Here is a 72089-nt window from a genome sequence, read left to right as displayed (position 1 = left end):
GATGAGTTCAGTACAGAACAACCAGACTCACCAACACATATACTTCCCATGTCAGTTTTGTCTGATTTTGTTACAGAGGAGTCCTGGCTGGTATTTACTTACTTAGGTATTTCTAGAGAAATGATAAAAACATGGAAAGATGATAATTTTAATGTTTAAAATGTTTCATATACAAATTTTCAAAATCAAGTAGCAAACCTTGCAGTGGTCAATGATAGGGCTGAGCGCCACATTCGACTTGTTCAAGATTTTGTGGCTCAAACCCATGATGAAGGATTACTACAAGACACACTGCAAGTTGTAACTAAAAACAGAAAAGAAGTTGGAAAAGATATGAAAAAAACTGATTTTATGTGATTTTTTAAAGATTTTGACCTTTTTATTGTTGCTATTTTGTGATAAATACTCATTTGTGATTTTTTAAAAAGCTAAAAATTAAGGAAATATTTTTTTTAGATCAAAAATGATTGAAAAATGAAGATGTTTGCGAAATTTTTTTTTTATATAACCACGCAACCTCTCATATGAAACCTGCTTCTACCTGAACCCATGTACTTAGAAGTCTAAAAATTTTTTTGGTGGGTCCTGGGGCCTAATGATGATGATTAAGAATGAGTGCTAATGAAAATGTTTTGGTCAGTTTAAAAGTGGGACACCCTAATTTGCATTACCTTATATAAACAAATATTTATAATTTTTATGTTTTTAAATTCAACGTATCAAGCAATTGTAAAAAAAAATACAACAATTGAGGAAATTAATTTACATGAACTATTTAAGCACTTGTTTGTTATATTTTTTATTTTAATACTGTTTTATTTTAGATCTTTTTTGATTATTTTTCTGGGATCTAAATTTAAAAGATTTGTTGACTCTCATTCAGATTACAAAGATAATGGTGGTGCAGATGAAGTGACTTTTGAAAAGTGGAGTGGTGGGTTTAAGAAAGTTATAATAATGCCCTTTACTGAAATCATGCAACAATTTTTACTGCTTTGTAAAGCGAATTTAAAGTGCTCATTTTCAATTTACACACAATCAGGCATCTAAGTGAGGTTCAAAAAATGAAAAAGTTGCTGGTATAAAAACAATTAAAAAACTGTTGATAGATCAAGAATTATAATTATCGAATGCTAGCTTTATATATTGGTTAGACTGTTCTTTTTAAAGCAAGGCATAACATCAGCCATTTCAACAATGACGGTGGCGAATCATCAAAAATACAATTATTAGTATCCCTAATAACAAAATAAGTCTCTAAGACTATTTTCAAAATACATAAAATAAGACTTGAGCATAAACATTACTTCGTTTTTTTCTTCTTCAAAGGCCATCTTATTTTTGAAATGTCTTTCGCTGAGATTAGAAATATTTTAAAACATTCACCCCACCAAAGATTGTTTATACATCAATATATAAAACCTATGATTTATTAAATTGATTCATCAAACCTATGATTTTGGTGATTTTTGGCTAGATGTATACTATATGAGGAAGAACTTTTCATCAACAATGATTTCTAAGAATCTTATAATGGATTGCGTTTTACTTAGTTTATCATTTAGAAATAGATTAAGCAACTTGAGAGTATAATTTTTCTCATGTGTTGTTTTATGAAATAGTATATACTTTGTTTTCTCAGCATTAAGCGAGAGTTTGTTAGTCTTAAACCAGTTGTTTACTTTATCTAGTTCTATATTCATGTCCGCATATCATTTTTTTAATATCATTGATGGTGAGAAATAGATTTGTGTCATCTGCAAACATGACTGAATTCAGTTAGAAGGATGCATTGACATAGGTCTGTAGTTTGTAATGTCAGAATGATCATTACCTTTGTATATTGGAGTTACTTTTGCTGATTTAAGTACATCCGGAAAAATCCAAGTATTTTACGAGAGCTTTTCTAAATGTATCAGAGGTCTAATAGAACTGTGTTTGTTTGCGATAACTATATCAATAGGTATCTCATCATATTCTGGTGCATTTTATTTTTTTAAAAGAGCAAACTCATCATAGCCTAATTCGAAATCATGCATGATAACGTTCGTGGGTTTAAAATTTAGATGTTGGGATTAATTTTTTTTTAACAAGATTCAGATATAAGTATTAACTTATTTTAACAAGATTCAGATGTTGGTATTATTTTTTTAACAAGATTCGAACCAATACTTATAAATTTTTATAAATTTCTTCTTTTTAAAACAACTTTGCTTATAACAAGGCTGCAAGCAACCACTAATTAAAGTTGAAAGTTATTGGAAGAGAAAAGATGAAGATTGTAGAGCAAGGTAACGATTGACGGACAACTTAAAGAATTGCAAATTATATGAATCAGGAAAGGAAGATGAAGAAAGCGAATTCCAAAGAACTAATGTTCGAGGAAAAAGAACTAGACGAATAAGCGTTTTTAAAGCACTTAGAAACAGTCACAGAAACAGGATGAGACTTAATTAAATGACAAGTAACACGAGAATGAATTTTATTAGATGACACAAGAGACGCTAGCTCTTTAGAGCAATGCCCATTATATTATTTGTAGAAAAGAGAAAGAGAAGCAACATTACGACGACGTGACAATGGTTGGAGGTTGGCTGCAAAAGCAGGTTCAATTATGTTTACATTGCGCTTTTGCATCTTGTCTAAAAGAGAAAGGACATCATTAGAAGATCCGCCCCAGATAGTTGTTTCAAAAAAAAAAAAAATTTATAAGTATTGGTCCGAATCTTGTTAAAAAAAAATACCAACATCTGAATCTTGTTTAAAAAAATGTGGCTGGATAGCTCAGTTGGTTAAAACACCAAAAGAAAAGTTAAAACCCGGACTGTTGAACGATACAAGTTCGAATCCTGCCACCGCCAACTCAGCGCTTGAGTAGTACTTAGGTACGCAGATATGTTGGCCAATAACGGACGCTACTTTCGATTAGTGTTAATGACTATTTGTGGCTGTTCCTATGCTAAGCCAACAAAATATTCGGATATAAAAACGTTGTATAGAAAAATTTAGCATGAGTATTCAAATAATAAAAAATGAAATAAAAAAAATATAGCAACAGTGTTCCATACAAGGCCGGATTTCAGATTTATAGAGATTAAAAATAGAATCCAAAGTTAGAAAGTGTCGAGCTCGATAAAATTGAATTGAATTCATCCGAGATGAGTTTGTGATAAAATATACCGTTGTTTTCAATAACAATTCGTTTAGGTAGAGAATGTTAAATTTGTTTTTCTTTTCCTATTATTACATTAATGATGGAACATGTTTTTTTGCCATCAAATTTACATTTTTAATTTGATTACTGTAATATTTTTTTTTAGAGACATTAAATTTAAAAACCATATCAAAAAACGATTTTGTTTCTGGAATGTTTGTGTAAGATAGAACGTCAAGATTTATGTCACCAGTAATATATATATTTTATTTTTTATTTAAAAATTATATTTGCATATTTTGTTTTTTATTTTAAAAACATTTTCTTAGACAAATTCATAATCCTACTCCTTTGTAAAATGGTAAAATATAATTAGAATTTAATTCAAGAGAACTTTCTGTATTATGCCAGGTCTCTGAAAGAGGTATGACATTGAATTTGTATTTTAAAGAATTTAAAAATTCTTTACGTTTATCACAACTTTGCTTCTAACATTTATATGAAATACAGAAAATGAACAATTATCTTTTTTTTTCGGGGAGGAAGGGGGGAACAGTCATCTTTTAATACTTTAAAATCAAAAGGATCAAAATACACTGTGTTATTTGAATTAATTTGAGTTTCTTGAAAAATATTATTCTTGAGAAAAAGAACTAACATTAAATTGTTAAAATCTAGTTTCTGTGAGAAAGGCGCCATTTTTTTATTTTTAATATGTAATTTAAAAACATTTAATATATTACAAAAAAAAAATACTCAAAATGCTTACTCGTTTACACTTGTCGAATTAAAATCTGTGTTGCGGGTGCTTTCTCAAAATTTATAAACAATAAGTTAGATGTAAAAAAACTTTTGCGTAATAGCCATTTCGACGATGAATCTTCGCTTTTTAAAAAAGTTCTTTTCGAATTATTTGCGTTGTGAAACTTAAATCTTCGTTTGGAAAAGTGTTGTTTCCTTGTAATTTTATTGCTCTTTCTATGATTGTTTTTTTTTCCTCTTAATCACGGAGCTTTAAGTCAATTGTTCGCTCTCGTTTTTCCTTAGCTATTCCCACTCGATTTAGCATTGGGAGTGGGGGAGGGGGCGAGCTACCTCCATGCGCTCTCTTAGTCAGTCAACTTGCGCCCCCTAAAATATAAATTTTTCATTACAAAATTCTGCATTTATTTAAATGGAAAAAGAAAACTAGGTAACAACAAGCCAATGTTTACATACCTGTTTTCCGAATTTGCCCGCAATAATGTCAGAAAACAAAACAGAAAATAATAATGTACACATTCAATGGATTTTAACATAGTTTCATGAATCAAAACAATTGTGACTTAAAGGAGAAAAATAAAAATTTTTAAATTAACCGATGTCGCTATTGTGGAGCAATTTAGATTTGTTTATATATATTAAAAATGTTTTGGCAAAAACCTGTATGGCGCCATCTCCCCACTAGAAACCTACGTGCGCCAGCCCTCCTTCTAAGATCTGTAATCATCAATATCTCTAGTAACAAAAACTGAACTATAAATGAACAGTGTACATCAATTCTTAATAGAGAAATAGATGAAATCATGTTTTCCTAACTTTTCTATACTCTACCAAATCAACTTGGCTCTTCCTTTTACATTTGTTTATGATGAGAGAAATTTCAGTAGACCAAAGATCAAAAATTATCTGTGATCAACAATAACAAAACACGCCTTTTTGCATTGAAATTTATTTTATTTGAGTGTGAACTTGCTGAGAGCATTGACAATTATATAGCTTCAACCCAGCAGGCTTAAACGTCCGCATGACGTCTATAAAACGCCTTTTAAACGTCACAAGTCCATATTATGCTCTTAAGACTTCCAATGAACGTTCTGTATCTGCTGGAAATAAAATTTTGCAGAAAAAAAGTTGTATAAACTAGCAAGAGAGTAAATTTATTTCTTAATGCTTCTTTTCAGTAATATGTAGTGTTTAAATATATCTTTAAACTTTTTTTTAACAACAATTTTTAAGAAAAGAAAACTTAGCAAACTCAAACTTTAGATTGTTTAGTGTCTTAGACTATACTTTCAAAATCTTGGGTTTTTTTCGTCTCGGTTCTCGGTCCATACGAGACAATATTTTTCCGAGACGAGATCTTGTACGAAACCGAGATAAAACCAAGTTTCAGAATTCAAATCATAAAAGCATAACTTTTCTGATTTGAATTCTGTCGTAACATAGCTATTAAATTCATCAGCAGTAAAATCACTAGGATTATTGACTTAGATTTGTTGGGCATTGAATTCTCTTTTCTTTCTAGGTGGATCTTTGAGCCTTGGAACAAAGTTTGAAGTTGTTCGACGTTTTAAGGAAGCGAGAAGACGTAACTTAGGATTATTGGAAGTCCGTTCAACTGTCTGATGAGCTTCAGATGCAATTTCTACAACATCATCACTGTCATCATTACTGAACGGAGGGAAAAAATGTTTAAGCCAGAGTCTTTTTGCTTCTTCAATAATTACTTTATTTGATGAGAGCAAGAATGGGAAAACTTTCGGCTCTTCAAGAACTCTGGGATAGCTGAGAAATTTGAGCAGACTAACAGTTAAGATTGGACGTTTTTTAAGAATCGCTATTTCAATTTCTTCAACTAAACGAGCACAAATAAAACTTTTCTTCGTTCGCAATTTCTCTAACATAAATTCTAATACGCCTTCTGCAATGTTCATGTCAGTATCGTTGCCACCCATGGCATCCATAGCCATTTTACATGGTTGAAGAGTTGCTACTAATTCAGGAATGCTTGTCTCTAAATAATCAGGCCAATTATGTTCAAATAATTTAAGAGTTTTTTTATAGATGGAATCTTGCCTTTGAAAGTTTTCAACATTTTAATGCACTGTTTCATCGAGTTCTGACATCAAGAACAAGCATTTCGAATTTGATTTCAAAAGATTGAGCATTTTTTTAAAGCTCTTTCCCTAATTTATGTTTGTATTTGAATTTTTTTACAATAGCTCGAACATCTTCGAGAGTTTTAGTACTAGGCTATTCATGGTCGTACTTAAATGCTTCCTTATCTACCATGTTTTCTTCATCAGAATTTGCTTCAGCTATATTTTCGTCTTCATTTGCTTATTAGTTTGTTTCTAAATTAAGCACGCTTGGTGCGTTGCAAAAACTCTGAGATGTACATGCTAACATGTCACTCTGTATCTGATTCTTATTCGATTTGGTCTGATAATAAATTGTTATTTGTTCAATTGATATCTGTAATTATCTTATTACTTTTTAGTACTCGTGTCACACAAAAATGAATTAAATAATCATAGCAAATGTGATGAAGTCACAAAAATGAGCATGAGTTTGTTTTGTAGTCTGTTCGTTGGATGAATTTTTTCTTCGCACCGTCAGGACACAATGTAAATTCAACTTAAAACTTGTCGTTTTTTGAAACTGGACAGTAGTTTTGCCATATCAAATAAGTTCCTCTCCCAATTTTTGCCATTTCAACATTTTTTTCAATTTTAAAAATCATTAAAGTTACAGTTGCTATACCAAACGTTATAAATTAAAGTAATCTTTTTGTGAATAAGTTTAATAAACAATTACTTTTTAGTTATAAATATTTACTATTTAATATATTTTGTTCTTCGTCATGTTTTGAATTATGGTTAATTACAAGATAAAAAATAATAATTTTAGTTTATGAAAAATGATTACACACCAACCGCGAGGCAGTGGATAGAGCGCTTGCTTTATAAGCAAGAGATCTAGGATTCGAAGCAAGCTCTAGACATATTTTGCACCATCGGTAAGGAAGAAGGTTTGAACTTCCAAGTTTAATACTTTTCTGATGTACTCCGTGGCAAAACCGTTAGGTCTTCTGGGAACATCTAAAACAAAACAAAAAAAGCAAAAATAATTTTTTATAAAGCTTTTCTTTTTTGTTTGGTTTATTTTTCGCTGTTCAATAACTTTTAAAATTTAAAAGTTTATTAATGAAAACACTGGCGGGGCAAGTAGAAGACATTATTTTGTTTTATCATCGAGCCCCAGTTGTACGTATTTATAATAACCGTTTAATATATTTATACTTTACAATTTATTTATTGAAAATTATAAATGTAAAAATAAATAACAATTAGTTTAAGAAATACTTCAAGAACCATATTCATGTTAAGAGTTATCATGTATGTATCATGTAAGAGTTATCATGTATGAGTTAATCATGTAAACAAAAAAACTGAAGGAAAAGTAAAAAAGAAAATTTTTTATTTATTTTTTGTTTTTCTTTTTAATTAATTTAAATTAATTAAAGAGCACGTATTTATAAGAGCCATAATATATACGTATGTAATACAAAACATTTATTCAAAAATATGATAATAAAAATATAACAATTTGTAATAAAGTAATATTTAAATAAGAAACGAAAAGTAAAAGAGTACTTAAAATTACAATATATATTTTAAAACCAGTTTGTATAAAAGTAAATTAATAGCAACTCATTGATAGTTAAAAAAAAAAAACGAAAAATATTTAAGAACTCAGACTAGATTCCCACAATAACTTTTGAGATTAGAGGAAACACCACAACTGAATTAATGAAAGAAAGAAAAGGTTGATAAATTCTGAGACATATTTTATATAATTGAATTTTAGTTTAAAAGAAGTATTTAAAATTATGTTAAAAGTCATAAGCATGTTATTATTTACCTGTTTTGATTCATTTGATTCTAACTCATAAAATGAATTTGTATAAATTGTTGTGTACTAACTTTTTTTGTTTTTGCAAAATTAGGAAACTTTCTCCACAAATAAGGTCCACGATATTAAACTAAATAAGTAATTTGTTTTGAATTATATTTAGAAATAATGTAGTATTATCTAAAAATTTTGTCGGGTATTTATGCACTACTTTTAAAAAATAGGACTGAAATATTTGAGGAGTTCTATCTTTATTTTTTACATAAACATTAAAACTTGGTGTAAGTTGATTTTATAAATGTTTAATGCATTTAGTATACGCAGAAGAGGCTCGCATGGTACAATTTTATCAGCTCCAAATAAAATTCTGCACGCATGTTTTGTTTACTGTACAACTTTTTTAATTTTGAATAATTTGTACTTGCCCATGCAATATTACAATAAATCAAATAACAATGAATGAAAAAAAAAATAAACTTTTTAAAGATTTATTATTTAGAAATGGTTTCACTCTATATATCATGGAAATATTCTATTAATCAATAAGGCTAACATTAAAAGAAAAACTTAAGTTTTTCTTTTAATGTTAGCCTTATTGATTAATAGAATTGGCAGTTTAATGGGAATATTTTCTAATTTATTTACTTTATGAAATAAAGTAAATTTGTTTTTATCCACATTTAGAGACAGTTTATTACTTACAACCCATTTATTAACCTTACCCAACTCTTAGCTGTTTTAAAAAGTGTTTTAATATCTCTATGGGAATAAAAAAGATTGGAATCATCTGCAAAAAGAATACAATTTAAGAAGTTATTGCTAAATTTAAATCATTTATATATACTAGGAGTAATAAGGGTTCTAAAATAGAGACTTAAGGACACCACAAGTTACAACATAAGAGTTGTTTATTTTTGCTTATATTGGATGAATTGCTTTCTAGTGGTCAAAAAGATTTTGAACCAAAATAAATTATCGTTTTTAACTCCATAATAGTCAAGTTTTTTTATTAATATGTTATGGTTTACAGTATCAAAAGCCTTCGACAGATCAATGAAACTCTAATGTAAAGTAGTTGATACATATGGGAAAGGGGGCACAGCTGAACAAAAATTGTTAAACTTTGATTTGCTAAAATTTTTCCGCTTGTAACTTTACTCCGAAGTTTAATACAAATAAAACTATCTTTGGTGGGATTAATTTATGTCCAAGAAAGATAAAAACAGTTGTATTTTGTAGGTGACATCCATTATAACAACGCTCGCAAAATTGTTAAGCTATGCCCCGTGGTGGGGTACAGTTGAAACAGGGATGGGGCACACTTGAACTTAGCATTTTTTACAATTGATTCCCATGACAAATTAGGCCCAGTAAAACAATTAAAAGCAGCAATACAAGCAGTTGGCAAAAACTTTAAGCAATAATACTGAATAAACCAAACGTCTTACATGCACAATACTTATCTAGCAGGCGAAAGAACATACAGCAATAAAATTACTATAAAATACAGCTATAAAGCTTTTAATTGTTTTTGTTGTCATGACATTTGTTTTATCTTCTTGTTATTACTGTCCATGCTCAGCTTCCGTTTGCTGGATGAAGATCTTCCATAAATAGTCTTCTCCGACGCTTTTTTCTCTGGTGTGTCTGTAAGAATTCTAGTGGAACCTTTGTTCCGTTTTCAATTGGTCTTTCGTGTTGCTACTTTTGGAAAAGGACTGACCTCAGCCGGACTGACAACCCCAGTAGGTGCCGACTGACCTGGAGGTGACGACTGAACTGATGTTGTTTCAGTATCTAATTGTTTGGAATAATTTTGTTGTTTGCTTGTGCGAATTTAAAAGCCAGAGAACGAGCTTCTTTCATCGACAAATTGTGGTGAAGTCTAAACGCCGTAAGTAAATAATCAACCAGCAACTGCTCATCGTCATCACTGAAAACCTGTCGACATAAATAAATTGGTTCTCTCAGTGTTCTTAAACTTCGTTACGTAACCGGATAGTGTAAACTTTGCAATTCCATAGTGACTGGCATCCTGACACAATGATATGTCTTGGTTGACGACAGCTTTGGATGCAGCCAATATATCTGCACTGCTGGTTTTTCCGACATTTGTCTTGCGACCCCTGGATTGAACCATATTGAGTGTTTCCTGTCAAGCAAACAAGTAAAGTTCAACTTGTTTCTCCGCACAGCGGCCTTGTTCGTCAAGGTTCGTGTTTCGGAGTTATAGAGTTGAGAGAGGGTTATAACCACAAGTAGCCTCCTCATCTGTAGTGGCCTTCTCTGCCTTGGAGAGGTGAAATATAAAAAATAAAAAAAATAAAAAGTGTAAGAGCTTGGCGTAAAACTTGTATTTTTAAAAATGTCAATTTTTGTCATGTTTTTTAAATTTTGTTATTTCAATTGTACATGTGATATAAAAAAGAGGAAATTTATTCAAAAGTAGGATTTTTTAAAGATAATCCTTTAAAGTAGTCATCTTTTACTTTTATTCAATTGTATATTTAACTTTTTTAATTGATTATTGGTATTTTATTGATCATTGCTATTTTTAACTTATAAAATTTTGATTACTTTAATATACATGTGGTTTGAAACTGTTTCAAAGTTTTTAGTTTCATAATTAAATATACTGTTAAAAATGGGTCGTACAGTAAAAAAATTCAGCAAAAAAAGGACCAGGGAAAAAAGAAAAGTATACTGTTAAAAGCAGTTTAAGACGATTTCTACAACTGTTAAAATATCCCATAAATGAGCTTCCAATTAGCCAGCTGCCCAGTGTCAGAAATATCCTGCAATACTTTCACTTTTTAAAATCTTCTAGGTAATTTTAACATCTAGTTATTTCTAATTTATTTACTTAATCAACAGTTCATGAATATAATTATATATTTCAGTTAATTGTCTTTTATATAGGAGCACCAGATTTTAGTCCAGCAAAGAAATTATTGCTTGTTCAAAAAAAAGTATTATTGGTTTATCTTGTTTTTAAGTAACTTCAGCTATGTAATAATTTTTAGTGAAAGGATCCTAAAACTATCAGAGAAATGTAACAAAATAAAAGGATGGAGTAAACTAAACTGGAGTTCGAGTTATGGGATTTGGACTCAAAAGCAAGTAGATTTCCAGGTGGAGGTTAATACCTTGTTTGATATATTTGTTTCTACGATAATTGATATGATGATGAAAGATCAGAGAAGAACCGAATATGCAAAGAAAGAAGATGTGGCCTTCTACGAAGACCAGAGATCTAAAAGGAATATGACATTGACTGCACAGCATGATGAAGAAATTGAAGTTAAGGCTCTGCGAAGAAAGCAGAGATACGAAAGAGTTAGGCAATTGAATGATCAGAAAAACACAAAGCCTCAAAAAGAAAAAATGACTTTGCAAGCATTTGACAAATTGCAGAAATCAACAGACAAGAAAAGTACTGACAAAGCTTTGGATGGACAAATTGAATTCAAAGATGATGTTTGCCCATTTGAAAGTTCCATTTTATGTGAAGAAAGTGATGATTCTGAATATGATGCATCCAAATCAAAAAAATCGAAAATAATTTTAGCTAACTCTAGATGAACTAATTGAAGCTACTTCTGCTATTAGCGTTCGGTATAGAATCGGTGTTAGGCACCAGACTGCTATAATTTCTGCTATCTGCAATAAAGCAGGTGTTAACTTGCATGAGATTAATTTATCAAGATCTACTATACACAGAAAAAGATACAGAATTATTTAAAATATTGGTAAAAATTATTCACCTGTTTAAGTTTTTTTTTTTATTCTCTCTATTATTTTAAATGTATAATTTAATTGATTTAGGAGAAACACTACGACAGGATCTTGTTGATGATTTAAAAGGAAAAAAAAAACATAGTCCATTTTGATGGGAACCTTGTTAGACAGCTGGAAGAAGAGAATGATCTGACAGTTAACTGTGAGAGAACTGCAGTTAGTGTAACTAGCCCAGATTTGGAATGTAGAGATGATTTTTTGCTTGGCATAGTGCAGGCAAAAAATTCAACTGGGTCTGAGCAGGCAAATTAATCCTCAATCTTTTGGAATACTATGCTATTGTCGACAATATCATTGGTGTTTGCTGCGACACAACTACATCCAACACTGGAAAATTTGCGGGAGCAGTTACAATCTTATTAACTATCCTTAATACAAGTCTTGTCTGGTGCATGTGTCGTCACCATTTTATTGAAGTACATATTAAACATATTATGACTGCTCTGACTGGCGCCGAGACCAAGTCTCCTTAAAGAGAAATTTATGTGCGCTTACAGAAGGCTTGGTCAACAATTGTTGACAAGATAGACACATCATCAGACAATCTGGCTAAGTTTAACTGGACTTCTTTAAAGATTAGATCATCTGTCTATAATATAGCCAAGGCAGCATTACAGTTTTGGGAAACTGCACTTTATGAAAATATTTTCAAAAGAGGAGACTACAATAATCTTTGTCAGTAATATGTTTACTACCTTGGTGGTCATGTTCCTGCTATAAAATTTCATCAGCCAGGAGCTTGCCGTGCAGCAAGGTTTATGGCAGATGCAATTTATTTGCTTACATTAGAAATAACAAAGAATATCTCAAACATCATGAATGAAAAGGAGAAAAAGATGGTTAAAACAGCTTCTTTATTTATATCTTGAACATACTGTCCTTGGTTTTTTAAAAGCTCTCTTAGTATTAAAGCACCAGTTAATAATTTAGCAGCATTCAAAGATGTGTTTGGTTAAAATAAAGAATATCCCGAGTTTTCTTAATCAATACTGAAAATCATGCAAAATCATACCTGGTATTTAAGTCAGCAGCTTGCTGCAATGGCTTTAGTTGATAATGATGTTGAAAAAGATGAAAAGAAGAATATACTCCGAAAACTGTTACAGTTTCTTGTTCCTGAAGAATTCATAAAGGGTAAACCTAAAATGCATCGTCTACAACACTATCAAATTTAGTTAATGATCAGAACTGGATTTTGTTTGCCTTGCCAAGGTTACCCATGACCAGGTTAAATTAGCTGCACAAAGGGACTTGACTGTTTTAAATAACTTTAAGTTTTTTATTAAAAACATGGTAGTCACCAATGATTGTGCAGAAAAAAATATAAAACTGATCCAAGACTTTATTATGTCATACCGAAATGAAGATATGAAGCAGAATGTTTTGTTGGTTGCAAAAAACCACAGAAAAACGTTGAATAAAAATCTGACTAAAACCCAGCTAAGTCAAATTTGAAGCGCTTGTGATATTTGATTAACATTTCTTTACACAATTCTTCAACACATGCAACATATATTTCACATAATTTTTAATATGATAAATGGTTAACGTAATTTTTTTTCTAATATTTACAATTTTTATCGTAAAAATAGCAAAAAATAAAAAAAAATAAAAAATTTGAAGTTTTACACCAAGCACTTACAACCGTTTATATTTAAAAATTCTGATATATTTGGTCATAATATACCTAGTAACCAAGTTCTACATAGCGCACATCACTTTTTTCCAAAAACGAAAATTTTTTGTGACACTATAATATATATATATATATGTATATATATATATATTTATATATATATATATATATATATATATATATATATATATATATATATATATATATATATATATGTATATATATATATGCATATATGTGTCAAGCAAACAAGTAAAGATATATATATATAATAAGTAAAGATATATATATATATATATATATGTTTTTTCCAAAAACAAAAATTTTTTGGGATATAATATATATATATATATAAATATATATATAAATATATATATATATATATATATATATATATATATATATATATATATATATGCATATATATGTCAAACAAACAAGTAAAGATATATATATAATAAGTAAAGATATATATATATATATGTTTTTTCCAAAAACAAAAATTTTTTGGGATATAACATATATATATATATATATATATATATATATATATATATATATATATATATATATATATATATATATATATATATATATATATATATAGGACTAATGAACTAAGAATCTAAGAATTAATTACAGCATCGTGACCCTAATTGGGCGAAGACCTATTTTAAAGTCAAACATGATCTATGGGGGCATGTCAAACAAACCTGGGGGGGGGCACATCTCAACACGTTCAGTTCTGCCCCATTATTTTTGTTTAGTAGTGCCCCACACTGTAGCGGTCAACTTACATTACCATACGTAAATAATGTTCCAAATATCATTGAATACAGTTGCATTTTCTAAACATATGAGTTACAAATCCATTGATAAAATCAAAAGTAATCATGATATATCGACAAACTTACCAGAAATCACAATAGTTATTGTATATGAATTGAAAAGTAATAATCTCAATTTGTTTACGCCAAGCTTTAAAACAGAGAATATTTATCCAAATTTAATTGAATACAAACATTATTAGCGTAACACTGAGTAAGGTTCGCAGTTGAGCATAGATGAACGAATTGTGTTAATTGTTTTATGTCTTTGATGGCTTTGTTCAAATGTGCTCCGTGTTCAGCTGTGCCCCACTTTTCCCTAATACGTTTATTATTTGATTGACTATTCTAACCACTGCATGTTCAGTAAAACATTTTTTTGAAACCAAACTGTTTTAAACACAACATATTGTTTTCTGATAAATTATTAAATAGCTGAAGTACATTAGATGTGAAACAAAATCCAGCACTTATGTTAGTTTTAAAATAATAAAAAGCGGTTCGCAATTCAATTAACTAAAGATTAGGTTCATCTATAACTTTATCGTAATTTTTTACGACTCAAATGAAGTTGAACTCAGAGGAATTTTTGATGCCAAATTTGGACCATAATTAATTATAAAACAGTTCATTTTTTCAGCAATAATTGATTTACTATAAGTATTTTTTTCATCAATTGTTACATTTTTTGGCAGAGTATTTCTTGCATAATTATTTTTACCAATTACTTTTTTAATTACATTTTAAGTTTTTTGGTGTTTCCGTTTGCTTTGTCTTATAGCCTTGCGTAATAAAGCATTTTAGAGTTTCTTTTTGTTTTTTCGAATATATTTTTGTGGTTTTTGTATGCCATTTTAGGATTTTTTTAAGATTTAAGATTTTAAGAGTTTTTTTTTTAAGTAACTGTCGTATAATTTTTTTTTCTTTTTGAGGATTTTAGTAACCCATTAGACATCGATGGAGTCATTACTGTTTTTGTGTTCACAATCATTTTTTATAGAAAACGCTGTTTCATAATGCTTGCAGAAATATATAATAAGAGTTGCTAGCATTGTGTAATTGCAATACCAGATTCAAGCAACGTTGTTATATAAAAGGTTTTGACTGTTTTACAGAGTTTTAATTGATTTGTCGCCTAAATAAGATAATTTTAGAAGGAATGTTGTTATTTATTATGTTATTTGTAACTAAGAATGTTGGGAAATGATCTGATAAGTCAGTTTTGATTATACCTGTGTTAAGACGGTTATTATGAAAGTTATATGTTATTATATTATCAAGAAGTGTAGAAGAATTGTTAGTCACTTTAGTTGGCTTGAAGAAGAATGTTTATAAAATTGTTACATTATTATTTGAAGCATGTTTTAGGTTAATGTTTAGATCACCAGCCAAAAAGACATGATCTCGCGTTTTATTGATATTTGTTATGAATGATAATATAAGTTTTAAATTTTTTAAAATTATCTGATGGTGGTCTATATGTCGCGTTCACAATTATGTTTTTTGTGTTTTTATTTTTCATTTCAATGCATAATGACTCACAACCTATTTCATTCACACAGAGATCGTTATATAAACTATAATTAATTGATTTGTGGATAAAAATACTTACATCCCCACCATTGCCAAAATTACGTGGTCGGTAAACTGATTTGTAATTAATTAGTTCAAATTGCACATTTGTTTCACCACACTTACATTAAGTTTCCGTAAGACAAATTTCCGTAAGACAAATTACTTTAAAGTCATGTTTTAAATCATCCAATAGAAGCTTTAAGTTTTCAAAAATTTTTTTAAACTTCGACTAATAATGTTAAAATTGAAAAAAGGTTTCCTTTCTAGATATTGGAAAGATTCTGAAGCTTTATACTATTAACTTTCAAATATTTACAGATTAAAATTATCAACGTCATTCTCGTCCCTGAGAACAATATTTTCATCAAATAATTTAATTATTAATTTCTCCTCCATTTTTTTTGTTTATTTGTTTGTGTTTAAAAAAAAGATAAAATAATAATAATAATAATAAAATAAATAAAATAAAAAAAAAAGTTCTTTGCAATAAAACACCTGTTCGTCGCAACTTTTAACGATTCATTGATCTTCCGGTTAGGATTAAACTTCTAAAATATAGGGTTAAACTTAAAAAAGTTTTTAAAAATTTCTCTTTTAATTAAATATGTTTTTAAAATCCAAATTCAGATTTCAGCTAAATTCGGTTTAGAAGTCCAAATTCGCCTTTCAGTTAAATTCGGGCTACACATACGGCTTAAATTCGTCTTTCAGTTAAATTTTAGTTAAAAAATTTTTTTTTTGATTTAGCCTATTTTAACTTCATCTAAACAAATGACCTACTAATTCTAAATTGTTTTAACGGAGCTGGAGCTTTACAAAGTAAATACAATTACTTTTATACAGACAAAATTAAAAGAACTTCTTGAACCTGATTATTTAAGCGTGTTGCACTTGTTAGGAGCTTAAAAAGGAATTTTGAAAATCTTTGTAACACAACCAAAGAACCATTTAATAATTTTAACATAATTTGCTTGACTGAAACTTGGTGTAACTCTGATGATGTTTGTTCTAATTTCAATTCACAAGGTTTTAATTTGATACCTTTTGCGCTGAAAACGAATAAATGTGGAGGAGGATTGCTAATTTATATGACATGAGTATTTCAGATAGCACTACAGAGGTTTTAAAAACTAAAAATCCAACAAAAAAACAGTGATAAATTTTAGCTACTTTTTACTAAGCGATATAATAAAGTTAGGTAACCAAGAAAATAAACATATTTACGTATTTGGAGACCTAAATCTCGATTGTTTCAAATATTCCGTTAAATGTAACATAAAAGTGTTTTATAACGCCTTATTTTAAATAGGGATCATTCCCTTAATTAATAAGTCAACTAGAATCACTTTATTAACAGCTTCTCTTATTGATAATATAATAACTAATGATTTGTTTAATGAAACTCTTCAAAAGAGCATAATTGAAAACGACGTCTCTGATAATTTTCCTATATTCTTTTCTATTAATGTTTACAAATAAACATAGCCAAAATTAAATCATTTCTTTGACAAACGTATTTTTAATAAAGCAAATTTAACATACTAAGGAGCTATTATCCCTTTTTCATTGGAGTCATATTGATACTTCAAACAATGTTAATTTAGTTTACAACACTTTTTTTAAAACCTTCTTTGAAATAAATAACACAAATTTCCAAAAAATTGAAATTAATATCAATAAAAAATGCAATAAATCACCATGAATTACTGGGGATCTTCAAAAAATTTTGAAAATCAAGCAGAATTTATATATCAAATATTTAAAATCTAAATTAGCAAAAAGTAAAAATGTTTAACGGGTGATGCAGAAGTTATCGGACAAATCCTAATTTCGTTATTTGATCATAATAATTAGTTTTGTGGTTTTATGCGTAGGCATAAACGTTCTATAAAATATAACCTTTATTATTTGAAACACAATTATTTAAAATGAGGTTAAATGCAGCTTAACGAGAATCTTTTCGAAAGCGACTAAAAATATTTTTTGTAAATAAATCTAATATAAAAAAAAAAAATCGTAAATCATTTTGAAAAGAAAGGATTTGCTCAAAGTACAATATAGGATAACCTAAAAAGACTTGAAACTGTTCAATCGTTTTCTGATAGAAAGCACCCTGGTCGTCCGACATCCTGGACTAGAGAAAAGAAAGTCGAATTAACGACACTTGTCAACAATCGAAAAGGGGTCAGTCAGAGAAAAATAGGTATTAAATTCGGTGTAAGTCAATCGACAATTGGTCGTCAGTTAAAAAAAATGATTATTAAGTATAGAAAACGTGAAAAGACTCCAAAATACACTATAGAACAACAAATAAAGGCAAAGAAAAGAAGTAGGAAACTAGTTAACAAATTCTATAACACAAAATTGCTTCTAGTCATCGATTTCGAAAAATGCTTTTGCTTTGCAGAGGACAACATGCCTGGAAATTCTGGATACTACCCAAACAACAAAAAGACATGCTCAGAAAGTGTTCGTTTTATAGGAAAAGAGAAATTTCCAAAAAAATTATTAATGTGGATAGCCATATCTGACCGTGGTATGTCCGAGCCATTGTTTTGCACTTCCAAGGCTGTAGCGATTAATTCATCAATCTATATTAATGAATGTTTAGAAAAACGACTTCTTCCATTTATTCACAAGTATCATGAAGACTTTAACTATTTATTTTGGCCAGATTTAGCAAGTTCTCATTATTCTAAAGATTCTCTAAATTGCATAGACCAATATGTCTATTACGTTGATAAAGAATCCAATCCCCCAAATGTGCCTCAAGCACGACCAATTGAAAATTTTTGGGGACATATAGCACAGAAGGTTTACGAGGGAGATTGGCCAGCTTCGACAGAGCAAGTTTTGATTGATCGCATTAAACTAAAACTACAAGAAATTGATTTAAACTTTTTACAGTCGCTTATGAAAGGCGTCAGAGCAAAATTGAGATCAATTGCAGATGGTGGTGTTTTTTCATATAAAAAATAATATATTTTTATTAAAAGATAAATGCTTTATTTAAAAAAAATTTAATAGTAGTTTGTTTTTTATTTATAAATAAGTTATTGACGTTTTTATTTTGTCCGATAACTTCCGCATCACCCGTTATAAAAATTAAATCCTTTGAACGAATAAATCTAAAAAAAAATTATAATAACAACTTACTTGAAAAATATTTTTATAAAATAATTTTATAATAATTCTAAACGCACTTGGGAAATCCATTAGAGAATTAAAAATAAAATGTCTTTACACAAAACCATTAAAATAAATCATGAGCTTTATTTAATCAAGAAGAGATAGCTGCTGAGTTAAGTAATTATTTTGTGTCAGCTGGCCCAAATCTAGCCAAAAAAAATTCCTTAAGTCAACAATTTAAAAAAAGATCACTTCTTTCCACTTACTTCTCATCTTAAATTTTTTGAACTAACATTTGAAGAACACGAATGTGCCTTTAAAATGCTAAAACTAAACTAAGCGATTGGTCCGGACGATATCAATGGAAAAACTGTTATTAACTCATAAAATGTCCTAAAACACATACTTTGTAAGGTACATTCTTGTTCGATCAAACAAGGCGTTTTTTCCAATCGACTAAAAATAGCAAAGATTATACCAATATATAAAGGAAGAAATTTAACTAATGTAAGCAATTATCGTCCCATATCCATTCTCCCCGTATTTTCAAAAGTTTTAGAAAAAGTTGTTTATAACAGAATCTATATATATATATCATCTGACTAAAAATAATTTAATATATAACAACAAAAACGGGTTCAAAAAAAAGAACTCTACTGAACATGCAGTTATTCAGTTTACAAGAAGTATAACTAAATCCTTTGAGAGTTCTCAATTCATTTGGGAAGTTTTCATTGATTTAGCAAAAGCTTTTGATACAATTGATAATGAAATTCTTCTTAACTACGGAATAACTGGCAGTGTTTTAAAGTGGGTTAAAAATTACCTAAGTAAAGCAATTTGTCTACGTTGATTCTGAACAAAAGAGTGAATTTCTTGATAATAAATGTGGAGTTCCTCAAAGGTCAATACTGGTACCACTGCTTTTCCTTATTTACATAAACGATCTTTGTAAAGCCTCAAACTTAATAACAATTATGTTTGCAGTTGACACTAACCTATTTTTATCCCATAACAACATTATATCTCTATTTGCAAGCACGAACAACAAACTAGTTAAAATCTCGGATTGGTTTAAAATAAATTATCTTTGAATATTGATTAAAAAAATATGGATTCTTTTCCATCACAACAAAAAAACACCTACTGCCTAAAGACATGCCTTGTCTTTTTATAGACAATATACTAATAAAAAAAAGTTTCACAAGTTTCTTAGTTATTTATATCGATGAAAATCTTTTTGGAAAAAACACATTAAAAGAAAATAACAAAACTTGAAAAATCGTGCGTTTCTTTTCGTGGAGTTTTTCTTATGGAACAAAATAATTTCTAAAAATTTTTAAATATGCTCGAAAATTAAAGTTATCTCTCCTTTAAACAAAAACTGAAAAAATATTGTATTTATTATGAAATATTTCGAACTTTTAAACTACTTAATTTTAAGATAATGTTTAAGTTTTATTATGCTTTGTTCCAAAAAGTGTTCAAAATAATATAATTTTTTATTCCACCTTTGTGAGTTGATAGTGTAATTTTAACTTGCGCTTATTTTTCATTTTCTATACGTATCAGTATTTATTTAATCGTGTTAAAAGCAGTTTTTATGCTTTTTTTCAGCGGTTCTCTACGACAAGATCATCTAATTTTCTTCAAGTCCCCGCGTTCTTGATATTTTATATTTATTACTAGTTATTGTATTTTATAACCACATTGTTACTTTCTCTTTGAAAAATGTATGTATGTCGTGATAAAATTGTAAAAAAGAACGAAAAAAAATAAATAAATAAAAATCCTTATATGCATACTCGGTGAAGCTAAGACAATTTACAAATTATTTGAACTCTTCGATTGGAAAGCGTATGTAAGCGTATTTCAGCGTATTATGTCCAATCAAGAGCTTTAGATGTTATGATTTTTTTTGCTTTAGGACTTTTTAATATTTAAAGAAACTTGTCTTTACCTTATATATAATTTTCAAAACCTTTTTAATACCCCTAATAATTTATCAAAAGAACACCATTTTAGAGTCTTTAGATCAATTTCGCTCATCGACGTTAACATAAACTTAGTTAAAATCTTTTGAAAAAGTGCCTTATTCCACTATAGATCTTAGTCCCAATAGGTTCTGATATATATTAACCATAAATAGTTTTTTTTAAAACTTTTTTATTTAGCCAATAAACAATCAGATATTATTGAACTATGTTCATTTCACCTAAACAAAAAAACAAAAAAAAAACTTCGGTCTCGGATTTTGCTGCAAAATTTTTCATTTTACTTTTTTTGTCTTTTTATAATTCACAGACCTGATCAATAAAAAGGAAATACGTCGTAGTCAACAAAATATCATACAGACGCTATAATATTTTAAAGTTGTCTTAACTACACCGAGTGTGATATAATTTCGTCTTTCATTTAGATTCGAGTCTTTGCCGATCCTCAATGCGGCTTTTTTTTTTAATATTTAGTCGAATCTCCTAAGGGATCGTGCGTAAATTACCTAAACGCAAACTTTCCCAACGAACAAAACAAAAGAGATCAAAAGTTTTCCCTCGCAGAGTCTTAATTTAAATAAAAAATCAAATTAGCGCATTTAGTAAGTTCAATGAAAATCTCCGCGTAAAAAAGCCTAGTACTTTTGTTTTTTAAATAAGTTTTGCGTTGCGTTATTTATGGACAATCCCTAAAAGTTTTAAACCAATAAAAATCGAGATATTCTCAGGAAAATGTCGCACCACGCGTTAAAGAAACTAATGAAATGCAACAGTAAAATATAACCATCGCCTCAAACGTACTATGAAAATTTTTAAACATTCTTTAAAGGCAAATAAAAAAAAGTGGTGTTTACTATATTATAAGAATATTTTATGAATGATACGGATGTAAGTTTATTGTTAATAATGTTTAGTTTGTTATTTGCTTATTATTGGTTAGTGAAGCATATTAAAATTGTCTTGAGGAAAAGATTGTATTTATTCATTTAATATATAAATATATAAAATGAAATTAATATATAAATTTTTAAAATAAAAGAAGGATATAAATTTAATATTATTGTATTTGACTATTAACTAATAATAGTCAAATACAAACATTTAAATCTATTATTAGATTTGACTATTAATTATTTATTGTCAAATACAAACATTTATATTTGACTCGCCTAAAATTTAAAATAGAAAATTTTTTATCTTTTTTTAGGCGCTTTTCCAACTTGATATCCTTCAAATTTCTATTCTAAAAATTATATTAATTGTATTTCACTTTGAAAAGTTTAACTTTAAACTATGAGTTTCCATTTTCATTACCTAATTTTATTCTAACCACCTAACACATCTGCTAACACAACTACATCTGCTAACACAGATTTTGGAAACTTTTACTACCTACTTGCGTAAGAACCATTATCTATTCTTGCATCAAGATAACAGTATAAATTCCATAGTTATCAAAAAGTTCCATTAGAAAGGCTTTAAAGTCTAGTTTACCTAATGGTTTGTTCAATGGTTTTGAATTTTGTATTATTATTTTTATTAGCAAAATAGTTAAAAATTTTGCTTATATTTATAGGATTATGGTGTTCGATTATGATTATTATAAATGTATATATATTATATATATACATATATATATATATATATATATATATATATATATATATATATATATATATATATATATATATACATATATATATATATATATATATATATATATATATATATATATATATACATATATATATATATATATATATATATATTTATATATATATATATATATATATATATATATATATATATATATATATATATATATATATATATATATATATATATATATATATATTAATCAATCAATCAATCAATCAAAATTTATTGACAGACTCAAGGCCCAATATAATAAATATATAATGGGTAAAATAAAGTGGATTAGAATAAAACAAAGACTAACACACTTGAATATAAACAAAACCCAAGATAAAAAATAAATAAATAAAATAAAATGAAGATAAGAAATTAAAGTGTAATAAATATAACTCAGCTCTCCATTTAAAAATCAGTGGAGACTGCAAGAACCTGTCTGAGTTAACAAAAGCTTTTATGACGAGGTTCTCACTATTCTGCAGCAGTAACAGTGAGGAGTATTGTTGCTTGCGAATAACAACATTAATTGAATGGGCACCATACTTTACAAATAATTCACTTGCACTGTTCCATGGTGGCTTGTTTAATATCAAGCAAAGTGCATTATTATATGCAACACATAGGCAATGGATTGAGTCTTTTCTCCAAAGATACCACAGCTGTCATCCATAGATTTGGCTGCAAAAGGCATTAAATAACATGATCTTTGTTTGTATTTGTGTAGAGCTGAACATTCTATGGATGAAGTTAGTTTTAGGATACATAGAGCGCACATGTTTTAAAATATCTTTGTCATCCTGCATATTGTTTGAGATCAAGTGACCCAGATATTTATATTGACTAGTGTATGTGAGAACCATGCCAGATAATGTGAAACAAGAATTTTAAAATTTAGAAGGGGTTTATAAATTTCAAAAAACATTATTTGAGACTTAATATTGTTATAAACTATATCATGTTTCACAGCATAACTGGAGCATAAATCAAGTAAGATTTGGAGACCTTTGGCTGAGGACACTTTTGCACACAGGACAATATCATCAGCATTAAAAAGATGGTTAACAAGAGAAGGACCCAAGCAACAGCCTATGGTAGTTTTATTGAGTAAAACACTAAGATCGTTAATATATATTTTAAATAGAAGAGGAGACAGTATACCTCCTTGTCGTACTCCATTACTGATATTAAATGTTTTGGATATTATTCCACCCCAAAGGATCTGAGCTGTTTGACCAACACACCAGACAATGAGTAAGTGTGAAGTTACACCAGAGATAATTTTAGATATATATATATATATATATATATATATATATATATATATATATATATATATATATATATATATATATAAGTAAAGCTATAGTTAAGCGGCCTAACAAATTTTTATTTTTGCGCTCTCGTGTGAAGACTTGCTCAAAGTAGTAACTCTTTAATATAAACATAAGAAGGTACCTTCATAAAAAATGTAAACTTATTATTTTAAACCAAATTAATTTTATTATAAAGAGATTATTAACTGACAAGCTTTAATACTAAAATAATTATCCTAGGTCAACTAAAAAAAAAGATATGCCATTTTGAAGGTGGATACTCAGGAAAACAACTTCAAAAAGTGGACTTTAAAATATAGCACACAAGATATTCACAATATACTATGACATTTATAATAAAAAATCTTTATTTTATCCCACTTTATAATAGATAGATTTATTAGAAAAATATATATATAAAGGGGGTTGCTTAGGCCCATTTTAAAAGCAAGTAAAATTCTATTCAAGTCATTTTATTTAAAAATTGTCATAAATTTAAGTTTGCTCATGCATGTATCAAATGAGAATGTAAAAAAAAGATTTATGAAGAGAAAAAAAAACGATTGGAGCCTGGGAATAAAAATGGCTAGCGGTAATTGCCGGCAATGCCGGCAAATTATTCTGACGTTATTTGCTGGCAGCGCAAGTAAAGAAACAATGTAAATGTAATAAATACAGTGATTCGATTAGTTTGTTAGTTTTGGTGTTAAAAAAACAATTTAAATTATGCAAAGTAATATTTATTTATTTTATTTACTTTTATAACTTTTTTTAAGCTAATGTTAAAAAATAATGAAGACTTTTTTTTATTAATTACAGACTGCTTGCCCAAACCAAAACCCTCAGTAAATCTATGAACACTCTATACAGGTCTAACCCTATCAAAGTCAGTCGTTGGTATGTACTCTTCACTTTGCCCATCCCTACATCCCTATTCAAGTCAGTCTTTGTATTTAGACTTTGCTGCGCTTATTCCTAACTCATACTCTGCGTCGCCTACGGCTATATCAGATGATGTATGTACACTTTGAGGCACCTTTTAAACTTAAATCTAATAAATGATAAATAATAATAAATAAAAATTAATAAACACTAACAATGGATAATACTAAAAAAAGTTAGTACTGTTTGAAATAAAACATACATTTTGACGAAATAAAACAGATATACAGGCAGATTCGAACTCAGATACCCGCATGTACTAGTAACTATGTCATCCATCGAGCTACGCAAACATTTAAATAAATGAAGTTTTTAAATTTATATTTTTAATTATCCTGCCGGCAATTAATCTCAGAATTATTTGCCGGCACTGCCGGCAATTACCTTTTGCGAATAAAAATATCCCAAAAGGTTAGCACTTCAAAAAGTAGACTTTAAAATATAGGTCATAAGATATTCACTATGTACCATGAAAAAAACCTTATTTAAATATGTGACGGGATTAAGTAAATGTGATACTTAATTTAAATTCATTAACAGGCTTCAAATTTTTCCAAAATTATGACCAAATGAAGTTTCCATCCATCCCTAAACGAGGGGGTTGTAAATAATGGTCATAACTTTTTAGATTAAATTTAGAAGCTGTTCATGAATTTAAATTTAGATAAAAAATTTAATTTCTTGTTGGATTAACAGTTAGTTAAGCCAACATAGACAGGAGTGCTAACTTCTTTAGGTATTTTTGTTCCCAAGTTTTAATTATCACAAGTTTTTGCAAATTTTCTTATTTGACATATAAATGAACATCATCATATTTAGAGTTTTCAGAAAGCCTTATCTAAAATGTAAAATAATCATGTGTCAGCTAATGTAGTAACTAATACTACAGAAAGTTTAAAAAAAAATTAAAATTAAATAAAAATTTGTATACAAAATTTTCAAAAAAGACATGTCTTAGACAATAAAGCTTAACAAAATAATGAAAGTTTTAAATGAATTCCAGATCTTTAAGTATTAATCTGCTACAACTCCTTCCTGGCTTATGTCAATATCTTCAGCTTCATCTTCATTGACTTTCCAATATCCTATTGTGTATGTAAATGGGTAGGGTTTCTTTTAAAGATTTTTATTGTTTTATGTAAGTGTCTTATATTGTTAGCGAAAATCTTTAAATTATATGCATTTTTAGGTTTGATGTTTAGTTTTTTTAGTTTCAGGTTTTTGATAATCTGAATTTAGTTTTTAGAAAAAATGTTGTACAGGTTACCATTTAAGGCTTGGATTGCTAATCTAAAGTTATTTTTTAAATTTACTAAACGAAATAATACAACCAAATTTAACAGTTAAATTTTTTGCTAGCTTTTTAAAACTCTATCCCTCATGTATTTTGAAATTTTTGATGTATTTTGATGTATTTTGAAAATTTTTGTATTTTGATGTATTTTGAAAATTTTGATGTATTTTGAAATTTTTTGCTAGCTTTTTAAAACTCTATCCCTCATGTAATTTGAAAAACATAAAAAAACAGAAAACTTTTTGAAAGCGATGTTAAAATAGTATAGATATTAAACGGACACGAATGAAGGTACCTAAACATGAGGAATATTTATTTACTTCAGTACATACATCAATTATTTTATAGTTTCTTGCCTCAAGGGAGTGATGCTACATTGATTATCTTATAGCCTGCTGCTACAAGGAAGTGCTGCTACATCGGCTAAGGGTTTGGCAAGGTGCAGCAATCCTTTTTCTTTTATTATTTCACTTAATATTTCTAATGTTTGAAAAGTCTTCTCTGGCGAGAGCGCAACAAGCGAAAAAGTAAAATTATTTTAGGCCCCTTAACTGTAGCTTTACCATATATATATATATATATATATATATATATATATATATATATATATATATATATATATATATATATATATATATATATATATATATATATATATATATATATATATATATATATGTATGTATGTATGTATATATAGATATATACATATATATATCAGGGTTTATTCTAGGAAAGAAATTTTGTGCAACGGTACCTTCTTGTAGCGGCGAACTTTAGCAGAATATCAGTGTTTTATTCTCGAAAAAAAACAATATTTGCAATAATTAAAACATAAAAAATGTTAAATAATAAAACCGTTTAGATTAGCCCTTATATATATATATATATATATATATACACACACACACACACACACACACACACACACACACACACACATAATACTTTACTGATTTTATTGAATTATATATACTATGTACTATATGTTTATATAATGAAACAGTTATTAATAATTATATTATATAATTATTAATAATATTATATAATTATGAAGTGTGAAAGTATTTAAAATATTATACAAAATTTTATACAAAAATATGGATAATGAGGAATATAAAGATATTTTGCTGAAGATTGCAAATAATCTGCTGGAAAAAGATGTTGAAGCACTTAAATTTTATTATTCATCAAAAATTGGCTTTGCTCATCTTGAAAAGATCAAAACTTCTATTGAATTAATTCAAATTTTAGAACATTGTATGGTTCTTGGGGTTGATCACTACAATGCTTTTGTTGAGGTACTTCACAAAATCGGAAGGAATGACCTGGCAAAACATTTTTCCAGTGAGTTTTATAGTATTATTATGTTTATCCTATGCATCAAATCACATGTAATTTACATATAATAGATTTAGCCACTTTTAATATGTAATTGATGGTGTCATACCATAACTGCTAGTATGTGTGTGTTTAAATACATATACTGCATATACTCCCCTTGGAGTTAATAAAGTTTAAGGTCGACAATAAATTTCCTACTTAAAAATGTTAGAGTTCAGCATCAGGTCCGCAAAAAATTTGATACAAAGGGGTAACCATATAACCTAGAAACAAGGCCAATTATTTATTGCAGAACAATAACAGGGTGGCCAACGGTCCTTGAAAACCTGGAAATGTCCTGGAATTTGGTAGGTCCTGGAAAAGTCCTGGAAAAACACCGCTTTTAGCAATCCTGGAAATCCTTGAATTTTTTTCTGAAATACTTCAATATTTCATTATCATGTTATTACCTTTTACAGAAATATTAATATTGCGTAGATTTCTACTGAATTTATAAGTTATGTATTTTCTGACTTTTTCAAACAGAATGGCTATACAACAAAAGTATTCTTCTTGGGTAAAATTTTGTATTTCAAATTCTCAAAATGCAAACTATAGTTGGTGCAGAACGGATATTGATATTTCTAACATGGGAGTATCTGCCTTGGATTCTCATCCGACTGGTAAAAAGCATAAATTTAATGCAAAGACACATAAGGCAGCAGATACATTCTTTACTGGTAGTTTTATTTTAAATTAAGTTTTTTTTACTTTTATTTAAATATGTTTTCCTGAATTTTAGAATGCTTGTTGCAAATTAATTAGCTGTGTTCCATCAGTAACTTACATAAAAGTTCTCCTAATTTAAAAAAAATACAAACTATAAATCTAGTTACCTAGGCAGAATTAATATGGAGCTTGAATGTAGTAATCTCACATTTTTCTTTAAGATTGTGCTTAAATTTAAATGAAATATTCAAATTCTCTGATTACACAATAGCATCAAAGTTTGCATTTAGTTTATCAAAGATTGAAGTAGAGAAATCAAATAAGTAACTAGAAGTAGACCAAAATGACATAAGAACAGCACTGAAATGCTAAGTTCTCTTCATTGTTAACCAGAAGAGAAATTAGAATTTAAGAAATAATGTAGTCAAATTATTGTAATGTTATTGCAAAATTTACAAGAAAGATCCCCATTGAAGTATTCTTTAAAGAGTAATGCTTCATCTTTGTCTCGAATGCAATGGTTCAAAACATGGAAGTATCCACTCTGAAATTCAAGGGTCTTGTTGGGAGATTAAGTGCATTAAAACGGCTTTCAACTGACAATGCAGATGATGCTAAACAACAATTTGATGAATTTTTTGGTGCAGAATATGTTCGATTTAGAGTCTTTGAAATGATAATAATTAAATTTGAGTCTTTTAATGAATTAACTGATTCTGTTGATAAATTTCTTGGTATTGCATGAAACTCAAAAGTATTTAGCATTGTAGAATGTCTGTGCTTTTATTTTTGTATTTTCTCATGGCCAATAGTCAATAGAACAAGGATTTAGTGTTAACAAGCAGTTGTTTGTAGAAAATCTACAAGAAAGATCTCTTGTAGATTTTCTACAAAGGTTCTCCCTAAGTACAATTTATAACCGCATCAATTCCCATGACATTGTTATTCATCAGTATGAGCTTCCCAGTGATCTTTCAAAAAGCTGAAGGTTAGCATGAAATAGGTACAGTTCAGTGTTGAAGGAAAATAAGGATCAGTTAAAGGTAGACAAAGTAAGCAAGCAAAAAGAAGACAAAGTAAGCAAGAAACTTAAATTGATTGATAAAGAATTTGTAATTATATAAAAAAAAAATTTTTTTTTTGCAAAGTGCATCAAAGTTCTTAAAACTGATGCTGACAAGGTAAGCATTGAAGCAGAAGAAAAGCAAAACTTACGCTTACGAAAGCAAATTCCTTTAGAAACACAATTTTATAAAAAGAATTGGCAATTAAAGAGCTTGATATTTCACTAAAAATACTTGAGCTATCTAAGAAAGAGATAATATGGAAGTGACTGATAACCTAGTGTATCTATATATATACAATATGAAATATTTTTTAACTTGTACCATACTATATTACAACATATATCTATATATAAAACATATTTTGAAAACAATATATTTTGTTTTTTTCTAGTCGTGAAAAGTTATATCCTTAAAAAACCACAAATTATCCTTGAAAAGTCCTGGAAATACCCTAGAATTTTAAATTAGCTTTTGGCTGGCCACCCTGAATAAACGGTCAATGGTTTATGATGATAAAAGCAATTGTTATTTTTCATTAAAACAGTTAAAAACAAAATCTACAAATACGGTAATTTTAAAGTCATAAAAAGGTTTATTAAAGATAAAAAGATAAAATATTTAATCAAATATTAAAATGAAAATATTCTTTATAATATGCTTCAATTTGCTGATTATGAACAAATTGTAACTACTGTTAAAAGTCTACAGCAACTATAAGTTTAGGTAACAGGTAAAAATCAGATGAGTACCTCATTGTTTTAATGTAACCTGTGTCTCATAGCCATATTTCAAAGCCATAAAAGTATTAAATTATTTCTAGTAGTAGCTATTGACAACTGCTCTACAATGTTACTTTCCCAAAATTAATTTGTGAAAAAAATTTTTTTAGAGGTTCATTTTAACAAAATTTCTAAAAACTGCTCATTAAGTACTAAATAAAATGTTTTGTAAAATAAATGTTGCCGAATGAGCAAGTTATTTTTGGATTATTTTACTTTGCAAAGTTAAAATAAAGTTATATTAGAAATGCAAGTTTTGGTATACAAGCTTTGATAAACTAATAAAAAAATTTCACTCCAACTTTTAGCGTCTCAAACAATAAAAGATTTCAATACTCAGTCCCTATGTCTTTTATTGACTTTTTTTTTTTTTTGAACCATTGGTTTTAAAAACACATTGTGTCACACACGTAGCTTTAACATAGGTAATATTTGTTTAAAGGTGATAATTAATTGTACCTAACTTTTGTATAGAATGAAGAGCTCAATAACATAATACTTTATAAAAGCTTTAATTTTGTGGCTAAAATATCATAAAATTAAAGCTTTTATAAAGTAATCGATTTGAAATAATGGAACCCATTTCTTGAGTTTTCTAAAGCCTTATACAAAAAGAAATATATCTTGATTTGCATAAAAGTTATGGTTTTATGTGTAGCAAACTCCATAATAAAAAAATACTCCAGTAAATCTCCTTCATTAAAAAAAAAACAATAAAAAAAAAACTGCAGGAGTTAAAAATATAAAAACTGTTGTTTAATAAAAAAAAATGTTTTTTTTTATTTTTGAATTTTTATTTCAAGAGATTTGTTAAGTTTCAGTATCTCAGTTACAGTTCTAGTAACTTGAATTTCACGTTAAAGAAGTTCTATCTTAATTTTACACAAAGTTTATGTTATAAGCTGGAGATAATCAGTTTAAAAATTTTCAAATTCTTAAGTCTTTTTTTTTTCATATCTTTCATCATTCAATATAAGAACAAATAAAAATTTTAATGAAAATTATAATTAGTTAAAAAAAGCCAGTTGTTCAATTGGTTTAATATACAAAGAAATTTGTTACAAACAAACACATGTGAAATCTTAAGATGTCAAGAAAGTTTTGAGTTTCTATGATGTGGAAAAAGACTTGATATTAAGTAAAAAGACTGATTGAAGTAGATAAAAATACAGCTATTTATTTACACCATGAATTTATTTACTTTAAATTGTGGAGTAACTGACAAGTCCACAATTCACATAACTTGTTGTGATCCAAACTTATGTTATGTGATCATACAGAATGATAACATAACATAAGTTTAGTAATTAAAAGTAGAGAAAAGTAAGTATTGTGCAAAATATTTGCCAAAACAAATATGCTTAAAATTTAAAATATCTTTTTTATTTTTAGAAAGATATAAGGAAATTAACCTTCTTCTAAGCCATCCATAGATCTGTCTAAGAAGTTATTACAAGTTCAATTTCAAATAATAAATTGCAAGGATTTTAGATATTGAACCTGTTCAGTGATTCATTTCATAGAAAATCATTTCATAATCAATTAAGAAGAATCCTTATCCTTATACTGCCAAATGTTTCCATATTCAAACACTGCAAATAAATATTTAAATTAATTTATATTTGGTGTTTTCATAATTACATCTTTAATTTAAATGTTGATAGCTTATTTATATCAAATTTGGTAACATTTGTATGAAAAATAGTATATTTTTATAATTTATCAATAATGCAAAATCTTTGAGCTTTAGCACCACTTAAGTTGAGTCTTCACAACTTTACTACTCCAAAAATTGAAATATTTTTTTTGGATCGAAAAATATTTGTTACTAGTTGTAAAAACAACATATCATTCACTCATTGATATGCATGCTATAAATAGGACAATTATTAGATTAAAATAAAATGTTGCGATATGGGAACATTACGATGTTAGCTATGCAGTTTTGTTTGATGTAATGAGGTTTGTACCTGAAAATATAATATTGTTGCATTAATATATAGAAAATATGGTATTGAAATAAAATGATAATAAAAAAGATATTATCATTTTACTTATATTTACCTTTATTATTTAGCTGACAAAGATTGAGGAATGGACTTGCAAAACCTGATAATTCACTTTTTCAAAAAATCTGACTTGCGCACACCACTGGAGAGCTCTTGTATTTTTCCATCAGGAAAATAATTCAGGACATGCAGAATCCAATATTTCTATCACAAATTAATATGCATACAATAGTGTTTCAATTACAACTGCATAACAAACAGATTTTCTGAAAACAGTTTTTGCCAATTATCTCGAAATGACAAAAAAGTGAATTATCAGGTTTTGCAAGTCCACTCCTCGATTATTCTTATGATAAAAATATTTTGCCTGTTTTACATTGGAGATAAAGAACTAGCTTTAAAGACCTATTTTGTTAGAAAAACAATTAATGTGTAAGACAAGTACCCTCAACTGACCACTAAGTCCTGAAATATGAACTATTTTTTACTAATTATAACCACTAATGTATTTTTTAATGAAACAATGACATATGTTAATGTTTTAAAGACCTGATAATTTTCAATTGACATAAAAATTTTCTGTTTTATAAACCATAGCAGCTATAACTACACAAATTTATTTCATCTGTTTCCAGCTAAACAATATATTTTACAGCCAAAAATGTTTTGACTTTTTAATTAAAAAAAATTGTAAAAAGAACCAAAATAATAATTATTTGTTTTTATATCAATGTGCATTAAAATCAATTTTACAGAAAAACTACAGTTCTAATATTTTGTTCTTTTTTAAAAATATATATTTATATTTTTAACATCTTCGCTTCAAACAAGGCTGCTAGCAAATACTATTAGAGTTAAAAGTTACTGGAAGAGAAAAGATAAAGTTTATAGAGCAAGATAACAATTGACAGAATACGTAAAAGGTTGCAAATTATATGAATCAGTAAAGCAAGATGAAGGGAGCAAACTCCAAAGAACTGATGTTCAAGGAAAAAAAACTCGACAAATAATAGGTTTTGGAATACTATTATTTGTCTAAGTTATCGGACAAATCCTAATTTCATTATTTGAGCATAATAATTAGTTTTTCTGGTTTTATGCGTAGGCATAAACGTTCTATAAAATATAAACTTTATTATTTGAAACACAATTATTTAAAATGAGGTTAAATGCAGCTGAACGAAAATCTTTTCGAAAGCGACTAAAAATGTTTTTTGTCAATAAACCTAATATAAAAAGAGAAAAAAATCGTAAATCATTTTGAAAAAGAAGGATTTGCTCGAAGTACAATATATGATAACCTAAAAAGACTTGAAACTGTTCAATCGTTTTCTGATAGAAAGCACCCTGGTCGTCCGACATCCTGGACTAGAGAAAAGAAAGTCGAATTAACGACACTTGTCAACAATCGAAAAGGGTTCAGTCAGAGAAAAATAGGTATTAAATTTGGTGTAAATCAATCGACAATTGGTCATCAGTTAAAAAAAATGAATATTAAATATAGAAAACGTGAAAAGACTCCAAAATACACTATAGAACAACAAATAAAGGCAAAGAAAAGAAGTAGGAAACTAGTTAACCAATTTTATAATACAAAATCACTTCTAGTCATCGATGACGGAAAATTCTTTTGTTTTGCAGGGGACAACATGCCTGGAAATTCTGGATACTACCCAAACAACAAAAAAGACATGCCCAGAATGTGTTCGTTTTATAGGAAAAGAGAAATTTCCAAAAAAATTATTAATGTGGATAGCCATATCTGACCGTGGTATGTCTGAGCTATTGTTTCGCACTTCCAAGGCTGTAGGGATCAATTCATCAATCTATATTAATGAATGTTTAGAAAAATGACTTCTTCCATTTATTCACAAGTATCAAAGAGACTTTAACTATTTATTTTGGCCAGATTTTGCAAGCTCTTATTATTTTAAAGATTCTCTAAATTGGATGGACCAATATGTCTATTACGACGATAAAGAATCCAATCCCCCAAATGTGCCTCAAGCACAACCAATTGAAAATTTTTTTACGAGGAAGATTGGCAACCTTTAACACAGCAAGTTTTTATTGATCGCATTAAACTAAAACTGCAAGAAGTTGATTTAAACTTTTTACAGTCGCATATTAAAGGCGTCAGAGCAAAATTGAGATCAATTGCAGATGGTGGTGTTTTTTCATATAAATAATAATATATTTTTATTAAAAGATAAATGCTTTATTAAAAGAAAAATATAATATTAGTTTGTTTTTTTATTTATAAATAAGTTATTGATGTTTTTATTTTGTCCGATAACTTCCGCATCACCCGTTATGGTTATTTCTATTGCCTTCTGTTACTGTTTAATTCTATTTCTTCTGTATATATCTTTTGAAGAATTTCAATGACTTTTCAAGTGGCTTTTTATGGTTGCTATAAAGTTTACTTGAAAGTAGAGCTCTAAAACTCAGTTTTATGGTTCTGAAACTGGCTGGTAGTCAGGTTTCCTGAACTTTAAAAGAAGAAGAGGTTTGAGGCTGGTCAATAAAATTGTTTTACTTATTCCTGAAGTCTTTGCCTTGGGTTGCCTATTTTACAAGACAGTAGCTGTTAACATCTGCACTAACAAAATGCAGTTAACATCTACCCAATATATATAACTTTAACAAGACACTTTCTTTAGTCTTTACTTAACCAAGAGCCCATAGACAGGGATATTTAGCTGGATTCAGTTAACATCTGCCCGCAATAAGTTATTTTATCGAGACAATCTCTAGCCTCTACTTAATCAAGAAAAATCTAAAGCCTTTAGACAACAAACTCCGACATAAAAATCCCCTATTTTTATGTTGTATTTTGTTTCTCCTGAATTGAGTTTCAGTTTTGTTTGTTTTAAAGGTACAATAAAAATGGTGAATGATTTTATTTATTTCAGTTGAATTTTATAATTTCCTTTGAATTTGACTATAATTTAATTAAAATGTTTATTATTGTGACTCATTTAATTATTTTATTTTTATTTAAATACTTAATTAGATTGCGGTAAAAAATCCACATTATTATTTTTTTCATGTTCATTTAAATAAATATACACCAATTTTTTTATATATCGTTTAGAAACTTCAAATTCACCAGTAAGCTCGACAAAATTTTCTGCTAAGAAAGGTAATTCATATGTTTTATTTAACTTTAACAATCAGGATTAAGTATGGCTTGTTTTCCTTAAATTATGTTATAAATGGTGATAGATATTTAAGATGATTTAGTGACAGATGATTTAGAGGCAAATATTGTGATTATTGTTAATATGACTTTTATTACATTGTAAAAGAATACTGTACATTAAATTTAGCATCATGTTGATTCAGATTGCTTTAATAATGTTACAATCATTAGTTTTGTTTACTTTGTCAGTTGCTCATGTAAACTATCATTGGTTATCAATGGTTATTATCCTTGGTTGCTTTAAAACATTTAAAAAATATAAGAATTACTTAATTAAATAAAACAAATTTGTTATATTCATTTATCAAGGGATATCTTATTTTAATTTTACTTATAAACATGATATTTTAAAAAAAAATAGTTGTTTTAATCTTGTTTAAAAGTAAATAATTATGACCAAGACCTCACTGTGTCCATTGGTAGTATATTAAATTTAATTTTTTTTTTTTTTTTAACGTTTTTGCTTCCAACAAGGCTGCAGGCAGCCACTAATTAAAGTTGGAAGTTACTGAAAGAAAAAAGATGAAGATTGTAGAGCAAGATAACGATTGACGGACGACTTAAAGGATTGCAAATTATATGCATCAGGAAAGCAAGATGAAGGAAGCAAATTCCAAAGAGCTGATGTTCGAGGAAGATGGCACAAGAGATGCTAGCTCCTTAGAGCAGTGCCCATTATAGTATTTGTACAAAAGTGAAAGAGAAGCAACACTGCCACAATGTGATAATGGTTGGAGGTTGGCTGCAAGAGCAGGTCTAACTATGTTTACAATGCGTTTTTGCACCTTGTCTAAAAGAGGAAGGGCATCATTAGAAAAACCGCACCAGATATGGCAACAGTATTCCATACAAGGCCGGATTTGAGATTTAAAGAGATGGAGAATAGAATTTGAAGTAAGAAAGTGACAAGCTCGATAAAGAGGTGCAACCTTAGCAGATGCTAATTTTAGAACTAATTTGATATATGGTTTCCAAGAAAAATTGGAAGTAAGAGTTATTCCTAGAAGATGAAGAGTAGGTGACATCGAGTACATCACCGTTCATAAATATAGGAAGATCTAAATTATTGCGATAATGATTGGCTGAAAAAAATTGAGTTTTATCTGTATTGAAGTTCACCAGCCACTGTGAACCCCATGCTGTAGCAGAAGTGAGATCCTTTTCAAGCTCAAATGCCCTCCAAGCAATCAGAGAGTGTTGGCTTCTTATCACAACAAGAATAAATGGTAGTATCATCAGCAAACAATGCCACCTTAGATGTGAGAATATCTGGAAGATCGTTAATGTAAACTAAAAAGAGTATATGGCCAAGAATAGAACCTTGAGGAACCCCTAAAGTTACAGAATAAGAAGAAGAGTGCTGTCCATCGAGGACAAATTTTATACTACGATTGGAAAGAGAGGATTCAATAATCTTAAAGATGTTGCCAGATACACCATAAGAAGAAAGCTTATGGAGAAGACTAGCATGCCAAACTTTATCAAAAGCTTTTGAAATGTCAAGAGCTCTGGCCTTAACCTCTCCACCTTTATCGAATGCACAATAAAACCTATCAGTTATTATTGTTAGCAAATCAGCTGTAGAATGAGAAGATTGAAATCCATATTGATGATCAGAAAGTAAGTTATTAGATTCAAGGTAAGAAATTAAGTGTTTGTTAATAAAAGATTCAAAAACCTTGCTTATGATAGGAAGAAGACTTATGGGACGGTAGTTAGACAAATCAGATTGCTCTCCAGATTTTTTGAAGAAAGGGATAACAGATGCCGCTTTCCAGCAGGCTGGAAAACAAGACTCTGATAAGCACTTGTTGAATAGTTTTGAGATTATCGACGGCAGCTCCAGAAAACACTTCTGCAAGACAATTATAGGTATGTTGTCCGGGCCATAAGTTGTAGAAGAGTCTAGGCAGGAAATCACTTTAGATACAGAAGCTGGAGTGATATGAATGTCAAGCAATGAATCAACATGTTTGTTGGCAATATCAGGTAGAATGCAACTAGTAGTTAAAACCATAAAGACAAAATAAACTCACCTAAAGACAAAGCTGAATAGTTTTAGCAAACAATTCAGCTTTAGGTGAGGTGACAAAGTCTGAACCATACAAGAGAGGTGGAATTCAACGTTTGCCCTTATTATTGATATTATTAAAGATTCTCCAGAAGTCACAAGAGCCTAATTTTTTAGATAAGATACGCGATTTCATGACCTGAGAATAGCGGGTTTTGGCGTTAGACAAAACCTTTTTACACTTAGATAATTTTGTTCTACAGAAAAAAAATACAGTTTATATATATATATATATATATATATATATATATATATATATATATATATATATATATATATATATATATATATATATATATATGTATATATATATACAAAAAGAATCTTTTTGTTGTGAGTACAAAAAGGTTCTTTCTGTTGTGTACTCACTACAAAAAGAATCTTTTTTGTGCCTCTCTGAAATCGCTTGATTGTATAGGTAGTATTTTGGAATTATTTGGCAAAGCTTACTATTTGCAACTACTACGGGAGGGTTGTTATATGCATCTTTTTTTTTTAAGAGGACTTTTTGATGATCCCTTCAAATATTATATACTTCTATATGAATCCCCATTTTTATACATTAGGTGAATTTACAAGAACAAAATATAAGCATTGTATGCTTCAACATTCAAAAACATTGAAAATGTTGATTGTTTACTCTTTTGACAACATGTGTAGCATCGGAAAATGATGCGGTAGTGGTGTAGTGGTAAGAGCGCTCGTTTTGTAAGCAGGAGGTTCGGAGTTCGACTCCCACCACGTCCCTGGAAGTACTGCGCTCAACTTAGTTTCTCCGCGCAGCGGCCTTGCTCGGCAAGGTTCGTGTTTCGGAGTTTAAAAGTTGAGAGAGGGTTGCACCACAAATAACAATTAAAAAAAAATAAAAAAAAACACAAAAAAATAAGTAGCCTCCTCGACTGTAGTGGCCCCCCTCGCGCCTTGGGGAGGTGAATAATCTTAAAAAAAAAATCCTGGTATCATGTGTCAACTCCACCTTTAATCACAGACACAGAAAAGTCCAGTCATTTTTTAATTGAGATTTCTCTAAAACCATAAATGCTTTTCATTTCTTGCGAAGTCTTCGCAATTGGCAGATGCATTTTTATAACGGTAAAAGAAAAAATTAAGATAAATATAAAGAATATAGAAAAAACAAAACTATTTACAAAAATAATAATAATTTATTTTATAAGCACAAATAATTCATCGATTTCATTTAAATTAACTTGAAGCAAATAGGCACACAAAAATTCATTCTAAAAGGAAAAATATAAATATAAAAAGACGTGAAGAAAAGACAAAAAAATTAAAAAAAAAACAACAAAAGATCACTTCATAAACTTAAATTAAAAAAAGAAAACAAAAGAACGAAAGTAAAGTGAAATGGTAGCAGTTAACAGTAGTTATATTATTATTAGTATATATTATTATTATAGTATGTTATTATATTATTATTAGTTTTTTTATATTTGATATTTTTTGTTGTCATAGTTACTTTTAATGTTAGTTAGTTTTTATCAAAGTTTAATTTATTTTGATTGTTAAATTTTTTAACTGTTAGCTTTTAGTTACTTTTAGTGTTAATCAATTTTTTCTATCATTGTTCTTCTTTCTTTATATTGTTATAAAAATCTCTATTTCACACTTTAGTCATTTTAACTAGTATACTGTATATATATGTATATACTGCATGTATATACATATTTTTATTCTAAAGAATTGTATTTAAATCTCTCTGCAACACATGTCATTAAAATATAACTGATTATCAAAGAGCAATCTAATGTTGTTTTTGTAACTCATGGGTCCATTTAAAGTGTAACCAAATTGATGCACACTCTTATAATCTTCTTTTAAATGGCTTTTTACATTCGTATTATCATAGCTGTTTATCTAAGATGGTCTTTAGCTCGATTTCCAACTTGGAGCTTAAGTCAACATTATTGTGCAAGAATATATCTACTAGTTCATTAAACTCTTTTGAGACTCCAAGCAATCATAAAAATATCTTTGAAGATTTAAATAAATTTCCCAGTTCTGTCAATTACAAATGCTATGACGTTACTGATCTCAATAAAACTATGCTTCCCAATTCAGAACTATATATTCATCTAAACATCGCTTCTCTACCATTTCACATTGAGGAACTCTGTAGTCTTATCAGCTCTCCTAATAATTTTTCCTTAGCAATAGGTATTGCATAAACTATGTTATATAATATATAAACAATACAAATATAACTGATATATACATAAACGGGTTTAGTATTGAGCATTGTCCTACTGAGGCTAAAAAAGGTGGAGTACTTTTATACTTAAGCTCAAAATTAAACTAGGTAGTTCGCAACGATCTTATGATTTACTTATCTAAATATCCAAGAGTCTATATTTGTTGAAATTGCAAAACCTTATGAATCAAACATAATAATTGTCTTCAAATATAGCCATCCTTCAATGAATCAACATGAGTTCACTTCTTCCCACTTGACATGAGTTTATTTCTTCCCATTCATGAATTTACTTCACACAACATAAGTTTACTTCTTCCCACTCCTCTACTTGAAAAGTTAAGTAACAGGGAAAAAAAATCTTTCTGATGGGTGATTTTGATATGAATCTATTAAGTCACAATGAATCTAACCCTGTTTCTACATATCTTGATTCTTTAACATCTTACTCACTAAGCCCTTCTATAATTTTACCTTCACGCATAACGGCTACATCAAAAATCCTTATTGGTAACATATTTACCAACTTTCATTCAACTGATCAGTTCCCAGGTAACCTTTTGGTGTCGATTTCAGAACACATGATCCATTTTCTTTGCATTCCTGGCAAACCCAACCGCCCCAAAAAAGTAAAAACTTACTGATAATACTTCAAAAAATTAAATAAAAGTATTTTTCGGAATCTCTGATATCAGCTGGGAACTCCCCATTAAAAAAGATGATGATGTTAATAAATGCATGAATTTCATTTTAAAAACATTTGATAAAATTTTAAACCAACATGCTCATTACATAATACTAACCAACCAACAAATTAAACTTAAATCTATTTCATTAAAAACAAAGTTTACAAAAAGTTGATAAAATCAAAAATATTTATAAGAAAAACTAATTATTTGCAAAGTTTAAATTTTATAGAAACACCATTGTTAATTTATTAATATTTAGCATAAATTTTAGTATTTTAATAATAATCTGAACAATATTGAAAACACCTGGAAGGGAATAAAAGAAATCAATTATATTAGACACACAATACATTTTTTAAACTTAAATTGAACAAAAATCTTATCGCTGATCACACAGCCTAAAAATCACATACTCTTTAATAGTTTTTTTTCTTTTCTTGAATTTTGTTTTCAAAAGTGGTAACACTTGTTATTGCCTTCGTTCCAATAGTTATTTAAACCTATCTGTCTCTAAATACGGCTCTCATAATTATGGGCATAAATCTATAAAATATCAAAGCATTAAAACTTGGAACAACCTTTTTTATGAACTAAAAGCTCTCAATTCATTCTCAACCTTTAATAGCCATTCCAGACAATTTTTTTATTATTCAAATTTACTAACTAATTCAAATAAACATATTTAATTTATATCATTGTATAGAGCTTGACTTGAATTAAAAAATGAGGGGTCGTTTGGCCTTTGAAGTTAAGCAGATCTAAAGTTATTGAATTTTTTGTAGTGCAAAAATATTTTGACGAAAGGTATAGGGCTTAAGTATGGAAAATTTGCAGTGTTATGGCACCGAAAAAGAGAGTATTTTTGGATCATATTGACTTTTGAATAACTTTTGAACTATTATTACATTTGACTTTTTCATTATTACATTTTTCATTATTACTACCATTTTTCATTATTACAACCATTTTTATAATTTCAACCATTTTTCATTATTACAACCATTTTTATAATTACAACCATTTTTCATTATTACAACCATTATTACATTTGACATTATTACATTTGATATTTTCCTTATTGATTCAACAACTATAACACAACAAAAAACCAACAAAAAAAATTTTTTAATTGTGTAGGGATTGCCCAGAATCCTCTATTTCTCAGACTGAGGGTTTTTACTTGTTTATTTTGTTTTGGTGTCATATTGGCTCTTAAATAGCTCTTGAACCGTTATTACATTTGACTTTAAATTTTCCATATTGATTTACCAACTATAAAAAAATAAATTGCTAAAATATTTTTATTTAAATCTGTCTGGATTGACCAGAATCGTCTATTTCTCAGACTGTGGGTTTTAACTTATTTACTTAGTTTTGGTGTCATATTGACTCTTGAATAACTTTTAAACCATTATTATATTTGACTTAATATTTTTCATAGTGATCCAACAACCATAAGTAAATAAAATACCACAATTTTTTTTAAATCTGTGCCAAGTACCCAGCTTTATTTATTTTAAAGACTGAGGATTTTTACTTTTTTACTTATTTAGTTTTGGAAAATAAAATTTAGGGTATATCATAATTACACCATGCAAATATGCATAATCAAATCATCATAATCAAGTCTTAGTTTAAAAAAATAAAATTTGGGGTTAAAATAATTACACCGTGCAAAAATGCATAAATAAATCATGGAATTTAAATAATGCATTTTAAAAATATTGCTTGATTTACTAACTGATCAGTAACTTCTTGTGTAAGGACATTGAAATCTGCCCAAATTATTCAGAATGACCTATTTAATAGACAGAAGATTCTTTAATAAAGTTAAAGTTTATTTTTTAATGAAAATAACTTACAGCAAATGAACTTTTTGAAGAATGGAGTTCTTACAACAGCTATGTTTATCTGTGTTTCTAATAATAATAAAATTATTACTATTAGAAACACAGTTTTTTCACAGATAAAGTGTTTATCTGTGAAAAAACATTTGAAACCAAAATAATTATAAAATAAGAAACTTACTCTCTAAGATTGTTTATGTGAACTTATGAAAACGCCCAAGATAAAAAAATGAAAATAACATAAAAAAATGTTTTTATTCTAAAAGTTATTTCTTGGCTTTTAGTGAATGATTACCGGTAGCAAGTTTCAGTTACGAAACAACCTAATAATCATTTTTAACAATAGACACCACGAGAAGGTAAACCAAGCCGTCTATCAACACAAAACATCACAATCACAAAACACAAAGACACTGTAACACTAAACGCTCTTAATTCACACTAGTGTAACTAAGTAATGAGTTAACTTTAAACCAAAACTAATGATCATCCTGAAAAGTTTTAAGGTGTCTCTGTTTGCAAATAAAATAAAAAACACATGAATTTCAACCATCTTGTTTTAGAGCTGACTTGCTAACTGTTGTTACAGACCAATACTACATAGCATTAGATAGAAGTGGTTAAGCAAATTCTACTACTCTGAATATCAAAGGCTTTTGATAAAGTCTGGCATGATGGACTTACCCATCTTTTTGCAATCTTTTAAGTCATCTGTTAATTGTTATCTAGCTATATTAACTTTGCCTTGGCTCTTCCAGTCAGGGTTAGGGTTAGGGTTAACTTCCAACTGTAAAAGTGGTTGCTTGCAGTGGTTGCCTTGTTAAAATAAAGATGTTTAAAAAAACATATCGCGTGAATTAGAAAATGATTTTTAAGCTTTGCTTTTTCTTTTATTGATGCTTTTTCTGATGTTGTTGGTTTGTTACCTTCTTATGCTTGTTCTACCCCTAATTCTATCCACAATATTGAAATTGTTCCAAATCAAATTACTGCTTTTGTATATTCTAATTTTAACTCTTGCGAGTTAAAATTGTTACTAATGATTTTTCATATTCTGTTACCCCAACTTCTGTTGTATAAATCCCTTTAGGAAACAGTTCTAAACACTTTCTTATTAAAAGGCAATTTAATAAACAGAATCTCCCAGTTTCCAATTCGGATAAAGAACTACCTATATTATCTGGTGATTTGACCTATCAAAAGAAATTTTAATTTGAAACATGTAATTGAGGTTTTTGAAGAAGGTATATATATCTAATTGTCTAATTATAACCCTTTTTCTTTTAGACAAGGTTCAAAAACGCATTGTAAACATAGTTAAACCTGATCTTGCAGCCAACCTCCAACCATTATCACATCACTGCAATGTTGCTTCTCTTTCTCTTTTCTATAAATATTATAATGGACACTGCTCTAAAGAGCTGACATCTCTTGTACCATATACTAAAATTAATTCATGTTACTCGTCATTCTATTAAGTCTCATCCTTTTTATGTGACTGAAATTGTAATAAAAGTTGCAAAGATAAATTAAATTTCGAGAAAAAGATAAAAAAAAATTAAAAATCAAAAAATGTTGTTAACAAAACCTCAGATTAGAGGGTGACACAAGTTTATTAATAAAACTTAAAAAAAAAATAATAAATAATTATAGTATAGTAAGACCTCTGTAGCCAACCATTGTCACATTGTCGTAGTGTTGCTTTTCTTTCTCTTTTCAACAAATACTAGAAAGGGTGCTGTTTTAAGGAGCTAACATCTCTTATGTCATCTGCTAAAATTCATTCTTGTATTATTTATCATTCAATCAAGTCTTGTCCTTTACTATGACTGTCCCTAAGTGCTCCAAAAATTCTTAATTGTGTGACTAATCATTCAGCATCTTTTTACTGTATATGTTCTTTCATGGTATAAAAACTTTTTTTTCTTTAACAAAACATAAATATGCGTATAATGGTACATAAACACAAGCATACATTTAGAGACTTACAGGTGCGTCAACACCACTCCAGAGGTCCAACAGAACACAAACATACATATAGTGACTTACGGTCATAGAAATAATTACTTACCGGTAAATCAACACCGCTGCAGAGGTGAACAGAAGACAGGTATTCATATCATGAGTTGTGGGTACACCTACAAAAACATACATATAATGACTTACAAATACCTAAACACAAGGATACATTTATTGACAGCTAAATCAGTGCAAAATTAGAGAGCATGACTCACTAGTATGTTGCCATGGCTGCAGAGATACAACAGAAATCAAATAAACAGATAAAGAATTGTGGGTGTGGAAACACAGCTCCAGGTGATCAAACAGATTACAAACATAAAGACATTAAATTGAATAATAATAATAACAAACATAAATACAGTAAATTAAAGTTGAATTGACATTGTGTCAAAAACAATATTAACAACATTTATGCTTTTTTCGAACTTTGCCCTCCTCATAACAATCAGCCTTTCCCTCTATCACAACACATTTCATTCTTCACTCTTTGACTAACTCAATATTGTATTTATCCTCAAATCCGTCATATAGTATCTCAAACTCGTATTCCTCGTCAAATTCATTGTCATCTAAAACACTTACTACGAGCCCTGAATACCATACATCCTTGTTACCTTTATCTACCATTTTATGTTTAGTTTTTTTTCCTAAAAACTTTGGCACCCTTCCCTTTAATGTGCCTGTTCTTATTTCTTTTCCAGTTTCCATTAATAATCAAGTGTCACCCTCTAACCTGACCTTTTGTTTTAATGTTAACAACATTTCTTGTCTTTCATTATTCTGTCTGATTACTAAATATTTTATTGTTTTAGCTCATTGTTCTGGAAAATTAAAAAATGAAAAATTTAAAAATTGATAGCACATTTTTTGTAAAAATTGATAGCACATTTCTCTTTTCTCCTAACTGTAACCACTTTTCTGGGAATTTTTGCTGTAGTACTTTTTTTCAAAATTTAATTTTAATTTAACAAAATTAAACCACAATCCTTTCCAATTTCTGTTGTCAAAAAAACTCTTTCTCTTAGCTTGCCTTGTGTTCCTTTATTTTTTTTTCTAAGTTTTGTTTGTCCATCTCATTGATTTTGTACTGCATTAAATTTGCTTTTTTTCTCTGTACTTTCTGATATATCCATTTCTATTTCGCCTTGCTAGTAAAACTAGCCTTGCAATTTCTTCCTGGGATTTCCCATCTAGCCAATCAGCTGTTTTGTTAACATTAAATGTACTTACATCAAATAGGGCTTAATTTTAAGTGGCTTGATGGGCTGTTTGGCAAGAGATCGAATTCTATAGGCTATTATTGCAGATTTTTTTTTACACCTTATTGGTGGAATTATTCCACTTTTTCCAGGAGTCCTTTTTATATTTTGTTACTCCATCTGTCTTACGAAGAACTGCTTTAACTATTGCTCATAAATCTTTAATCTTGTGCAATCTTGCACTCTTCTCAATGATTATAAAGATTTGCATCTTTAGGAACATTTTTCACATTATTACCTTTGCAACGCTGTAGAACTTTTTTAGAATAGTGAGAAGCAGCAAGATCCACGCAAAGAGATAGTGGTATTTGTGCCTTTTCATAAATCTTTTTTAGAGGCATTCTTTGATGTTGAGCTTGGCAGTCAAGGTCTTCTTGGTAACAAAACAAGAAGACTGCATACCACAGCTACAAATTGTTTTCCATACAAAGATGCAAATTTTTTTTTGGATACAAATTTTTCTTGTCAAATATTTATTTCAATTGATCATTCACAGATTTATTTTTGTTCTCATAGTAAAATTGTTAACCAAGAAGTTGTGAAAAATCCACCTTCTACAACTTTTTAAGCACTTCAAAACAACTTTTTTAAAAGTCTTAATTTGTTTCCAAACATTTTTCAAATCATGGATATGTAAACAAAAGTTTATCGACACAATTATAGATAAGAAAGTAAAAGTTTAAAGTCGATTAGATTTTTCCTTTTCCACCCAATATATTTGTTGTAACCCAGAATAATATGTGAATTTTCATTTTGGTCTATAAGAATTTTACTATTAAATGCTGATAACAATATGACTTTTCTTAGGTACGTAAGAAATTATTGTAGAGTCATTTTGAAAACCAAAAATGGGGGTGCTGAACACAGGCTAGGGTTAGAGATAAGATACAAATCAATGAGTGAAGGTAAGTAATTAGAGTTTTCTGGAAGAAGAGTCACAAAGTAATCTGAGTAAGAGATTGAGAAATGCAAAAGTTATGGGCTGTTTTGCAAGTTTATCAGTGGTGTTTGAGTCATACCATTTAGTGTGATGAGCATTAGAGTAACCAATAACAACAATATTGGCAGAGCAATAAAGAGAAAAGAACTATCATTTAAAAAAAGTTATATCTATAATCGTAAAAGTATCTTGAAAAGTTTGATAACAATAAAGTACCAAAAGAACAGTGATAGAATGAAGAGATGTTAAGTGGAAGCCAATAAAAGAATGATTAGAGGTTTTGAATCTAATATTTATTGAATTGATAGGTAAGTATATTCCCAACTCAAGCATGCAACTATTGTAGTCTTTGCAAACCAAAGAATTGTACCCATCAATACTGAGATCTGAAGAAAAAGTTTAAATTATTCTCACAAAAAGCAAGAAAGTCTATCGAATTTTGTAAGAGGTATGATTTGACTGGTTACTTTGAAGACCACGATTATTTGTGAATGTTCTATTGAAACAGTATAGTGGTGAAGATGGTTTTTTATAAATAATATTTTGGGTTACTTAAGGCATAGTTTAAGTTTAAAGAGACTTTGACTTCATAGACAGACAAAGGCAACTTGACTAATTCATAGATAGAGCAAGAGCATTGAGCAGTTGTGTCAGTTCTGCTAATTAACCCAAAGTTATGACTTAGCTCTCCTTATGTTGCCTCTTTAATGCACACCAAAAGAATTAACAGAGACACTATCTATGAACAACATAGCACTGTTAATGCACTTATATTTTTCAGCTGTAAATAAAATCAGCTTCTTTGAGAGCTATCTGAGTTCGGAAAACCTTACTACCAGCCAGCATTAGAACCATTAAACTGAGCTGTATCTTCATTAAGAGTTAACAGGAAGAGTCGCTATACAAAGAGGGGAAACAATGTAACACATGTTTACACCCATGCCAACCTAATAAATAGAGTAGGGGTTTAAGGCTAAATAGTCTTTGCCTTGGAGGCATTCTACAAGACAGTAATTGGATGCAGTTAAGTACCTGGATCTTCACTTAATAAGTATATTTATTAAAACCATCTCTAGCCTTTACTCAACCAAGAGCCCCAAGGCAGGGAAATTTTAGCTGGATGCAGTTAACACCTGCCCAAAATAAGTGTTTTTATCAAGACACTATCTCTAGTTTTTAATCCAAGGCAGGGAAATTTTTAATTTAGAGTATATTTCTCATAACCTTTGTTTTAATAAATAAACCCTAAAAATCAGCACGGTATGGGGCAGGTAGTACTTGGTTACATGGTACCAGTAGCAGGGGGATCATGATGATCCTGAACCTGACCTGTTCCTGTAGTTGTTATTCTTATTTAAGATATAATTCAGTTTAATATAATATAAATATCATTTTAATTTAAAATTTTTGAGTTAACAATAAGTTATAAGAAATTGTAACATATTTCAATTCCACTAAAAATGAATTTATAAAAAAAAAAACATTTGGTATTTTAAACCTCAAAATATTTTTCAGATTATACCAATTCGGTTTTTTTGTCAGTTCAATTTTAAATTATGTCAATGACATAAAACCTGTTCAGACCACTCTCTCCTTATAATGTATAGTTGTTAAGGGATTGTCTATAAATTACATTAAACTTTGCGGGGAAGGATAGGGATTAGTGGATTTTTATTAACTCAATTGGGATTTGTTACTTAGGAGTTACGATGTTGTGGCAAGGAAGTGGTGGTAAAAGTTAAAAATTGTGTTGTGCAATTTATGGTTGACCCCTAATATAAATTACCAATTTATATTAATAGTGATTAAGTTATATTTACCACTAATATGCAGTGGTTAATATAAATTTGTTGTAAAAATTGCTTCAATTTAGGCTAGTATAATGAATTATTAAAAAATTAGATTTGGCGTAAGAGATCAGTTTCTTGACACAGGCCATTTTGAGAATGGGTATAAGCTACTTGTATTTAAATAGTTATAAAAACATGCATTAGTTTTTATGTGGAAATGTTCTAACTGATTTACCTTATTATGAACATTTAACGCCTTTAAATTACAAACTCCAAATAATCTTGTTCTTGAACATGTAACATAGGGTTCGCCCTATGATGCATATGTTGATCTAGCAAAATGAATTTACCCTTACTGGAAAAGTGTTTAAAATTTGAAAAATTCTGTCACTTTTAGGAGAACAATTGAACTAACAAAATGGTATAATGGAGTTTACTTTTCCTTTACAGAATCTATTAAAATCACAATGTTCTTGATGCTTATCCTTAAGCTTGAAAATGCCCACACACATATTTTTTTACAGAGAATTTAGAAGGTAACTTATTACAACAGGATTTTTTACATTTAACACACTGTTTTTTAACTAGAAAGTTAAATGATTTAATGTCAAAATCAAACAACAAGTCCAATAGTTTGATTTAATTTAAGATCTGTAAAAGTAGTCCATACACTACTTTATTCATTGACGGAGTCTGAAACAGCTCTTAGTTCTTCATAGTATAGAAGAAAAATTTACTGTAAATAATTAGCAAACTAACTGAATTAAGTGGGACTTTGAAGCTTCTAGAGTCTAAAGAAATATAAGGGCATTAGTAAGCATACTAACATTCCTTTTCTAAAAGAAGTATCCTGGGTCAGCTTAACAGAGACTATTCACGAGTTATTTTAGTTCTGTAAATTAATAAAAAAATTAGACCACATTTCTTGTGCATAAATCCTGAAAATAAGTAAAACAGTAGTTACAAAACTGGGTAATTGCTAAACCCCAACCCAGAGTTGTTAGTCTTTGGCTTTGGTCTCGGCCTTGTCCTGGCTTTAAGGCCGAAAATTGAGGCCTTGGTCTTAGCTTTGAAGCTGTTGGCCTTGGTCTTGGCCTTAATTGTTTTGGCCTTGGCCTTGAAAAAAAATACATATTTTCTTATTGATCTTGTTGAATTCTGCGCATAACCTTAGTCTATTTTTACAAAATGTAGTATTATTGTCACAGCACTTGCTACTTACACTTTTCCTAATAATTGGCCTTAATGTAAGGCAAAAATTGAATTCTTTGGTCTCATAAATGTTTGCATAGGCCTTGGCCTTGAAACTCTTAATTTTGGCCTTGTAACTTTTAGCCTTGACTATGGCCTTGTAACTTGTGGCCGTAATCTTGGCCTTGGGCTTGCCTCTTTTGACCTTGTTAACAACTCTGCTCTAACCAAATTGAATGTTATAAAATACACTCAAAATGATATATGGTTTGGTATTACCAAATCTTTAGTTTTTCAGACATAATGAAATATTTAAATTTAAGTCTGTTTTTTTTATAGAAAATAAATTTCTAAACTTTTTTTTTTTAATTTTTGTTTAGACTTGACTGTCTAGGTTATGATAAATAATAAAGAACAAGTTTTTCACAGATTAATCTGGTGCATATATTTTCAATAAAAATATATGTACAAAAATATTTAAAACTTGTTCTTTAATTAGCTATTTTAAATATTGAAAGATCTTCATATTAAACCATGACAATGACTTGTAATCTTTTACATTTGATGATGATGATGATGATGATGATGATGATTATGATGATGGTAGTGTTAATGTTAATGATGATGATGATGATGATGATGATGATGATGATTAGTTATTCTATTTAGATACATCAGAGATATGCACAGCGCTTAAAAGATTCTATCTTACAAACTATGGAAAAATATGTGAAGTTCAACCACCATTAAAACTACCTGCAAATGTTGATTTAATGCATAAATTTGTTGATCTATGTATCATTGATACAGTTAGTACTCAAACAGATGCTGCATTTAGTGTTGAACGAAAAGAATTTCTTGAAAAGCAATTGCGTTATACACCAATTCCATATAGTGAAATATTCATGAAAGAAAAATCTGTAACATTAATATCTGGAATAGCTGGTATCGGGAAAACATGGTTGCTTAGAAAATGTTTGCTTGATTGGTCAAATGGCCTAATTTGGAAAAGTGTTAGACTTGTGTTTTATTTGGAATGCAGGAGGCTTAATCTTTGTCCAAATATTGGTAACATTAACGAATTAGTAAACTTTTTCTACAGTGAAATTATAAATAATTTTGATATTAGTATTCATCCTGCACTGTTTGTTATTGATGGATTAGATGAGTTTAAATATTTAAATGAATTAATAAATCCAAGTTCAAGTTGTAGCTATCCAATTGTTGATGCTTTAACAGAAATTCAAAAATATAAATATGTAGTTGCTGGTAGAGTTTATGCAATTGATAAGTACCAAAGTATATCTACAGAATATTGCGATCAAATAAACATTCAAATTATGGGATTTAATGAAAGCGGAATAAATAGTTATATAGAAAATAATGTTTTAGAGGGAAAAAAAGATGTTGTGAAAGCAACTTTAATGGAATCTGCAATTGCAAAGTCCATGTCATCTGTTCCATTTTATTTATCTTCCATGTGTAAGATTATTAGTAATTCAAAAATTTTTTACAAAAATTCTTTTTTTACAATGACAGATTTGTATGCAAATATTTTTTTATACTTTTTGCAAAAACACATCATCAAAAACAATGAGTTGATCTATCAATTGATGGAAAACAATTCCAATAAAAAATATATTTTAAACATTTGTAAAATTGCATATCAAATGTTTATTGAAAATAGAGTAATTTTTTCCAAAGAAGATATTCAAACTTTTATCATTGACTTTGATAAAAATGAAGAAAATTTTTTTGGATTTATTGAAAGGATTGAAACAAATCTAGGTTATCTTTATCAATTTGCACATTTGACAATAATGGAGTTTTGTGCATCTGTATATGCATATAATTGTTTGAGTAGTGAAGAGATTATAGCCAATGAAAAGCTGAATAGTTGTTTATCAATGATTTGTGGTTTAACCAATAAAAATCAAAGTAGTTTATTAAAGTTTCTTGTTAACCTGAATCCATTAAAAAAAACTTGCCAAGAATCTTCATTTTTGTGTATAATTTTTGGTAAGTCCTTCTTACTTTGTTACATTATTATAAGTCATTTTAGATAAAGTTTATCTATTTATTAAAAGTAGAAGTTTATTAAAATCAAAAGTTTATAAACATTAAGTTTTTTTAAAGCTGTTTTTTCTTTACTTCTATAAATGATAGACTCGATTCTTTTGTATTTAGTATGTTTAACAATATTTGCAAGACTTTAAGACAAATTTGAAATAAATGATATTTTATTAGAAAATAAAAAATTAAATTATTATTAATGCTATGTAGTAAACCAAAATATTACAAATATTTGTATCAGTTTTGATTACAAGTAAATTCATGTGTCACTCATCTAATACAGTAGCAGAGATAATTACATAAATAAAAAATTTTAAAAAAAAAAAAAAGTAAACTTTGACAAGTAATTTCGGATTTATGTTTTGAAACTATAGGATTGAGTTAGTGTTGTAACAATTTATAATAAAGAGTATTCTCATTAACTCTAGTTGTCACCTTGCCCTTATAGCCTAGAGGATTATATTCTAAAATTGTATTTACAAATAATTGTGATTGTCATATATACATTTAATTTTTCAGGTTATCGTTTTCTATGATCTTCTTGATCAATAAAGTTACTAGCTCTGTAGCTTAGCCTCATCTTCTGAAAAAGATTTTGATGAAACCTGAATTGCAGTGGTGGTAGTTTTTACTTGGGTTTTTTCAGCTGCTCCCACTAAACCTTGCTCTTGCCCTCAAAGAACTCAGTCACATAACCAGCTTATTCTGTGTTGTCTTTACTGTCCTAGAGAAAAAGGAAATTGGAAAATTTTACTATAAGCTTGAAGGACCAGTAAAATGATGCCAAATTTAAACCTTTGATGATTTCTGAAGTTGTTATACATCAAGGCACTCAATAACTTTTTGACATTAGTTTCGTCCTCCTTGTGATACACAGAATTAAGCATCAGAATTGAAGGGCAGTTGTTTGAATTGTAAAGCAACATGGCTTTGAGTTTCTTGGATAAACTGTTTTCCACAGAGTTTTCAGCCTTTTAATTTTCTTGATTCTATGATTTTTTTATATCTGTGGTTTGGCTCAGATTTTAGCTCTAACCTTAACCTCAGACAGGTTCTGAATAAAAATTTTAGGTATATGTAGATTGATTTTCAGTATTGGCAGTTTTTTCTTGAGTTTTATCAGCAGCTTCCACATTGCTTTTTCCCACAGAGAACTCACTTCATTGTAGCCAGTTCTTATTTTGGTAGTGCGCCTAAGTGTCACTCTTTTCCCTGAAAAGAAAGAAATTAAGATTTAGTTTGAATGCCTTGAAGGTCTAGTAGAATAATGCCATTTTCAATTTTTTGATGACCTCTATACATCAAGGTACTCATCAACATCTTGGCACTAATCTTGTCCTCCCTGAGATGCACAGAAGCCAATAGAATGAGCGGCAAGTTGTTTTCATTGTCAAGCAACATTGTTTTTAGTCTCCAGAATGAACTGTCTATAAAAAGATGCTATTGACTTGGCATGTGATACCCTTAGTTTTGAAAAAGTCAACCACAACATTTCAGAAGCAATGGGGTTTCTGACTGAACATGTTGTAATATTTTTGATGTGTTTTCTCTGAATTGTGATTTGTTTTTGTTCAACAAATTCCACTGTTTAAGCCTTAATATCAAAAGTTTAGCTGTGACTTGGTGAACCCTTGGTCTCTCATTAAATCATTGTCTTTTTGATAAGGCACTTATGGCCTCTACTACTCAACTTCACCTGTTAAAATATAACTTGTACCTCCAGTCTTGCTGCTTTCTCTTGAAGATGGCTGATCCTTCTTAGGGGGCAAAGAAAATGGCAACTCAAAGCTGTGAAGTTCTGAGGTATCAGATGAAGGAATATCTGATTATGATTATGAATAAATGATTGAGGGATATTTTTCGTCAGAGTGATGTTTTTATTTGATGAATAATGCTAAAGTAGCAGTTGGTTGAATGCTTCATTGATTGTCATCAAATTTTTAGAGTTGCAAACATTATAACGTTGCATTGCATTTATAACTATTTATTTAAATTTGAAGGCAATAAATTTTGCATATCACTTCAGGGTACAATATTTTCTTATAGTGCATCAATATATGTAAAAACTTTGTCACTTATGTATCTAAATCATAGAAATTTTAGAAATTAAAGCATATCTAAGCAAGAAGCAGTTGTACATCTTGTTTTCAAGTGTACTCTTCCAATATTATGTAAAAGGTATTTTAATTGATCAGAATTGATCCTATTGCACGACAGCATGATGAAGCGCGCCTTGTAAACTATACACATTTTGAATTGCTTCTACAGAATACTTTTACGATCATGATTTTATAATGCAAACAACCTTGATGATTTTATTTTATTCAACTTTGATGAAGTTATATCTATTCAAATACGATTTGTTATATCTTTATTAACTGATAACAGGAGCTAGAATGTTGGTAAGAGTCATGTAATTATTGTTCAAAAATGTTATGTTATTAAACCAACACTGTTGTTGTTTATTTTACAAAGTTACCACAAATGCATAAATTTGCAACTTTTTTATATATAGTATATATAAATCAACACTGTTTTTATAAAATTTATTAATAAATCACTAAAGCAATAGGGACTAGCATTGTTTTTTATAATTTTAAAGTTAATAAGAATATTGTAGCAAGTTGTATTTCCTACTTTTTTTTGATAGAATTATTTGTGCCAATAGTTGAAGGTTATGTTTTTTATGATTTTTGACTAAATTTTTCCTCAATTTTGTTTTGTTTTTCTAACATCTTCGCTTCCAACTAGGCTGCAAGCAACCACTATTAGAGTTGGAATTTACTGGGAGAGAAAAGATGAAGATTGTAAAGCAAGATAACGATTAGCAGACGACTTTAAAGATTGAAAATTATATGAATCAGGAAAGCAAGATAAAGAAGTAAATTCCAAAGAACTGATGTTCAAGGAAAAAAACTAGACAAATAAGAGTTTTTAGAACCTTTAGGAACAATCAGAAAAAAACGATGAGACTTAATTGAATAATGAAAAACACGAGAATCAATTTTAGTAGATGGCACAAGAGACGCTAGCTCTTTAGAGCAGTGCCCATTATTGTATTTGTAAAAAAGAGAAAGAGAAGCAACATTACGGCAATGTTATAGTGGTTGGAGTTTGGCAAAATCAGGTAAAATGCAACTAGGGGAATCAAGAGATGATATTGATGAAAAGTTCTTAGCAATCAGTTGAGCTTTATCTTTAGGTGAGGTGACAAAGTCTGCACCATACATAAGAGGTGAATTAGCAGGTTTGCCCTTATTAATAATACTATTAAAGATTCTCCAGAAGTCACGAGAGCCTTATTTTTGTGATGAAATTCAAAATTTCATGACCTGAGAATAGCAGGCTTTGGTGTTAGATAAAACCTTTTTACAATGGTTTCTATCAGTAATAAACAGACATCTTTTTTCTCTAGAATTGTTTTGCTGATAGATATGGAAGTAATGGTTTCGATTGGAAATTGCAGTAGCACAATTTGATGAAAACCATTGAGAAGATTGAGGCTTGACCTGGAATCTTCCAGAGGAAATAAAGGATTTCATGCCATCTTGAATCCACAAATTTATGTAAGAAGCGCATATGTCAGCAGAAAGATGACAGATATCTACCCAAGTGCCATCGCAAAGAAAATTAGGGAAAAGATACCAGTCAGCTTCAAGTTAATTATAATTGGTACGATGATAGGGAGATTCTGATGATAAAGAAGAATGAGATAATAGTTTTAGAAAGATCATACCATGATTAGGTGCACTAAGGGTGAATGTGGAGAATCTAAGCACTGACTAGGATCAGAATCAAGACATAAGTAGACTAGGAAAGGTAAATGATTCGGCTTGTCTGGAAAGCAATTTGAAAAGTTGACTCTTTGAGTGTGGGATTGAGAATGGCAAAAGTTGAGGACTTTAACATCAGTAGAATCACTGACTCTACAGCCAAGCGATTTAGTGTGATGAGCATTGAAGTCACTAACAACAATGATATTGGCTGATGGATAAAAAGAGAGGGCTTGGTTTATTAGATCAGAAATAACATCAAAAAGAGTGCAGTCTTGAGGTAAAGAAGAGCGATATAGAACAAAGAGAATGGCGATAGAGTGATGTTGTCCTAAATGAAAGCACATAAAACATTAGTCTATGGATTCAAACCTTTTTTCCCAACAAATTGGTGAATTCTTACTAATTTAAATGACCATGCCAAGCATGTAGTTATTGGAGTCTTTACGAATTAAAAGAAGATAATCATCAACGCTAAGATTACAAGATGAGACAGCTGAACTCAAATTTGTCTCACTAAGAGCAAGTATATCTGGTGAACTTTGCTAGAGATAAGACTTAACAGAAGAAAATTATCTTCGAAGACCACGTATATTAGTGAATGATAGGTTAAAATAACTTGGTGATGACAATAGTTTTTTGTGTTTTATAGTTTTTGGTACTTTATTCATTTTTAAATTTGTTAAAGAACTTGACTCAAAGCGTAGGCAGTACTCAGTACACTGAATAATAACTCAAGCAATCGCCTCATTACTATTTATAAACCCTAAGCCCTAACAAAGTGTTCCAAATATTTCCTTGACAATGCACACCAAAAGTATGCACAGGGACACTATTCATGCGCAACATGGCACTGTTAATACTTTGATACTTTTCAGCTGTTGATGGAATTACCCTCTCTGAGGGCCACCACAGAGTTTATTAAACCTGACAACCTGTCGGTCTCAGAACCATAAAACTGAGTTTTAGAGCTTTACCCTTATTAGGAAATAATAGAATGAGTTGCTTTATCATAAAACAGAGACACAAGCAAAACTCATGCATTGAGTCAAAAAGATCCAGCATTCAACATCCTAAACTGGAAATAATGTATTTAAATTACATCTGCACCAGCCTAATAGATGAAAAAGGGATGCAAGGCTGGTCAACAATTAGAATCTGTTTACCCCTTTTGTCTTTGCCTAGGAGGCCTTCTACAAGACAGTAGCCGGATGCATTTAACATCTGCCTAAGATGAGTATTTTTATCAAGACACCATCTCTAGCCTTTACTAAATTAAGAGCTCCAATGCAATAGGTGTTTTATGTTGGAGTTGGCTTCTCCTAGCCTTTGCCTAAATAAGTGTATCCTACAAAGCAGCAGGACATGAAGCAGGTTGTACTGGGTTACACGTTACTAGTAGCATTTTTTGTAGAATTTGTTCAAAGATATTTTCTTAATGTGTTCTGTACCAAAAAAAAACGCTGTGCTAATTAATTTAAGAAATATTTTTTACCACTCTTTCACTGATTATATAGGTAAAGTAACACTTTGGCTATTGTAAAGTTTTTTTTTTTTGTTGATCCTTGAGACTTTAGTCAGTCATAAAACAAACTTTTTATTTCATTTTGGTATCAAATGTTTTTGTTTTTTTTAAACACTGCTACTGGAGCCTTGGAACTACAAATCCAAAATGGTTTTCTTAAAAGATTGGGTAAAGGACTTTCGATCTTTTGTTGTAAACTAGACTAGATCAAAACGTATCAATGTAATTCAAAAATAATTTTACACATTTTTTCTGTGGTTTTTTTAGGTGCTCCAAGAAGGCCTAATGGGCACATACCGCAGAAGAGTGTTGAAGTTAAAAGTTTGCGCTTGCTTTATGTCAAAAAAAAGCCTAGAGTAGGCATCGAACCACAGATCAGTGAAGACCCAGCATTTTTTGGTGTTTGAGATAGCTAATCGCGCAAACTCCAAACATTTGAATGTTTATACTTGTGTCAAATAATAATTACTTGCAAAATGTTGCGATGATCAGAGGCTAGGAACAAAAAAGCTCTATAATTTCATCCCCTCCCTAAATGTGAAAGCAACAAATTATTCAGATAATTTTTTTGCTATTTTTAACTAGGTTTATTTTTATCTATAAATTTAAGCTTATTAGTATTATCTTTCAGCGTTCATTAATTATGACCACATAAAGTTTCAACCCTCCTCAATTTGAGGGGGTTACAAGTTTTTTATGCTCATAAATTTTGAACGCTTAGAGATTATAAAATAATACTTAAATTTTATCGATGAATATAAATTCAGTTATGAATAGCAAAAAAAATTATTTCATCAACTTCTTGCTCTTACTTGTGGCGCAGGGGGATCATTTCAAGTTTTTAAAAAGCATCATTATTTGACGTAAGTGTAAACATGCAAATACTTCGATTTTACTCCATGTTAGCTATCTCAAACACTAAAAAATACTAGGTTCGTCACTGCCACAGATCCCTTTTTTCTGAAGCAAGTTTGCTTCAGAATTCAGCGTTTTAGTGCTGCAAATGCACAATAAATATTTATATATAAATTTTCAGCTTAAGACAAATATCTCAAAAAAATATGTAAAAAAATAATTTTTATATGTACTTTTAAGGTTCAGAGTCTGCATTTAGGTATCGCATCAAAATTCAAATTATTTAATCCATTCAATAACGAGAAAGCAAGAAGAGAAGCCTTAGAAAAAAATAGTCGCCATAGCTAGCTCCTTAAATCCACTTTTTTTTTTTAATGGTTTCAAAAGAACTCCTTGTTTAAAGTAGCTTCAGAAGCTTCTCCAAGTTCATCGCACGCTCTACATTGTCTTGAATAAATTTTACTGTAAGCACAACAAAATTGAGTTTTTTTTTACGAAATATTTTTCTTGTTTTAAGAAACAAATATCCTACTCTGCAATTTATTTTTTAAAATAAGGAATATATTTCTTGTTTTGAGAAACAAATTTCTTAAACTATGCTCAATAGATTTACGATTTTGCTCTGAGTTCTAATGAGTTGTTAGCAACTTTAAAGTTTTGGAATTCTTGTGTCCAAAAAGTCTGAGGGAGTCTCATCCGCAGGCATTTTTCAAACTATGACCTAGAATATCAAAATTTAACCAGTAGACTTGTGAAATATACAACTCAAGATCTAGAGTCTTTATCATCAAAAACTGCTTTCAGAAGGATTTCAGCTTTAATTTTATCCGTTTTTACATCTTTTCGGATCTCCCTTTGTTTTTGAATACACAACTTCTTATCACTTTTATATTGTGATCTCAGTCAAGAGATGCTTATGTCAGCACTAAACACCTCAATGGTTTTACTTTTATTTGAATTTCACCTCTGCAGCAGGTTTAATATACATCTGCCAATAGTCTTGTTGATCTTAAAAGTGTAAATTAAAAATAATGCTATGTAGATAAAATAAGGTTGAAATTAACCTTACTAAAAACTTTTTACATGTAGAAGTTTATTTTTGACAAGATAAAATCAAAGTGCAAACCATTGTTTTTAGGGGCCGTCCATAAAGGACGTCACCATTTGTAAGGCATTTTTTGACCTTCTTCTTGAAGAAAACGATTCTTGCTGGCGATGTCTGAAATGGATACAGCTTTTAAACCATCTTCTGACTGGCTGATTGAAATAGGTGGAGGCAGAAATCGACCAGGAATAACATGGAAGTAAGAGTTTCTTTTCAAAGCACAACATCTTGGATCTTCACAATTTGCGTGAAATATTGACTGGTGTGCACATGAGAAGCAAATCTTGATCCTTTGATAAGAGATGATGGACGTCGAGCTCCGTCTTTTTGTCTGGATCGATATACTCGGCCACCGTTGGAAACTGGTCAATCATCAGACCTGAAAAGACCGAGGCACAGCTCTTTCCAGCAAATTCAAAGTTTTTTTCTCCAAAAGAAGATCCACTGTCCTGCCTTATATATAAGTTGCAATGTATATAATTAACTCCTTCAGCCATGTATCTATATTGTATTTTGATAAACAGTTGATATTAAAAATGAATTTGAATACCTTTAGAGTCTAGATGAGGTCCATAATGATCGTGAGGTAGGATCAATCTCGCCAACTTTTTACTCAGTGGAGCCATCCTTCTCTCAGCTCGATTGAAAGCACTATGTCCTGGCGCACTTGTCATGATAAATAAGGCATCCAAATCATTTGTAAGGAAATGATGAATTGCTGTAAACAAAATAGATATTTAAATTAGAAGAAACATATCTGTATTGATGGATCGCAATAAAAAATTTGAAAAGAAGGCTATACCAGTTTCGATTTTTATCGTGGATTTTCATCTGGCTCCACCATCAACACTGAAAACAACCACTGGCTTGACCAACTTGGTCAAAGGATCTTTTGTGATAGAATCAAACTCTGGCAAAGTCAAAAGTTGTTCAAAGTCCAATCCGTGAGCATACGCTGTCGATGATGAATGCTTTCCAGATCGAATAGCATCATAAGTGGGACCGGAATAGGAAACTGCGTCAGATTTTCCAAGTTCGTCTGGTTTGATTGCAATACCTGCGTAGACGGACGGAATGAGTTTGTGCTTTGCAGCGATAACCCAATCATGATCAGGAAGAGAAACTCGATATTCCATATGCATCAATATAGGAGCTTGTTTGTTGGCAGTGGTGATTCCAATAGGGATCCGAGCTTTATCGTCATGACTTATAAAGCAGACATCCTTGGGGCCCAAAAAAAGAGCAAACTTCTTTCACATTTTTTATAGTTGCTGTACAAAATGGACCATCCACGTGACTTGAATGGAGGTCAGTTTGAGCCCGCATCAACGTAACTGGAATCATGTTGACGTGTCTCTTTCCTTTAAGCGAATCGCTCCATTTTGGCAGCAAACGAGTACATAAAGCACTTCTGCTAAAATTGTAACCTCTCTTTTCGAGCTCGGCACCAAGCTCATCCAAAGATTTACGGCTCTTTAAAAGTAATTAAAGAATAATCAGTGAATAAGTTCAAAGGCTTAAAAGTTATATTGAGACCAAATATAGTACATTAGAATTATTTATTATCTAAAGTTGTACTCTCACCCTATACACTTCAGATTATCTTTTCTCGTGGGCAACAGATCCATGTTTTGCAAGTGGAATGATGACACGCAATATCTCAGATTGTTCTCCATCAATAGTAGGGCAACCGATTCCGTCATGTACTTTAAAAGCTTTTTTCACGTCCGGGTGGTCAGCGAACACCTACAATACCGAAAAAATTATACAAATTAGTTAATGTTCATTTTCTACAATATTATTATTGTAACTTATTATTACATAATGCAATAAATATTACCTGATTCATGACAGTTTTCTTTTCAGCCCTTGATTTTTGTTTTGACTTCATATTGCCAATCAACTTGTTTAGATTACTCGTGAGCTCCTGGACATTGGCCTTCTTCTTTTTAATTGTTTTAATTTTTCAGCATCGGTCCATAGGCCACTTCTTTTTCTGCTCTTCATAGCAACTATTTCTTGATTCAAAACAAAAATTTGTCTCAATTTCTCAATTTGAATTGTGCTAAGGATGTCGTGTCGAAAGGCGTCTGACGTGGTATCAACAACATTTAATTGCTTAATAAACTGATCTGAAAAAAACTGGAAATCTAAAGAGGAAGAACTGGCATGGAAAGGAACAGATTACTTGGTTGTTTGATGGGCCCAAAATGACATTAAAGAACCTTTTTGTTTCAAGACCATTGAGGTATACTTTCGAAGGAAATTGAGGTATACTTTACGTCTTTACTTGAACCTCCAAGTCTTGCTTTGCCTTGATCTCATTCCATATTTTATGGACTTTTTTTTGACTATCGGCTTTTTTCTCGAATGGATGAGCATTATTGTAAAATTTTATAAGCGAATTTAGAAGACTATTCCTATCCATCTTTTAATATACAGACAACAATGATCTTTTACAAAATTAAAAATAACAAAAAATAAACAAAAAATTTTCAATAATATTCACAAATAAAAACGTGTCACCCACACACACACACACACACAAACATTTAGTCACGAAAAGTATAGAGTTTTCATAATAAATGACAATATTAAAATAAGAAAGTAAATCATGTCAAGCAAACACATAATCCTTCAAAAATAATGAAATTTAAAAAATATTCTTTTTTCTTTTTTCAAAAACGGAGCAATTTTTATATTTTATTTTAATTCTTTTTAATTACTTTCCATTCTCGAATGTTTATTTTCTTTTAACTTTGGTTTTTTGTCTTTCCTTTTTCTTATCTCAATTTTTTCTTTTGTTAATTGGTTTTTAATTTTTTTTTAGTTTTTGCTTCTTTATTTCTTTCTTTTTCTTTTCTCCATTCTCTTTATTTTTATTTTATTATCTTTTTATTATCTTCCTTTATTTTAAATTTATTTATGAAATTCGTTACAAAAAAGCATCCGCTATTCCGAAAGTCTCTGCACTGACTATGAATGAATTTCTGAATCTTTGAAATTCTGTCTTATTAACACAAATACTGTAAAAAGTAAAGATGTGTTTTTTCCCGTCAAATTCCTTTTGGACAATCATTTGTAATATTCGCTTTAGACAATCATTATTAATTGCTACGCAAGCAATTCCCTTTAGACAAATATTTGTTAAACTCTATTTAAAATCATATATGATATTAACACTAAGTCCTTAAGAACGAATTACGCAAAAAGAAAACCCGTAGCGATTAACTAATGATACGTATGATACGAGAAACTATAATTAATTGTAATATATTCAATATATTTTTTATACAAAAATAAAATTTAAATAAATATCAACACTAATTTCTTTCCTATATTACGATAGATAAAAGTATAACATTCCCTTACGTTAACTCCATCAAAACACATGTTTATATAAAAAAAATTATATAAAGTGACGTCCTTTTCTGATAACCCCCCTCCCCCTTGTTCTTTTAATCTGGACCCCTCCCCCCCTATTTGCATGACGTCCTTTATGGATGGCCCTTTAAACAATTCTTTACTTTATAACATAAATTATTCTTTAATAATAAGACTAAAATATCTAAACTTATTAAGAAATTAAGTTTTAAAAATTAAAGATATTAAGTTTTAAAAAATGTAGAATCAGAAAAGTTGCAGGTCAAAAACCGCGGTGGCCTGGAGAGAGAAATTCAGTCAGCCATTCTATTGATTTTTTTTTGAGTATTTTATTACTCAGAATAAAAACCTGCCTAATTTTAGAGAAATGCAACTTGAATTTTATGAAATTCAAGGCGTTTTAAACAGTTCCATATTTCTTAATTTTCACCTAATGGTCTGGTTTTTTTTCTCAAGTTCACAATTATCCTATGCACTTTTCGAAAGTCTTAATTTGAGTTATCCTTTAAATTAGTAAGTTATACATTTTGTTTTGAAAAAAAAAAGAAATTTTAAAGTGAAGTGGTTTATCTTTACCTTACTATTGTTTAACCTTTTATGGTTTTATGACATAAATAGTTTATAAACAGTTTTATTTACGGCTACGGTTATATGAAATTCTCCGACATGAATGCAGGAGGTTAGCAAGAATAATGGTCTTCCAGGAAACTTAGCTAATCTTGTACAAACTCCTTTTAAATAGCCAGGGTTTGTAACAATGAATAATTTTTTTACATTATTTTAAATGTTATTTTTATGGTAAAATGAAGTTTAAATAATGTGATAAAAATTATGTTTAAATTAAGAAAAATAAACTTTTTTATAATTTTAGTAAAGACTTGCTTAATTTAAAGTTTCTTTTTTTTCTTTTTATATATAATTTCATAAGTTAAACGTATATAATTTAATGTTAATGTAAATACTATTATGTAATATATAATGTATTTAATTATAAGATTTTGTATTGATTTTTTTTCTTTTATAACTTTTTATGCATAATATGTAAATATATTATATATATCAATATTATAATTTATTATAAAATTTATATATATGAATATATGTTGACTATATTTCATTGTATATATTATGCATATGCTATTAATTCCGATTGTTCAAATTATTGTTTATTTGTTTATTTATATTTTATAATTGTTTTGTTTTAGATCATCTACTTAAATTAAAAGATTTTCGACTTGAAACTTATTACGTTAATTTATTCATTGAATGTTTTTATGAAAGTCAATCATCATTTACTGATGAAATGATATCAATCGTCGATGAACGAGATTGGACAATTTGGATTAACGATGGAAAAACTTCTTACAGAACTTCTTGTGAAAATTATTTCGTAAATAATTACATTAAATCTGGATGTAAAATAACGTGCTTAATTGTTAATAAAAATATTTTAAGTGATGAAGAAAAAAATCTTATAATTCAATGTTCGACAAATGTTCACCGTGTCAACTTTTGTTGTTCAATTAAACTCGAAGGATGGAAACCGAAAGAAAAGATTAAAAGGTTGGAGATATACATCTCACGTTATTTAATAACGAAAAAAGATTTTGAAGAAAATTTCCTTCCGTGGATTAATCTTTGTGAAGAATTAGGTCTTTACCTTCACGTCGACATCGATTTTATTGAAGAGATTTATGAATGGATTTGTTGTTTGAATCTCAAGTGGTTGTGGATCAGATACCATTATGAAGATTTTTATAACTTCGATGAATTAAAAAACTTTATAACGCAGAAAAATGTTTAATATCTTAATTAAAATATGAATAATAATTATAAAATAATAAATGAAACGTTTAATATATTATTTTATAATTAAATGTTTTAAAATATACGAATTAATTTTAATGATATTTTAAAAATTTTCATTAATTTTTTAAATTATTTAATGGATTACTTTTTATTTAAAGGATCAGAATATATTTTTAATAAATTATTTTAATAATCATAATATATATAATTATTAGTTTAACTATATATGTATTTAACTATTGTATTATTAATATATATATATATATATATATATATATATATATATATATATATATATATATATATATATATATATATGTATATATATTTATATATAATTTTTATTAAATAACTTTATTAGTAATAAGTTTTATATGATTATATTTTTTTTAAACGTTTTGAATTTTTTGGAAATGTTTTTTGTTATTTATATTTTTATTTCATTGTTCATAAAATATATAACTATAATTAAGACAAATAAAAACTAGATTAATTTTTGTTATATTTTATATAATGATTTAGCTTAAAATATTTTTTAGAAGTTTTAAAACTCTAAAACTTTTTGTTCAATGTTTTTTTGTATTTATTTTTATGTAATTTTTATAGATATTCAAATTTGTAATATAAAATTAAAATTATATTTGTTTTCGATTTACGCAATATAAATTTGTGTTTATGTCAATTATTTTTAGATGTTTAAGTTTTCGCCCATCTTTGTTTCTTTGAAAAAAAATTTATTGTAAAGGTAACAAAAAAATTCGAAAGTTTTGTAGATTTTTTCGTTAAAGTTATTTTGTTCGAAAGTTGAATTTTCAACACGGTTTTAATATTTTGGGGTGAGTCATCAACGAAAACATCTCAATAATTCCTTTGGAAGGGTGATAATATGGACCCTTAAGCTACTATTGTAAGTGATTCTCAAAACAACCATTACCGTCCGAGAAAAAAATTTCAATTTTAACATTTTTATAGTTAGGTTGTTTTTTAAAGTTAATTTTTTTCAAAGGGTTTTATTAAGTAAAAACACTTTTATAAGCTTATATTGATATTTTATTGTAATTATAGAATGAATAACAACAAATAATAGTCACATGCATAAGAAATTCTTCTGCATGTGACTATTATTTGCCAAGTTGGTTAGTCAAAGTGCAAAAATTCATCTCCTTTGTCCAGCAGTACTACTCAAGAGAAATCATCTAAAGTTGAAAAAGGGTGCACAAAATGCCTCACTGTTATTAGACCGGGTTTATGATATAAGTGCACCCCTGGAACAGGAAATACAAACCTGATTGTACTTGCAAAGACAGACGCAAAAAGTCTAGAAATTCCTGCATCTTCTGTTTTGGGAACCCAGAATGCACCTCCAAATGGCACAGTGCGACTGAGCAAATAAAGTGGGAGACCTAACTTACCACTGAACTTTGGTAAATGTTTTTTGACCGCTTTTTACCCAACTTATTATTTTCATGGTACATTTGATTCTATTAATCCGTTTTAAATTTTAGGCAAAGCTGTTCCAACACAACTGTTTAAGGATCCTCTTCCAACTGAAAGCCTTTTGACAGATCAACTTAACACTTATTTGTCCAACAACTTTTAGGCTACTTCATTGAATTCGTTAGCTTTAAAAGATTAAATATAAAATAAGTCGTTAACTTAAAAGGAATAATGAAAAAAGTATACTTTAGGTGTTTTTATAGATCTAAGCAAATTTTTGATACCGTTGATCATAAAATTTTTTTATCAAAACTCGAAATCTACTTTATAAGAAATTCGATCTTGGCTTGGTTTAAAAGTTGCTTGTTTAACAGAAAGCAATACATTTCATACGAAGGTGGAAATAATTTTTCTAATATCGTAAACTCAATTTTATTTGCCGATGATACTAACTTATTTTATTTCAATGAGGGTTTCAATATTTTATTTTTAACAGTAAACAAAGAACATGGTAAACTAAGCCAATGGTTATTATATATATAAATATATATGTATATATATATATATATATATATATATATATATATATATATATGTGTATATATATATATATATATATATATGTGTGTATATATATATATATATATATATATATATATATATATATATATATATATATATACTTTATGTAATTTTATCACATAGTGGAACAAATTTACTAAACAAAAAGGATGAAATTGTATCTCAGTGTCAACATTCATAGAAATTTTTGCTCTCTTTATTTGACACAGGAGACTATTAAACTATAACGGCTTCTTGTTTTGTTTTTACTCAGATTTGTTTATCACGTCTGAATCCGTTCTACGGTATTTAATTTTAAGTTTTTTAAACGGTTTTTTGACGTTTTTTGTTTGTATACACGGCTGATGATTGCCTTCGGGCATGAAACTTTAAGTCCCGCTATTTAGTTGTTTTTATTCATTTAATTCACAAAGTATAAATTGCTCTATTATTTGATAATATTGAGCACTGTCATACGAACAAGAGTTTTTGTATTTTACACTGCAATACTAACATCACTTATATATATATATATATATATATATATATATATATATATATATATATATATATATATATATATATATATATATATATATATATATATATATATATATATATATTTATATATATATATTAGGGTGATCCAAAAAAACTTTTTTTTACTTTTTGTTATTCCTAAGGTCTAAATGTGTTCATTTATGAAAGAAAATATTGTACCAAAAAAATCAGCCAAATCGGATAATATTTAGAGGTCACGCTGGAGCGATCTTTATACCCCTCTAAAATTGGAATTTTCAAAAGTTCAATAAAATATTGAGCTTTGTTTTCTGTACACATTTCGGTTATTTACCGTTCGATTTTAATAAAATAAAAACGAAAATAAAGCTCTTATTACACATAATAATTTTTATTAAACAACATTAAACAACATTAAACAACAACAGCTGCTCATTGTCGCCTGGTTTGTTTAGCACTCAATGTTGATTTTTTTGCATCTTGTAAGACAGCCCTGTTTTCTGCAACTAAATTTAGCACATACTTTTGCTGCTCTTCATCTTTTGTTAAGACAGCATTAAAGTCTTGTATTAACTTCACCCCTCTTTCGGCGCAATCATTAACAACTTTAAGAGGCTTCACTACTTCTTGAGAGTCGGCATACGACTCATTGTTTTTCCAGTTTGAAGGATCATCTTCAAGAAAGGAAATGTCAATATTTAAGAAATTAAAAAATGAAAGTGATTTACACGTTACAAAGTCCTCAAGGGATTTACTCATCACATTTGTAATATCTGCTAATTTCTTTGATGGCCTATTATTATCTACGCATTGACGCTGAAGGGCAGTTATCATTTTTCTTTTAACTTCAATCTCTACATCATCACTAAAAAAGGCCAAATATATAAGTTCTTCACTTAAATACCATAGATGCCCCTTCATTGCCTTGGTTGCAGCGGTCGCTATATTTTCATTCATTTCACGATATTCCTCAATATTTTTTAGAAAATCTAAATCATTAAATGGGGCCGAGGCAATGAGTGGTGCAGTAAACCACTGTCAAACATATATTAACGCAGCAAACATGCCAATATCTCTTACTGCGTTTAATTCATGTTGCACCATTTTAAACTGATCTCTAAATAACCATATTTTAATTGAATAAATAAGTTTTGCCATCCACCGAGCATGATGGAAGGCTCCAGGTGCTTTAAATCTTATTCCACTAGGAGGTTGCTCTCCTAAATATATTAGACATAATTCAAGAAGTTCTTTATAATCATCTCGTGGTTGTGAGTCTTGCAAACATTTTTTTAAGAAATTAATTATAGACGATTTATTTTCAATCGAGACGTTTGAAAGATATCTTTCAGCTTCTTCATCTTGCACTATTGGGATAAAATCATATTTCTTGATATTCTTCCAGGCTTGTTTAAATCGTTTGAAAATAGCAACATCTGGTCCGGACGTTGTTGGAAAATAAATTTTTAACACAGATCCTGCAACAATTTCAGTAATGTGATGACGACAAGCTAAATTCAATATATCTTTTCCTAATATTTCTTCAATTAAATTACAAGCACCTTTCTCAGATCCTGTATTGCTAGCTGTGGTATCAAACGACATGCCACAGAGATTATTAATACGATTCGAAGCGTCTTATTCATGGAGGGAGGCTACAACTGCAGTAGCAATGGCTTCTCCTTTTGAATCAGGAAATTTTGGCACTCCCAGAAGTTTTTCAACACCACGCCCTGTTACTAAAACTGACAAACGCTCAACATTTTCACTTCCATCGATGTCTGCCATCATTTTTCCATCCCAATGAACTACGAGAGGTACATCCGGTTTGAAATTTTCTTTCGTTTCATTGTAATGAGTTTCACGGTAATCAGTTCTTGCCCTATGAAAAGTAGTAACAGATATAGAGAGTTCTTCAATGGGAGATCCTAAACTTTGCATTGTAACTGCTATAGTTCGCATTGCCACACAATTGCTTACTTTTCCTCTATCTAAGGAAGCGAGTACTTCAGGGGTAATAATTTTTTTTATAGAACGCTTCCTTTTCAGACCGAAGCTTTCTGCAACATCATCTTTTCCTTTCAAAACTACGATATCATCATGATTGCTACTAGCAGAACTTGAAGGCGAAGTTGAATTCTCAAGAACAACTACTTCTTCAGAGCGTTGTTTCCCTAACGCTTCTTTTTGCAGACGTTTATCCAAACTTATCTCTCTGCAAACTTTATTTTCTTCTTTCTCTGCATCATCTTTATCAATGGAACCCAAGACCATGTTTCTATCATCTCGTTGATCTATGAGGAAATCGCGATCAAATTTTAATAGATCAAAAACATTAGTTGGCGCAATATCAAAAAGTTTCATAATTCTCTTTTCAAAGTCTGTTACTTTGCTTCTAGCAACAGCTGATTTCTTATTTCTGTCTTTTAATAGATCCGTATATTCTTTATGAAATTTTTCAAGCCTTGTAACTGCATTATCCTTTCGAATTGTAAGAATTTTAGCTTTTTCCCAAATTTCACAAGTTGATTTGATAACTGTTACCGAACTTTATGTATACTCAATCCTTTCACCTCATAGTGGAAGAAAAAAGATTTTAATACTTTCAAAATCGTTGGAAGCTTAAGATGGGAAAGAATTGATATTGGTTGACCAATTAACCATTTTGCTGTAGAACTGCGTGTTGACTTTGCGACTGCAGTTATTTTAAATTTTCTTTAATACAGTGTATGAATAAAAATATATTTTGTTGTCACCTATATTTCCAAACAAAATTAGTTTCGTTGAAACTCGCAATTACATCACTTTCTTAAAATACTGTAATTAATATTATTAGTCAAGCAAAATAGATAAACTATTGAATTTTACTTCAGCAATCACAACACTCTCGATAAAGTTTCGAACTGAACTAAACCATATAATAAACCAATATAATAAAATATAATGAAATTTGGCTTAGTTTGCAATCTATTTTCCCGCTTTAATATGCATTTAAAAAGGAAATGTTGTTTAACATAAAATATTATGCGTAATAAGAGCTTTATTTTCGTTTTTATTTTATTAAAATCGAACGGTAAATAACAGAAATGTGCACAGAAAACGAAGGTCAATATTTTACTGAACTTTTAAAAGTTCGAATTTTAGAGGGGTATAAAGGTCGCCCCAGCGCGACCTCTAAATATTAACCGATTTGGCTGATTTTTTTGGTACAATGTTTTCTTTCATAAATGAACACATTTAGACCTTAGGAATAACAAAAAGTAAAAAAAAAAAATTTTTGGTCATTTTTGGATCACCCTTATATATATATATATATATTTGTATAGATATCGATATATAGAATATATTCGAGGTTAAGTATTTTGATGTAATAATACGAAGTCTCTTGTACGTGTTACAGTGCTCAATATTACTGAATAATAGAGCTATATATAATTATATTTAGATGAATAAAAACAACTGCTTATCGGGACTTAAAGTTTCATGCCCGTAGGCAATCATCAGCCGTTAATACAAACAAAAAACGTAAACAAACCGTTACAAAAACGTAAAAATTACTGTAGAATGACATCTGACGTTATAAACAAATCTACGTAAAAAACAAATCAAAAAACAAAAAACAAAAAGCCGTTATAGTTTACTAGTCCCCGGTTTGTTTACGTTTTTTGTTTGTATTAACGGCTGATGATTGCCTACGGGCATGAAACTTTAAGTCCCGATAAGCAGTTGTTTTTATTCATCTAAATATAATTATATATATATATATATATATATATATATATATATATATATATATATATATATATATATATATATATATATATATATATATATATATATATATATATATATATATATATATATATATATATATATATATATATATATATATATATACATATATATATATATATATATATATATATATATATATATATATATATATATATATATATATATATATATATATATAATTATTCTCCATCTAACAAAAGAAATTAAAAAAAAAAATAAAAAAAGAAATAGAAGGATAAAATATAAAAAATAAAATTTCTTTTTTTTTTTTCAATTTTTTTTATACATTTTTTTATTTTTTTCTTTATCTAAAATATAATTTTTAAGAAAATTTAATTAATATTTAAAAGATTTTGTATTATCTTACACGGTTTTTAAAAGCTATGCTATGTATGGTATATATTACGGAAATAAGACAACTATAGTCTTCTTTTTGCTCCTGTCATGTAAATTTTTAATTATTTACTTAGTTATTGTAATTATTGTCAAACAGCGAAATATATAAACATATAATTAAAAAAAAAAATTTTTGACTATAAAAGAATAAGATTATCAATTTTCTTGTTGTTTACAATGTTCGGACGATTGTATGCTAATAAAAAATGTCAATGTTTTTCAATACTCTTTAAATTGAATACCGTTCTTTAATAACGCAATGTGACTAATAAATCAGAAGTTGCAATTGCATTGATAAAGTATTTTAATATATGTAGCAAGTTGACAAGAGCATTCATAAGATAGTGTTGTGTTATGATAAATCTCCTGAGATTGATATACAACTTTATAAACGTGCAGTTTAAAAACAATACCATGTGACGTAAGAAAGTCCGAGTTTATAAGAGCGAATTATTACTGATATATAATGAGTTAGAATTTATGCTTTTTGATAATATTGTGGAATAATAAATAAATTTTCATTTTTATCCTATTTTAGGCGTGAATACTTTTAAAAAAGTCCTAATTTATACTGTAATGTAGTTCGAGGTGATGACGAAAAGAAAGTTATAATTTTGTTTAAAATAAAAGAAAATTCTAATAAGTAAAAAAGAAAACCCTAATGTTTAGTATTATATATTTCTTGAATATCAAAATAACTAATACACTAAAGATATTTTTCTGGCAGAGATTTATTACTTCTACACATAATATAAAACTAAAAATTCCTTTCCATTATTCTCCGTTTATTTTTGTTTAGTTTTAGACTTATTAGCGGCTTTTTCTTGTTTTTCTTTAAAATTTTTAAGCAGGATTTGCTTTTTTTCCTGTTTCTAAGACTCTTTAACAGCTTTTTTTTCTCTTTCTTTCTTGTTTTTTTCAATTCTCTGTCTTTCAAATTCTTCTTTTATTCTCTTTTTCTCCTTTAATCTATTCTTCAGATGTAATGACTAATGAAACTTTTGTTGCTTGTTTTGGCACTTTTATACTCTAAAATTTTTCTGGAATAACAAATATTGACTCAAAAACATTGTTATTTGCTTGCAAAGGTCATTTAACTAGTGTTAAAGCTGTCTTATTATATTCAATTATTGATTCTGGTTGTGTAAAGTTCTCATTACTATCTGGAATTCCTCTAATGGCGGTTCAAGAACCATGTTTTTTTTTTCAAGTTGTGGGATCAACACCCTCTACTTTGTCCATTTTTTTCTGATAGTAATTAAATAAGGTTTCTTGTTCTATTGCACCTGTCCAAAACATGAGATTACGATGGGCTCTAAAAAATTTTAATTGGTTATGAGTCATATCAATTTCTAAATCACTTTTGGCCTTATTGATTGGACTTAACAGTTCCGCTATAACCGGAGTTTCAGCGGATTCTTTAGGATCTCTTTAAGTTTCATTTTCTTGAACACTTAACAGGACTTTTGTATGATCCAAATTTTCTAGTGAAAAAGGACCCAAACAGCAGTATTTTAATCCAATCTGTATTAAAGTTGCGTTTTCCTGTGTTTTAGCAATAACAGTCTGGAGCAGAGGTGAAAATATCTTTTTTGGTAGAGCAACTCCAAGATTTTTTCATTCTCCATTCTGTAACTATGTCGGTCCAAATATCTTTTGCAACATGAAGGTAAACTTGGCCCAATGGTTGTGCAAAATGGGTGCAATTAGGTGGCAAACAAATGATGACAATACC

General features: G+C 28.9%; 2 protein-coding genes across 3 annotated transcripts; both read left to right on the top strand.

Annotated features, from left to right (window-relative positions):
• Positions 1-12627: 12627 nt before the first annotated feature.
• On the top strand, positions 12628-18646 carry LOC136075716 (uncharacterized). The gene is made up of 3 exons (XM_065789151.1): positions 12628-12763; positions 12927-13009; positions 17729-18646. The coding sequence occupies exons 1-3, from the start codon at positions 12628-12630 to the stop codon at positions 18644-18646; spliced, it is 1137 nt and encodes a 378-aa protein (XP_065645223.1).
• Positions 18647-21536: 2890 nt separating this feature from the next.
• Positions 21537-63712, top strand: LOC136076650 (NACHT, LRR and PYD domains-containing protein 13-like). Of its 2 annotated transcripts, none has more exons than XM_065789962.1 (4): positions 21537-21678; positions 34997-35044; positions 49792-51141; positions 63043-63709. In XM_065789962.1, the coding sequence occupies exons 3-4, from the start codon at positions 49896-49898 to the stop codon at positions 63639-63641; spliced, it is 1845 nt and encodes a 614-aa protein (XP_065646034.1). In that variant the 5' UTR covers positions 21537-21678; positions 34997-35044; positions 49792-49895; the 3' UTR covers positions 63642-63709. The 2 variants fall into 2 exon arrangements, with proteins under 2 accessions (XP_065646034.1, XP_065646032.1); XM_065789960.1 differs by lacking the exon at positions 21537-21678 and adding an exon at positions 27053-27339 and having other exon boundaries at positions 63043-63712.
• The last annotated feature ends 8377 nt before the right edge of the window (positions 63713-72089 follow it).

The sequence above is a fragment of the Hydra vulgaris genome, chromosome 02 (assembly GCF_038396675.1).
Source record: "Hydra vulgaris chromosome 02, alternate assembly HydraT2T_AEP".
Taxonomy (NCBI): domain Eukaryota; kingdom Metazoa; phylum Cnidaria; class Hydrozoa; order Anthoathecata; family Hydridae; genus Hydra; species Hydra vulgaris.
This window is presented reverse-complemented; position numbering and strand designations above follow the sequence as displayed.

Excerpts from the sequence above, each read along its gene's own strand:
- LOC136075716 (XM_065789151.1), top strand. The coding sequence starts at position 12,628 with ATGCAAAATCATACCTGGTATTTAAGTCAGCAGCTTGCTGCAATGGCT. Across the intron at positions 12,764-12,926 it reads TCCTGAAGAATTCATAAAGG|TCACCAATGATTGTGCAGAA; the intron begins GTAAACCTAAAA and ends AAAACATGGTAG. Across the intron at positions 13,010-17,728 it reads ATGAAGATATGAAGCAGAAT|GATAACCTAAAAAGACTTGA; the intron begins GTTTTGTTGGTT and ends AGTACAATATAG.
- LOC136076650 (XM_065789960.1), top strand. The coding sequence starts at position 27,093 with ATGGATAATGAGGAATATAAAGATATTTTGCTGAAGATTGCAAATAAT. Across the intron at positions 27,340-34,996 it reads CCTGGCAAAACATTTTTCCA|AAACTTCAAATTCACCAGTA; the intron begins GTGAGTTTTATA and ends TATATCGTTTAG. Across the intron at positions 35,045-49,791 it reads AAAATTTTCTGCTAAGAAAG|ATACATCAGAGATATGCACA; the intron begins GTAATTCATATG and ends TATTCTATTTAG.